Below are 72,089 nucleotides of genomic sequence, written 5' to 3'. Positions count from 1 at the left end.
AGCATCTTAACATGTTCAATCAGATCGTAAGTAAACTTGCAAACCTGGAGGTTAAGATCGAGGACGAAGACAAGGTGTTACTATTGCTGTCGTCGCTCCCAGAATCATATGATCACCTAGTAACGACTCTCTTGTACGGGAAGGAGACCCTTGAGATGGATAAAGTCGCAGCTGCCCTCATGTCCAATGATACAAGGAAGAAGGCCAGTAGTACGAAATCTCAAGGAGAAGGTTTTTTTTTTAGGTGACAAGGAGCAGGAAAGAGAGAGATCAAATCAGAAGGGATCTAGGAAGAGTCGATCGAAAACAAAAGGGGCAAAGACAAAGGTCTCTTGTTACTATTGCAAGAAGGAAGGTCATCTGAAGAGAGAGTGCTTGAAGAGGAAGGCGGACTTAAAGAAGAAAGGTGTAGATAAGGCATCTGAGGAAGCTAGCGTGGCTGACAGTTCAGATGGAGATGATGGAGATATACTCTCTATATCATCAGGTAAGAATCAACTTTCTGATTCTTGGATTTTAGATTCTAGATGTTCATATCACATGTGTCCACATAAGGATTGGTTTGATACATATAAACCATATACTAGTGGGTCTGTCCTAATGGGGAATGATGCCGTATGCAAGATCATTGGGATAGGCACTATCAAAATCAAGATGTTTGACGGGATAGTAAGAACCTTAGCAGATGTGAGACATGTGCCAGAATTAAGGAAAAACTTAATATCTTTGGGGGCACTTGACTCAGATGGCTGCAAGTACATAGCAGAAGGTGGAGTTCTCAAAGTTATTAAGGGTGTAATGGTTGTCATGAAGGGACAGCTAACAGGAAACCTATACAGACTCATAGGGAGCATAGTTATAGGTGGAGCATCTGTGACTACAGATGCAGTATTTGATACAGATGATACCTATCTGTGGCATATGCGGTTAGGGCATATGGGAGAAAGAGGATTGATGGAGCTTCATAAAAGAAAAATGTTAAAGGGAGTAAAAACTTGTAAACTGAACTTCTGCAAGTACTGTGTGTTCGGAAAACAATGCAAGGTTAGTTTCAAAACTGCAAAACATAAGAGTAAAGGAGTGCTTGATTATGTACACAGCGATGTATAGGGTCCTTCAACAACAAAATCTAAAGGTGGGGCAGAATACTTCGTGACCTTTGTTGATGATTACTCAAGTAAAATTTGGATCTACTTCATTAAGCATAAAAGTGAGGTGTTCACTAAATTTAAGGAATGGAAGGCTGAGGTAGAAAGGAAGACAGGAAAGAAAATTAAATACTTGAGAACAGATAATGGAGGAGAGTACACATATAAGTCGTTTATAGAATTGTGCAAAGCTGAAGGGATTACTCGTCACTTCACGGTTCCAAAGACACCACAACAAAATGGTGTAGCTGAAAGGATGAACAGAACACTTCTAGAAAGAGCTCGGAGTATGAGGCTGAATGCAGGGTTGAGCAAGAGATTTTGGGCAGAAGCAGTGAACATTGCATGTTTCCTCATCAATAGGTCTCCATCAAAGGCGATTGATTGTAAAATTCCTGAAGAGGTATGGATAGGAAAACCAGTAGATTATTCTATTCTAAAAATATTTGGTTGTCCAGCCTATGCATATGTTGAGAATGAGCAGCGTTCCAAGTTAGACTCAAAGTCTAAGCAGTGTATCTTTATTGGTTTTAAGAAATGTGTAAAGGGATTCAAGTTGTGGGATCCAAGTTCACAGAAGGTTGTGGTTAGCAGAAACGTTGTGTTTGACGAGTCTCATGTAGTAAAGTCAAATTACAATTCACAAGCAGTTGGTGAAAATAAAGAAGGTTCTACTGTGCAAGTGGAGTTAGGTGAGTTAGAAACAACAGGAGAGAACGAGTCATCAAGTGACTTACCAGGACAACATGAAGAAGTAGAAGTTCCCTATACTGTGGCAAAGGGTAAAGGGAAGCATACTCACAAAGCACCTATGAGATACGGGTTTGAGGATATGGTTGCCTATGCCCTCACTGTAGGTACAGGTGATCCATCTTCCTGCCATGATGCTTTGAGTGATGCACAACATGATAAATGGATGACAGCTATGATAGAGGAAATGGAATCTCTACAGAAGAACAAGACTTGGGAGATTGTGGAAAAACCCAAGGGAAGAAAAATCATTGGGTATAAATGGGTCTTTCATAAGAAAGAGGTAGCATCTGAGAAGGAGCGTGAAAGGTATAAGGCCAAACTTGTAGCCAAAGGCTATGCACAGAAGGAGGGGATAGACTACAATGAAATACTCTCTCCAGTGGTGAAACACACTTCGATCAGGGTACTACTTGCTTTGGTGGCTATGTATGATTTAGAGCTTGAACAACTTGATGTGAAAACTGCATTTCTTCATGGTGACTTGGAGGAACAGATTTACATGGAGCAGCCTGAAGGTTTCAAGGTGCAGGGAAAGGAATACCGTGTTTGTCTGCTTAAGAGGTCGCTTTATGGTCTTAAGCAATCTTCTAGGCAGTGGTACAAGCGCTTTGATTCCCACATGATGAAGATTGACTACACAAGAAGTGAGTATGATAGTTGTGTTTATTATAAAGTGTCAAGTGATAATTCCATTATTTTGTTGATACTTTATGTTGATGACATGCTCATTGCTGCAAAGAACAAACATGATATAGTCTCTTTGAAGTTGTTGTTGAGTGCTGAATTTGAGATGAAGGATCTTGGTGCCGCTAAGAAGATCCTTGGCATGGAAATCCTTAAAGATAGAAATACAGGAAAACTTTGGGTAAGTCAGAAGAGGTATATTGAAAAGGTGCTAGAGCGTTTCAATATGGAAAAGGCTAAACCGGTTAGCACTCCGTTAGCTGGCCACTTCAAGTTATCTGAAAGGGAATGCCCTACAACACATGAGGAGGTGGAGCAGATGTCTCAAGTCCCTTATGCTAGTGCAGTTGGGAGTCTCATGTATGCTATGGTTTGTAGCGGATCTTCAGATATTTGAGCAAGACTAAAGATATAGGTGTTATGTTCAGTGGCAAGGGAAGTTCTACAGAATTGGCAGGTTATGTTGATTCTGACTATGCTGGTGATTTAGATAAGAGGAGGTCTACTGCAGGGTATCTGTTTACATTGGCTGGTGGACCTATATCATGGAGGGCGATGCTTCAGTCTACAATTGCATTGTCCACTACAGAGGCAGAGTACATGGCAGCAGTTGAGGCTGCCAAGGAAGGAGTCTGGTTGGCTGGACTGGTTCGTGAGTTGAGGTTGGAGCAAGGAGGTACAGTGTTACATTGTGACAGTCAGAGTGCCATACATCTTGCAAAGAATCAGGTGTTTCATGCAAGGACAAAGCATATTGATGTGAGATTTCACAAGATCAGGGAGCTTGTGTCAGAAGGCAGTATTCACTTGAGAAAAATTCATACAGATCTCAATCTTGCAGATATGTTTACAAAACCAGTTACTACAGAGAAGTTCGAGTCCTGTTTGGACTTGATTAATATTACTCAATATTGAAGATGAGGGACTCACCAAATAGGTGTGGGTTTGTGCCTCTAATGAGGTACAATGATGAAGACGTCTACAAGTTATCTTTACAGGAGGCTCGACAGAATTCAAGCCAAGGTGGAGATTGTTGGTGTATGATGTCTTGTATTCCGTCGCAGTTTAATCCAGAGAGTACTGGTGCAGCACCTAGACAACCAGGACCGCGGTCTAGCTAACCGGTTAGCGGGTCGTGGGGGTTGCAAGGGGGGCAGGAGGCTGCACCTAAACCCTAATCCAGAGAGTACTGCTCGAATTTTTTTATTTGAGGGTAATTGTAGTTTAATCCGGATTAAGGTGGCAATTGTAGTTTAATCCGGATTAGGGTGGCAATTGTAGTTTAAACCGGATTAGGGTTTTTTCGCTATATATTTGTAGCGATGGTTTCTTTCTCTGTAATGCAAGCAATACTGAGAGGTGTGAGGGCGAGCGTTGTAACCCTATTCTCCATTGATAGTGAAGCAGGATCTCATCTCACCGGGGACGTAGGAAACCTTGCCGAACCTCGAAAAATCCGTGTGCATTGTTTGTTTTGTTTTTCCATTATCTTCTGTATCGTTTTAGGGTTGCGTTTCTACAGGCTGTATGCATATGATGTTATGCTTTATGAATTTCTACATGTATGTATGTATGATGTTGGCTTCTACCAAAAAAAAAAGATGTTGGCATATGATGTTGCCTCTACCTATCTTGTGAAAGAATCTTTCGCCACTAGTTCTTGATTGACAGAGTGATATCGAAGAAAAACCCAATGCCGTTAATACACAACCCTCTATCAACCCATCAAGAAAAAATTTCATGAGCGATGAACGAGTCAATATCATTTTAGAACATTTGCATTCTAAGATCGAAGATTTATCTTGGCCAATACGAATCCCATTCGAGTGATCCTAAATCCTAATCGGTCCAATTTTTTAAAACTATGCACCCAACCGTAGGGTCGAACACCCAAGAAAATTTTGTGTTTAAATTTTTTTATTCACTTGATAGTATTTTACCTAAAATTATCATTTTTCACTTTAAAAGTAGATCAAAAACATTTTCCCAGCATTATTTATATTGTAAGAAACGTTACCATTTTTAATATTATTATTAATTATCACATAAAAATTTTGATGTTCCTATCACCTTCAATTATAAAAGAAGAACAAGATTTTTAAAGTGAAAATTGATACAGCCAAATCATACGGATCAGTAGGGTGAGGACACGCGTCGCCCACCGGGACACGTGTCGCCAGCCAGGTAGGGAGTACGAAGACTCTATCACGCTCTGTCACGTCGTTTGCATGAGGGGAATATTCCCCACAAGGAGGACAGAGGTATTGGAGCAAGACTGGGAGAGAGAGGAAGGTGGACCCCAGAAGGCAAGAGGAAACCCTAGCCCCGAAGAAGCATATAAGGAGGCCAAGAGGAAGGAAAGAGGTAAGCTCTCAGACCCTCACCATTACTCCCTTACTAAAAACTGTGCGGCCGACCCTAACTTGAGCGTCGGAGGACTAACCTCGGACAAAGCTCCGGGCCTCCGTCGTCTGTGCTTGTGCAGGACCAACTCGGGGGGATTTTTGGCAGCAACAAAAATATTTCCTCTGCCTCCAACAGGCAACAATAAAAATATATAACCTAACCATAAGGAACTCAAGAAAACGAAGTTTTAAAAAATAATAATAATAATAATAAGTTGAAAAATGTTACCGAAAATTTTATTTATTCCAAACATAGAAAAATCGCATAAGACAAAGGTAAATTTTGAGACTTTTTTTTTTTCTTTCCATCTTAAGCGTTGGAACTTGGCAGTGGACGTGCTCCCCAGACGTTTTCCGAGCAGATTGGTCATTGGTTAGATTACTTCATCGAAAGGGTTGAACACCCAGTACGAGAATGTATGAGGACACCCTTGATCCGTGAATTTAAAATCAATTTTTCTCTACGAATCACATTCTCAAAAAGAACCCCCTAGACATCCGAATCGTCTGAGGTGGGTGAATAATTACGTAACAACCCAAATACAGCATGGCCAACCCGTTTATGATCTATTTATATCCAAAATAACAATTTAACACATTTAAAGACCAATTATAGCCCAATTAACCTGATTAACTTGAACCTGATCTACATAATCTGATTTTGAATGGATTAATGATGGAATATAAACATGCCCACAATTTTTAAAAAAGTTAGACCTTAAATTAATAGAAACCTATTATATATTTTCTTTCAATTTCATCGTGAGGTACTATGAGTTTTTCTCTCTCCTCACTGGCACCTTGCCAGCACACCACCCCGAGAGGGCTCTGGAGAGGATCCTCTTTCTTTGCTATTCAACCTTGAGCATATGCAGAGTCGTGATATTCTCTCTACCACCCACCATGCACTGCAGAGTTTTCACCAGTGCTAATATGAAATACTGCCAATCAATTGTTGTCAAGGGGCATGATAGGTCTCCTTCTCAAATGTCAAGTTTCAGTCAGTGAGATTCCATCACATGGCCAAAATATAAAGCTTCATTAAAAAGGTGGGGTACATATGGTTGGATTGGGCTTTGAAATTTGAAATGTTGCTAATCCATACCATGCTTCATCCTTCCAATGGTCGGTTGCCATGTCACCCTTCCACATGGCACAATCAGGTTGACCACACTGAAAATCCTTCCTATGTGGGCTGTCCATATAACCTTTTGTCCAATGATAACAATAAAAACACCACCAAACTTAACACCATTTTGAAATTTAATTTTGTATTAGCAGGGCAAAGTTGAGGAGTCAACAGAACCAGCATAAACAACCTAATCACTTCATATTTATCCATACCTAACTTCCAGGTCCTGACCAACTTCACTTTCATGTTTGTGTCCATTAGAGAAAATAAGGCAATACATCCCACCATGGGGATTTACTATGTTTTCTAGATTTATAAATTGCAAGAAGTTGATTTACAAAACCTTGAAATGGTCAGCATGCATTGCCTTGATATTAAAATTCTGTGCAACTTTAGCTTAGTCAAGAATATGAACATTATTTGCTGGTCTGTCCTCCAATGTTACCCAACTCATCATACTGCCAATCACTGTTTCAGAAGGATCCATGGCACGGCCCTCCTCTGTCTTGTTGCTTGGCTTATCAAGGAGCCCAACCCCAACCACTTTTATTAATATGTTTGAGGGTTGGATCCAAAACTGACTCCAACTTCTCCAGACGGCTGTTTAGTTGTTGAATTTGAACCTGTGACTGTGACTGTGACTGAGGGGCAAGGTATATAAGTATTCCATTATATCAAGAAAGTGTAGGAAGAATGTGATTAGAGTAATACAAAATTACAAACCAATAACATCTGATACACTATATGTGAAGATCAACAAGAATTTATTTTTTCAGATAGGATGACCAATGAAGAGTCATCAGAGATGAAAATAGGTTCTGAACCCCAATCTGTGAATTAGTCAAAGAAGTACCACAAACACCAACTAGACAAGCTAGCATGTAGAAAACATTCAAGCTCACCCAAAATGCAGAATTTCTTAAAGAAGATACTTGTGCGAATCATAGGAAAAGTAACGTAAAACACAAAATTTTGGAAGATAAGAGTTTGAAATATAGCATTCAGACCTCAGTTCCTAATGCAACCATGCGAGGATATCTAAAATTATTAAAATTGAATACTGCTGCTCTGGCTGCACGTGTTACTATAATTTTCCCATACTACAAAGTACTAACACATATATCAGCGCAAAACTTCTTAATCTATAAAATAAAATGCAAGAGCCATATCCGTAATTAGTAGCATTTGGAATATGGATAAATAAAATGAAAATTTGATAGCACATAGTATGAAGAATAATCTTTTTTCCTTATGCATTCATTCAATAAGAGAAACATATATTGGCAATTCCTTGATTGAAGGAAAGCCTCGAGGAGAAGAACAATCTTTTTCCTTGTGTTTTTATTCAATAAGAAAATGTATATATGAACAAGAACATATCTTGGCAATTCCTTGATTGAAGGAAATCCTTGAGGAGATGATGAGAAGATATCCCCCTTCACATAAATATACAAGATACGATCAATGTAGAGTTGGCATGAGATGGCCCAGGTGGGTAATACCATGTAACACCATATTTAGCTCATGAATGAAGTGGCCAATCCAAATTTACCACTATATATCTCATAATACCCCCACCCCCATTTAGAGCATGGAGATCCGTTATTCCCAATTTGGATGATACATAGTGAAAATAACATCGAACAAGTGGTTTAGTAAAAATGTCTGCCAATTGTTCATTAGTAGCAACTTAACATGTCCAAAGAATGATAGAATCTGTTCACGATAAGGTGATGATCAAGTTCAATATGCTTGGTACACTCATGAATACAAGATAAGAGGCTATGTGAAGAGCAACTTGGTTATCGGCTTATCGCAGAAAGGTTTAATTGGTTGTGGATGAGAAACACTAAGGTCTAATAGAAGGGCTTTCAACCAAACGAGTTCACATTGGAGGCCACAGATCGATATTCAGTTTCTACAGAAGATCAGGAAACAATTTGATGGGGACATCAAGATGTACAACCGAAAAAAGAAGAAGACCCAACCTTCTTTGTGGTTGGAGGATTAGAAGAAAGGAGGAAGGAGGAAGGAGGAAGGAGGAAAGAAGAAGGAGAAACTGCTGCCCCTGTTCTGGCGTGAGGAAGGAGAGAGAAGAGACTGCCGCTAGTCTCTTCCCTCTCACTCCTATCACCCTGATTGGCCAACCAGCGTGGGCCCCACTGATTTAGTAGTTACTTATTTTATTTTTCTTAGTATCTTTATTTAATTTTTAGGTCTTTGAGATGAATTAGGAAACTAAATAATATCCTCCTATTTGCCCCAAGTTGTTGGGTTAAATTAGGAGATTTCTCTTTTTTTTTTTTTATGCTAGGTTAATTACTAGTTGCTACTTCCTATTTTGAGTATTTCTTTTCCTATATATGTAAGGCCAAGGGCCACGTTTAGAATTAATGAATTAGAATTGAAAAATAGCCAATGAGCAAACCCCCCACCCCTCTCACGATTCTCTCTCTCTCAATCTCGTCTTTCTCACTCTCTCTTTCTCACCTTTCTCTCCTTCTTCTCTCTCGGTTCTCTTTTCTCTCGCCTCCCTCCCTCTCACTTTTCTGTCTTTTCTCACTGAAATTACTGCTGGTTACTCACTTGAACTGCTGCTGTTTATTGTTACTGTTGCTGCTTACTGTCTACTGCTGCCGGCCAACATTTGCTGCTGCTATTACACTTTGGTGCTGAACTGCTGCTTCTGTTTTATCTCCCTTTGATGCTGAACTGCTGCTGCTGCTGTTTTATCTCCCTATGATGTTGGACTGCTGCTGCTTTTCTCTTCAATACTGGGCTGCTGTTATTCTTTATGTTAAGGACTGGGCTGCTGCTGATCTTCTTTCAATAATCAGACTGCTGTTGGACACCATCTTCAAATCTAGGTTCTCTTTTTTTATTCTCAGACCTGGGCAGCAGTAGGACTGATTTTAGAGCATACACCATAGAACTTTTATCTACCTTTGGTGCTTAATAGGCCAGTGCTATAACCTAATTTTGCTTGCTGCCATGTTCCCTACCCCATGTTCCCCCTTGAAGCTTGAGTGAGTTTATGTGTTTTTCTTCCTAAATTATTATTGTTGTTTGCTACTTTGTTCATTGGTCTCATTCCATTTTGCATGTTAAATCTCGTTTGTTGAGCTTTCCTTGCCCTGTCCTACCCAAGTCCCTTGAGTTTACCCTACCTAGTTAGTTAATCTTGTGGGAAACCTAGTCACCTAGGAACCCCCTACATCACAGTTGGCTGCTTCTTTGATCTCCAAGATATTGGAGAAGTACCAAACATAGTGAAATATCCAGTGATAGACCACCGGGTCATTGGGAAAGTAACCCACTCACAATCTTAGTAGACTGTGATTTGAAGATAGCTTAAACTAACTAGATAAAAGTGTTCCTTTTCCCAGAGAGGACTTGAGATAGCGCAGAGAATTCACATTGCGGCTTGACGGTGAGGTTCTTTAGGATGTTGTAGGAATTGGCTTAAATTATGAATGACATAAGAAATAAATGGTCAAGAAAACATTAAACACAGAATTCTGCCAATTATGCGCCGATATGGAGAGGGATCAGAGAGTAGCGGACCATCTTCATTATTCATTATTGAGGTGGAGGTTCTGCTCCATTGACATCGAGTGCCTAAGCCCGGCCCATTTATAAATAGGTAGTACACAAGCCCGGTCCATTGACATCGGTGCAAGGGGTAAGACAGATGGGCCTGGCCCGTTTACAAGTCCAACTCGGACCGACATGTTTAGCCAACCGTTTATATAGGTATTTTGACTTTTTTGGGATAAAATAGTATATATATATATATTGATATTTTTATCAATTATTGACTATAATTGAGGGTAATATCATTTCAAAATTGTTGATTAAAGCTCGTTTAAGGCTTTATTGGTACCTTACCTTGTTTAAGGCCCAATTATAGCCCGATTAAAGCCCAAAACCCAACTGAGCCCAATACAACACCGACCAAGACCAACTCATTCCTTAAATAGGTAGATCATGGTCCGAGGGAATAGGCCTGCCAGGCCCGGCTAGGCCCAACTGAGACCGGCCTGGCCCGACCGATTGACACCCCTAGCATTATTAACATCCAATTGATAAAGAGACCAACCATGTATGGAGGTTCCAACAAGAGGACATCGAAATCTAATTAAATTGGCAATTGGAGCATATGTATCGCTATAATCCATCCCTTCTATTTGAGTGTTACCTTTGGCAATGAGTGGAGCTTTGTATGCAAAATTGTGCCATGAGCCTTGTATTTGACTTTTGTTGGTCATCTGACAGTTTGAGTGGCAATTCGTATGTGTTGTCATTGTTGTCAATGATAGTACTTAAAGATGTCGAGTAAGTCCCAAAGTAGCTGGGTGAAGTGTTGGAAGTTTTCTTGAGGTGAAGTGGCATGTATACTGGTAATTTGGAATTTTTGGCAGTGATATTGAGGCATCCGGGCTAATGTGGCAACATTTGGCAGTTTAAGTTTTACTCAAATCATTGGATGCATGTGGCAACATCGGTGAAAGATACACACTTGGAATGGAGGTTTCATAGGTTCACACTGATGTGTCTACTTTAGAGCCACTTTGGGTAGGTCAAATAGCAGATTAGGAAGGAGATGTGCACATGAAAATGTAGATCTTCAAGTCTTGATCCAATGAAACAAGAATCGCGTCAATCCAATATCGGAGCGGAAATTTATAGCATAATCTTCAGGCAGTGCATAAGCTGAAAAGGCAGTGTCCTACACATCATTCGGCTTCAAGCACACTTTTGAGATCCATGTACAACACCCAGATTGATTGTCTTTATGAAATGTAGCCCTTCAAGTATTATGTATATAGGAAAAAGAATAAGATCAATCAGAGTTTGGAAGAAGATATGACCATTTTTCGTATGATCGTGCCGAAATAGAGCCAAGCCAACCGGACTCAAACTGGCTGCCTGCATACTTCATCCGGTTGAGGAACCGATCGACCACTCAACCAACTGAATCCAGCTGGTACTCTATGAATTTTGGTCTGAGCCGAACCGGTCAACAAATTCATTAAATCGGTCGACCAGATGCACCATTTGAGTTACTCATGACAAGTTCGATTCTCCTAGGCAGATTTAGAGCTATTTATGGCGAAGTTGTAAATATTTGAGTTTACTTTCAAAGAAAACATGAATCAACCTAATTTAAGTTGGGGAGAGGGATACGTATGCCACTGGTATACAGTAAGCTAGTGGACAGTACCAACAGGGACACATGATGGGGTATCATACAGGAAGGATATGAAGGTCATCTCAAAAAGAGAAACAGAGAGATGGACACAATGGGTGATAGCTTACGATAATACCAACGGCATACACAACCTTTTCCCTTAAAGTTATATAGAAGAAGTTATGCCCTCGAAATAAAGAAAGGTTGGTCTACCATACTGGTTTTCGGTTCAATTAGGGCAGTTGGACCAAGCTTAGGTTTGGGCAATTTGTTGGAGTTTTTAAGTGAAGTTTAGGGCTTTTGTCAGTAACTTTTCCAAGAAAAAAGGAGCAAACCCTAGGAGAGAAGGAGAGGAGCAAAAAGAGGAGGGAAGAGAAAAACCGTGTGTGTGCTCTCATGCCCTAATCTTGAGAAAACCCCTTGCTTGAAGATTTTAATATTCAATGCTTGAGTATTATCACCACCAAGCTTGAGAAGCCATTAAAGGCTACATAGAAGATTAGAAAAGGTTGTTGGAGTTTATTAAAGATAAAGAAACTCATTGTGTGTGAAAGAAGAAGAAGAAGAAGAAGAAGAAGAAAACAAAGATGAGGGACCACCATCTTCTACTCTTAAAAAATTCAAGATAATCCATCAATAGGAGAAAGTTGAAGATTCAAGTGTATTTGAGAACCTCTAAGAAGGTCTCCATCCCTTGCAAGTCAAGGGAGGTAAACTCTATGCACATGTCCTAATTTTATATGACATAGATTGTGAATGTTGGTTAACCTAACGCATCAAGTGTAAGGGGAAGGGACTTGTACTCATTATTATCATTTACAGTGTAAAGGTGTGAAACCCTAGCCTAAGTTCCATCTTAGGTTGAAGCAGGTGTCATAGCACTTGGATTACCAATGTAATCACAAGCTAGTATAGTGTTGAGCAAAATACAAAACCCAAAAAGGGTATTGCTCCACGGAGTAGGCAGTGAAACGAACCACGTATATCTTGTGCAGTCTATATGTGATTGCATATTGGAGTGCATGGATCGTGAATGCATATAGGATGGGGTGTTTGTCTAGTAGACTTGGACAATGAGTGGTGTGTGGTTTGTACAACTTTGTGTGTAAAAACAGGGCCATAACAAAGTCATTTTTGTAAAATAATTTGCACACTGTTCACCCCCTCTCAATGTCAAGCTAGGATTCATAACTTTGAAGACCCATTTACAACCCATTGGTTGTTTTCCAGAAGGAAGCAGCTAATGAGTCCAAGTAATATTTATTTCTAATGTATAAAGTTCTACTACCATAGCTTTCCCCCAATGACAGTGCTTTGTTGCCTTAGCATAAGTAGATGGCTCATCGTTGCATGAGATGACCAAAAGAAAAGTAAAATGGTTAGTAGAAAACGGCTATAGGAATGAAAATTAGGAATGAAATAAGGTTACTTGAAGAGAGCTGAATTGAGTCAGATGGTAAAGCTGCAAGAGAATTATTAGTCATGGCTTAGCAAATATAATCATTCAGATGAGCAGGTTTTGACCAAGGCCCATCAGAATGGCATGGTAAAGGGAAGGAAGAAGGAATGAGAGGAAGTGGAGAAGGTGAAGTTGCGATGGGAGGTGACCCAGAGGAAGAAAGTTGTAAGGGTTCAGGTGAAGGTGTGGGATGAAGGGTTAGAGGGAAGGGTAGGAGAAAAAGAATAGATGTCAGAAGGAAGATCACGAATTAAGAGGGGTATCACTGCATGAGGTGAGGATGGGGTAGGAAAATTGGAATGGGGCATGGATTTGTAGGGAAAGGAATCTTCATAGGACATAGCCCTACTAGTAAAAATTTGATGAGTTTCAAGATCAAAGACCCTGCATCCACATTGGCCGTAAAGGTACCCAACGAAAATGCAATGATGAGCATAAGGAGCAATTTTTCATGATTGGGGTCATGATTTGGGGCAAAACATAAACAACCAAAGGTACGCAAATGCTTGTAGGAAGTTGGAGTAGAAGAAAGCATTTCATGAGGAGTTTTATCATTTAGAACATGTGTAGGTATCCTATTTATAAGGTAGGCAGTAGAGAGTATGCATTCAGTGAATAGACCTAAAATAAAACGTGTTCTAACTTGTTCTTTCTAACAAAGCAAATTTCTTTCTACATTTGAGACAGCTGGTTCCATCAAATTCAATACCACAATACAATTGAAATCGCACCAAAACTTGGTCATAGTGGCAACAACGATACATCACTCCAAGCATCACTCATCGAATCTTGAACAGTATAACCAGGAAAAAAAAATACATAGACTAGACCAAGAACAGTCCCAATCTGAGATCATTGGGTGGGGGGGGGGGGGGGACGGTTTTCAGCCTGGCCCGTCAACCCACCGCTCTAGGTCCCTAATCCACAGGGTGTTATAAGGTTCATCCAGCCAGCCCAATCAGTAAATGAGCTGGGTTCAGGTCTAGGGTCCCGAAACCAACAGGCTATTGCACCCCATCTCAACCCAGCCATACCCACCAAATTCGTCTTAAATATAAAAAGAATTTCATAGGTGGGGTTTCTCCTATGGCTGCCAACAATTCTTCATGGAAAAATAATTTCCTTTATTAAAAAAAAAAATAAATAAATAAATAAAGGACGCATAGAATGTAATGTTTTTTAACTGGGACAGCCCGAACCTGCACAATTATAAATGGATTGGGTTTTGGTTGATCCTCCTCCAGCCCCTAATAATCGGGCAGGTTGGGATGGGCCCAAATTCCCTAACATTCTAGCTCAACTGATCCAAACCAGCTCAATTGCGATGCCTAGGTATTCTTGGTCCGTCCAAGACTCACATGATTCCTCAGACACCAGCACAAGGTACAAAAGTATGAAACGTAAACGAGTCACTTGAACAGCTCAACTAAAATGGTGTTGTTTACCTTCAAGGTGAGAGAGACAATGAGTTCTTGTTTTACAATGAGATAGCATTAAGTTTGCTATGACTTGATAAACAATAAAGAATCCTTGAAGTAAATCTAAATACTACACAATACTTAATGTTTTATCAGTATTACTTTGGAGTTTTAAGTTTTGGAAACCACATAAATGCCACAATTAGAACAACCAGATAATAGATATGAAGCATGAACTTGTTTCTATGAGTTTTCTCGAGTAGTTGGGTTGGAAGCTTTAACATCATCCCTAAAGAAATATTTAAGAGTAGCTAAGGTTAATAAATCAGTTAAGATTCCAATACATAAATCAATTATAAATATCAAATGGAGAAATTACATGGAACTTTAATGGAAATCGTTAGAATGAGAGCAACGCAATAACTGGAAGCATTTATATGGGACAATAGAGTTTTTTTTATTCACACAAGTTAACCTCTAGGACTTCTAATTGTAGGGTCTTTACAAACTCTCACTGAAACACAACCCACTTAAACCCACGGATCCGAACTAGTTCCCTTCATGTTACTGTGGATGAAAAAGCATCATTTCACCATGAAAAACAAGTCATGAAATCGACTTAAACAAAACATATTATGATAGGATTGAATCTCAAAAAATTAAAAGTTTTACAAACATCGAAATATGGCAAGGAGAAGTACCAGATTATTCTCCAAAGCATTCATCTTTTTTTGTTGTTCAAGTAAGGAGGTCTGCATCTTTTCAAGCACTTGCATCAACTGCATAAACAGAGTAAGAAACAGAGCAATAAATAAATCAGAAAACAGAGGAACACAAATCAGAATGAAATACTAGGGTGGGGTTAAGTAAGCACTGACGGACAAACTGGTAACACCAAAAACCTGAACTATGACTGGCTGAGAATCAGAAGGGAAGACAGAAATTTCTTCCTTTTCTGCTGGGACCAGTGGCTCCTCCAGAAAACACTTCTGCACTGAAGGCATTTCACTTGTCATAGATGAACCAGCTGCAACCGACTATATAAGAAAATATGGTGACATGAGCATGGAATAAAATGATAAAATTAAAGAAAAGTAATCGAAAAGAAATACAATTGAAATAAAATAAATTCTAGAACTTAAACACAAAGTCAGCCTCCATTACCTGATCTGAATCTGACCAATGATAGGATGACTTAACCAAGATCACTCTGTTCTCTTCTGAATCCAGTGGCTCTTCTTGAAAAGATTGCTCCACAGAAGGCATGCCACTGGTCATAGGACCAGCTATGACCACCTACACAATAACAACAGAAAACCTGACCACAATACCACCCCCTAAAAAAGGGGGAGGGGAATTAAGGAGGAAAACTCATATAAAGAATTAATGGGCAGCTGATAACCTTCATTTCCTGGTCTGCAGTCAACAGAAGATCAGATGAGTTGGTCAAAATCTCTCCAGTCTTTGGTGAAACCAGTGGTTCTTCTTCTTTATCCACAGCCTCTATGTCTAGGTGGGCTTCCATTTTAGACTGATCCAAATTCCCCCAATATTCCTCAGAAACAGCTGGCCAAGGATCATCATATCCATGCATCTTATCGGGGTTACATGTTGGCTCAGAAACCGCTGGCCAAGTATCATCATATCCATTCATCTTATCAGCTAGCCAAGGATCATCATATACATTCATCTTATCGGGGTTATATGTTGGCTCAGGAACAGCTGTCCAAGTATCATCATATATATTCATCTCATCGGGGTTATATGTTGGCTCAGAATCAACATTTCTATTTCTCTTATCGGGTTTTGGAAGAGTTTTGACCACATCACACCAACTGAACCCTTTCTTTTGGATGGTAGAATAAACACCAGCAGATGATGCTTCAAATGAGGTTGATTCACCAGTGCACACTTTCTTTGGGATAGCAGACTGAGCACCAGCAGATGATGCATCAAACAATGAGATTAATTCACTTGTTTGTGCACGATCCAGCTCAAACCAAAAGTGATTATCTGTGTAGTAGTTTTCAGCAATTATTGGCCGAAACTGATTTTCCATCAGGGCCTGGCACCACTTCCGGATATTGATGCGAACCTTAACATGGCAAGCAACAGAACATTATAAGCTAGATTTTCCTCTACTAAAAATGAAAACCCATTAAATCCCCAATGTAGTCATAGAATTTCAAAACAATAGTATCATGAATGAGACAATTAACCACATGCCATACCTGGGCAGGATATTCAGTTTCCTCTTTGCCGTTTGCAGACCATCCATGTGGATTAATGTTCTTCCTCCCATTGCTTGCAGCTTCAAAGATACCATGTAATCGTCGGTCACTATAGTTGAATAAGAACAGGACCATGCCAGGCACAATATTCTTCACATACGGGAAGTGTTGAACTGGTAGCCCTGATAAAAAGTAGACAATCAAGAAGATTTAGGGCCAAGATTTTGAGGCAATAAGCAACTAAGCAAATATTTACAGTAACACTTCACAGTGATTGGTCCTTGTAAATATAAGATTGCCATTCTAACTGGTCCACATAAATATATGATCATAATTCTAAAGGATCAGCCTTGAGTTAAAATTCTGTGCTTCTAAAGAAAAGGCTACCGTTGACTTAAACTCAGTTTACGAATATAATGAGCACAAAAACTATAGCAAAAGGATGAAATGCTAGTAAAAGATCAAGAAGGAGAACTAACCGAAGAGCTTCTGTGAAAGGCATTCATTTATGGTGTAGTTCTTACATCCAAATATCACCCCACCAAGGTCTGCTTTCCTCAAATTCCGGGCAGATACACTGCAGTTTGCCTTAGGTGGTCCAGATATAGCCACTTCACTCACTGAAAATGTCTTGGTTTTCCTTCCACGCCCCATTCTGCAACTCCACAGTAACAAAAAAGGGTCATGGCACAGTCAAGACTTGGGATAACTGATCAAGCACCCTAGCGTCAAAATCAGAACCTAACAAACATCTAGAATTACAATCCATATTACAAACAACAGAAGCCAATGCTCACTAATTCCTATTTGATTCAGGAAGTTCCATTTCGAATGGTAAAATGGTAGTGAAGTTGTTTACAACGTATGATTTATGCATTATTTCTGTCAAATGAACTGTGGGAAAACATTTCTTGTCACCCGTCTTCAGTCCCACTCATAAGAACCCAAAAGCAGAGAAACCCATAACAAAAAGATAAATCCATGACCAACATCAGAAGTACCAAGAAGCTTAGAAACCCAAAAACTCCTACAGAATATAAATTATATGACCAAAAAAAATTCAGAAACCCATTTCCAATGAACAAAAATGAAACAAGAAAACCAGATACAAAGAACACACTGAAAAAACCCTTTAAATTCCACAAACTCTGCAATCATGGAAACTAAACTGAAATGGATCACCAACACGTGCAGTACGTGAATCCACAATCACTGTTTTTACAAAAACAACCACCCAACGATGGAAAAAAAAATGCTAACATTCAGAAACAACCCATGAAAGAGTTTTGGGTTTCTTCTCACTCATCTTCAGTCCCACTCATAAGTACCCAAAATCAGAGAAACCCATAATAAAAAGATAACTGCATGACCAACATCAGAAGTACAAAGAAGCATAGAAACCCAAAACTCTAAAAAAAAAAAAAAAAAAAAAAAGGTACAAAAATCGTAAACCCATGTCCAATGAACAAACATGAAACGAGAAAACCAGATACAAAGAACACACACTAAAAAAAATCCTTTAAATTCCACAAACACTACAACCACACTAAACTGAAATGGATCATCAACACATGCAATAAGTGAATCCACACTCACTAGTTTTACAAAAACAACTTCTAAAAGATGGAAACAAAAAAAAATGCTAACAGTCAAAATCAACCCATGAAAGAGAACCCAAAGAAACAGAGAAAACAGACACACACAGAGACCTAAGGCAAGATCGATCTACCTTTAGAAAACCAAACACAAGAGAGATATGTGTTTCTTCGGTCTCTAAAGTATGAATTCTGCAAATGCAGTTCAGTTTCAGAGGAGAAATGCAAATGAAGCTCAAGAGCCTTGGGTTTTAACAGGGAATAGAAGAAACTCAGAAGAGTACGGACTACGCACACGCTCCTACAGCATGAAGCCTAGTAAGCGCGCGAGAGACAAATTTGCCCGATATGTAAAAAAGAGAACGATCCTGATATGACACGTGTCACGTAGGGAATAATTTCAACATTAGAAGATATTTATGGGGGCATTTTAGTACATTAAAATAATTTATGGATGAGATTACCCTTCTGTAGTTCTTCTGTGACTGACTTCTAATAAGACTTCTTTTTTTTTTTTTTTGGTAAATTCTAATAAGACTTCTGACTTGGATAAAGAATCAACCTTCAAACTTCAAAGCCCCACAGGCCCACAGGCCCATAGGCCCATATACCATATCTGGTAATCTGGTAATATGGTATAGTCTTTGGGACGAAGGAAGGTCCGTAAATGGAAGGCGGACCGTCGGATGGGTGGAACTTTGGTTAGAATTTCGAGGATCCGTTTTGAGAAAAGTGGGTCCCAGAGTCCTTATTTTCCACACCGTGCGTCTTATGGGTTGAAATCGTCTGCAATTCCGATCTCGTACAATTCCGTGCAATACCACCTTCAGACGGTGACACATGTATTGATACCAATACAATGGTCCAGATCTGGTACAACTAATAAAACATTAAATCAATGAAGAAGCATTTAAATCAGATCTAGACCATTACATTGGTATCAATACACGTGTCACCTCCTAAAGGTGGTATTGCATGGAATTGTACGAGATCGGAATTGTAGACGATTTTTTTCCGCGTCTTATTGTTGAGTTGCAAGAGGACTACTCACGTCGAGTCGCAGTTGGTGGGTCCCATGAAAAAACCAAAAATTTAAGGGTAATTTACAACGCCACCCCTTGGAGAATGCCAATATTAGAGGGACACCCCCTCTCATTCACCAAATTAGACTCGGACCCCTTACCGTCAGTCAACGTTATATGATGCTTTGAAATGACGTTTTTGCCCTTATGAGTAAAAACTAATAAATTAGACATTTTTCATTATCCCAAAAATACCCCTCCTTACCCTTTTATCTCTCCTTCTCTCTTTCTCTCCTTCTCTCCTCTTCTCCCTACCTGCGACCAAGGGTTCAGACGAGTTCCAGCAGAGATGGAGAGGGCAGTCGCCGGAAAATACTTCTCCTTTTGTCCCCGGCGAGTAGTGCTTCCCATCCAGTTTCTGTCGCAGGCGAGAAGATATGTTTGTTTGTTTTTGTTTTTTTTTTTTTTTTTTTCTCTTCTCTATTTTCCCCATTTTGATCTCTAGTTCTCTATTGGGATTTTGTGTGCTCAACGAGACGCCGAAGATAGACCCACGAACCTGCATATGCCGTCGTGGAGGGGGTTCGCTGTCGTAGTCGCCGTCGTCGAAAGAGTGTTCGCAGCCGCAGTAGTCGATGGAGGGGGTTCACCGCCGTAGTCGCTGGAGGGGGTTCGCTGCCGTAGTCGCTGGAGGGGGTTCGCCGCCGTAGTCGCTGGAGGGGGTTCGCTGCCGTAGTCGCCGTCGTCGAAAGAGTGTTCGCAGCCGCCGATCTGCAAGCCTACCCGTTCTTCTTTTCAACTCATTGAGGCTGACTTGGGAATAGAACCATTAAGGGCAATTTTGGTACTCCATTATTTTGAAGGGCAAAATGGAATTTAGAAAAAATATTAACTGCTGATGTCAGCATTCTTGGTATATTATGTAACGTTGACTGACGGTAGGGGGTCTAAGTCCAATTTGGTGAAAGAGAGGGGGTGTCCCTCTAATATTGGCATTCTCCAGGGGGTGGCGTTGTAAATTACCCTTTATTTAATAATATGCTTCGACAAGCTAAATGAACTTTTGGTGTATATTCATAAAAAAAAAAAGAAAAATCTTTTGGTGGATAATATAAGCTAGGTTGGTCTCCAATAGGCACTACCTATTGACACTATTGATACTGCTTAAAAGAATTCAGATACATAAAAAAAAATATATTTTCCCCACTTAATGATAAAGGAAGAATTAAAGAATAACATTAAAATGGATTTCACATATTAAATGAATCTCTATATGGTTTTTGGAATCCAAATTGTTTGCAACGAATTGTGAGGTGTAGTGAGTATTCAACGGTTGGGAAGGTTCAATCAGGCATTCAGTCGTTGGATGCTTACAACAGACGATTTTGATCTAGGTGTTTGAGTTAACAGATGATAAGGCTTCACTGCAACCAAAGAGAGAATTCTTGTTATCCTTCTGTACGTTATGGATTAAACTTATTAAACCATTTTGGGTTTATAATTTATTTTGGCTTCACGGTTTCAGCTGATTTTGGTTTCAATTTTGTTACCAGCTTAAGGTAATAGATTCATAAACAGTCCTTAAACAGTCTTTGGAAGGATTGTTAGCTGATCTTAAATGATTTTACTCTCGATTTTGTGACTAAACGGTTTAATTCGCTACAAGTATATTTAAGGATGTGAATTTGAAACCGAAATCGAACCGGGCCATTTACATCGAAATCGCAAAACCATTTAGAAAAAATGGTTTGATTATGGTTTCAAGCTTAAGACCGACTAGTTAAATGGGTCGGGTTGGTTTTAACTATTCAACCCGTTGGTTTCGAACTGAATTGACACTGAAAATCGAACCTTTAAACCGTCAAAACCGATCCGATTAACCCATATAATGATTAAATTTTTGGTTGTTTTAACAAAACATAATGGTTTAATTTAGGGAAGAATTAAGTACTATAGAAGCTGTCGAATAGTCTATTCAATAATTTACTCATATTATATAGTTATGTAGTTAAATCCTTGCTTGTTTAATGCCTCACTTAATTTGATACAAGATTGAAGCGTTTATCAACAAAAATAAGTTTGAGTAAGCATATGAATAAACTAGCAAACTAATTGTTAACCATTTAGAAACCGAATGAAATAAACTATGATCAAAACTGTTGAAAACCATGAAATCGACACCGTTTAAAAAACTTGGAACCAAAACTGTTTACTAACGGTTAAGGTTTCAAAAAGTGCAACCGTATATTAAATGATGCAGTTTTAGTTTCAGCTAAATAAATGTGAATCGAACTAAACCATACCGTATACACTGAAACAAAACCGATTAACACCCTTAAGTATATTCGGTTCACGATATGTTTGCTTTAACGGATTTTGCACCGTTTGAAACTGTAGGTTTGACAATTCAAAACCGAAAAACAGCATTTTAATAAATAAATGATTCATTTTAAAATCAGACGTGGACCATTTATTAAACGGATTATCAGTCTCGATTCGGTTTAGTTTTGAGACCCTTGAGGCTAATGTAGGTTGAAATCGTCTGCAATTCTGATCTCGTACAATTCCGTGCAATACCACCTTCAGGGGGTGACACGTGTATTGATACCAATACAATGGTCAAGATCTGGTACAACTAATAAAACATTAAATCAGTGAAGAGACATTTAAATCAGATCTGGACCATTGTATTGGTATCAATACACGTGTCACCCCTTGAAGGTGGTATTTCACGAAATTGTATGAGATCGGAATTGCAGACGAGTTTTTTCCGGCTAAGGTAGATTATACAATCATGATTGCAAGATTTTCCCTTTTTTTTTTGCAATGGAGATTACATTTTCTTTTACGTTGAACCAAACAGTCTATGGGATTTCTAATCCCTAGCATCCCGGATCTAACTGTGAGCTGGGCCAAGTGTAGTTCCAAGTCAGGCCCAAAGGATAACCAATAGGACAGCCCATTAACACCCTAAGCCTATTTCTGTTTGAGCTACCATAGCATTAGAGGTACCTGTTCTGGACATATGAAATGCTATAAGCCTTCATTCATCACCAAACTATAAATAAACGTTAAAATTTTATTCCATATTTTCATCTCCAGAATTGGACTTCTTATATCGTCCATCCAAAGGTGGAGGGTGGAAAAAGAAAGAAAAAGATATGGATTTATTTATGGACCGATAATTCCTTATGCCTGGTGGAGAAGAAAAATTTTCATTGCTGACCGTCATATGTTTGGATGGGTATCTGATAGGGGTGTAAGTTAGCCTGATGGCTCGAATCCATCATGAGCCCGAATAGAGCCTGGGCTAAGATTTCTGACCCTGAGAACGGGTCAATTACCCTTTTTTTCTTTAATCTTAAGTAGGGGGCTTAGCCCGCCCGCCTACCAATCAAAGAGGCTGAGAGTAAGCGTAAGCTCACCCGTAAGCTCGAAGAGCTTTCTTCGCCAGAGAGAGTGGAGAAGGGGAGAAGCGACTCGTCGTGGAAGCGGTAGCTCCCGGGACGGCCTAAAAGATCGACTTGGCGCAAGAGGGTGGTCGTAGATCAGTTGGAAGGAGGCAAGTAAATGAAGGGAGGCATTACGGGCCGACTACAAGAAGCAAAGCTTCGAGTTGAAAACCACTTGCCTTGGGTCAGTGTTGGGCTAAACCTGGGTTGAGGCCTAGGCCTAGGCTAAGCCCAATCCAACCCAGAGTTAACCCTAATTTATGTAATATAATTTAGGGCTATCACTCTATCATTTTATTCATAATAATGAAATATGGGCTATTGATTTTTATGCTCAATTTATATGGAAGTTTCTAACTTAACAAAATATAAAAATTCCAGAGTTGCTTCCAATATTCGATATACTTCTCTAATGCGACCCCGACTCGACTCCAACTACAAAAATAGGGTGAACAAGGGTTAGCCCAACCCAGCTCAATCAGGGTCATTAGGGCTAGATTGGGTTAGCATAAGCCCGACAGTGTTGGGCTTGGACATGGACCTGACAGGATCAAGTAGGCCTGGGTTGATTTTTGGGAGCCTAAGGTTGAGCTAACTCGACCTTATTTCACCCTTGGTATCTAAGAATAATGAAGGCTATTTCGGACCTCCAAATAAGGGAAAAGTAATTATAATCATACATTTTTGGGTGATCTTGGATGGGGGAGAGAGTAGTACTATTCCTATGTAATGGTTTCACTAGAATTTGGATAAGAAAATATGCATTTTTTTCTTCGGTTATGAAATTAACGTCAATTTGACTTTGAATTCGGACCTTGTGTTGCAATTAAACATCACGTCAAGCACGTGTCATAGAGAGAGAGAGAGAGAGAGAGAGTCAGCCACAAGTAGCTATTGATGTGTTGCTTAAGCAAAAAATTCAAACAAAAAAATAGGGTCACGCTAAGAGCGTTTTTTGAAGTAATTCACAAACTACAAAACATGTGGATCTCTGTCTCCTAAAGTTTCAAACATTCCAAGCCCATGAAGTTTTTTGGGCCTGAAATTCAATGATATGGGCTAGGCCTTGGGCTTCAATGGTACATTTTCACCTGCCACAGGCCTACAGGTCTATAGTCCTCGACGATGAGTGATAATGACTAGGCGTGTCAAAACCTAACCCCAACTGAAGAAATTGATGGAAACCAAAATGAGTTTATTGATTCATGATTTGGGTAAGATTTTTTTTTGTGAGACCAAAATCAAATTGGACCATAATTCGACAGGAAATTGATGCAAGTCCAAAATTCATTTAAAAACTGAAATCAAACCAATAGTAAATTGATAGGAATCGAGATTAAACTGAAATCGAACCAAAATCATTGCATCTTTATAAAGTTATAGTTTGAATTCATTGATTCTCATATCGAAACTAATGAAACCAAACCAAAATCAATTCAAACAGACCGATTAACACGCCTTAGCAAGGATTTAGGAGACGGTATTGATATTGGTATCGGTATCTGATCGACATCGACAAATCTAGATTGGATCTGATCGGTGAGTATCAATCTATTTTGCCCATGCTTTTTCTAATAGGTACTGCCTTTTTACCATTTTACCCCTGAAATGATATGGAACACTGATCTGGATTTATAGGGATGTAGGATTGATCTCAACTAATACCGATTCAATACGACCGATACAAGGCCGATACTGGAAACCATGCCCCTAGTGATGACCAACACGTTAATGGGTAATGGAGCTCTAAACTAAACGTAGATCACCTTATCACATCGTGCATTCATGCTTATACCTATTATTATTATTATTATTATTATTATGGGTGGTGGTGGTCCAATGCATGGCTCAAGTCTTCCATCTCTTTCTCAATGAAGAAGTACAACAATATCAAGCGACGGTACGCTTCCCGTACATCAACGTGGAACCACGACGTCAAGTGGTAACATAGTAATCCTTTATTGGATTTAATTAAATAAATATTAGCTGGCTCCACGGAGGAGAGACGGATCCGTCTTAAGTGGTTCTACTTCTACGGGTGATTAAGTGATTAATTTCTAATTATCCACTTGCACAGAATTAAAGATCTTCTTAATCACATCTAATAATTAAGGAGATTTATATTTTTTCGAAACTCAAGAATTTCTCGTAAGTAGGGAAGGAAAGGAAAGGAAAGATTTTTTTATTCACAACGTGACCTAAACATTAGGACTTTCTATGTTTAGTAGACTTTACTCTATATTCATATTTAACTCCTCTGCCTCAAGACTCAAAAGGTTTAATTAATCTTAATCTTAATCTCAATATTAAATCTTATTGTGTGGATTAAACAATAACCTTTGGCTTACTTTAGTTGTTACAAAAAGTGTGGATCAAGGTGTTAGGATTTAGGACCGTGACGTTATGTTAAGGTTAATTATTCTAATTATCGGCTCTAGTGTTTAGTGTCTGAAAAGGTTAAGGATTGACTTTGTAGTTTATACTATGGTTTACAGCCAAACAATCCCCATCAATCTAGCAAGGGTTGTCCAAAAATAAAACCGGAGTCATTGAGCCAATCTGAAATCAATCCGTCTCACCCGAATTGCTGAGTCGATCAATTTTAATACTGACATATTGGACCAAAATCGAAACATTGATAATATATATATATATATATATATATATATGAAAAAAGGCTCAGTATGCCGTCAATAATACCCAAATCTTCTATTGAAAAAATAAAAAATTGGTTGACCCACCTCTATGTCTATATTTTCCTCTTGAAAAAGTTCCATATGCCCCTCCCATTTGAGTAAGTCCTTTCATTTTTGAATCACTAACTCCTAAAAATCTGGGCACATACTTAATCTCCTCCTAAAAATATAAAGATAAGAGTACTAGTACATATGAAAATTTGAGATTGAATCAAAAGTAGAGGAATAAGGAACCATTAAAAGAAATCAATAACATTGCGTTTACCAATCCGACCGATAGCTATCAGTTTTATATAATCTTTTAGCCTGAACTTCGAATAAATCCATCAATTACAAGTTGAATAATTAAATCAAAATTGAAGCAAGCCGACCATTTGACGCCCTTTACATCATCTTTTACCATTTTCTTTTTATTGGAAAAAGAAAAAGAGTTTCTCCACCAATTCTCCACCAATAAGTCTATTAGACAAGGAAAGCATATTTTTAACCTCAGACAATCAAGATCAGTAAAATGGGAAGCAATCAAGAGTAGTAAAATTGGAATCAGAGCGAATTGATAATTATGGATTCTGATATGATCATGGTTCAAAATCTTGTTGAAATTTCAGAATTTTAGTTTTTTTTTTAGTCGAAATGAAATAGGTTCGAAATAACATTTGTACAAAATTTTGGTATGGTATTGTTTTGGTATCTCATCTGTCTCAGTGCATTCTATGTGTGACAAATATTATATCTTGGTCGAAATTTCAACTCTGTCTAGCCTGTCTTGGTGGTTTCGGTTTCGTTTGTATATTTTAAAGAAAAAACATTTCAAGTCTCCAACAAACCTCTAATTAGCCACATCATCACACATTTTGACTTCCATTGGACTCCTACAAGATCTACACAATCAAAACTTAGGAAAGATAAAGTTCTTTCTCCAAAACTAGGTAAAATTTTCAGAACAGTTCGATGGTTGCTGCCAAACAAAGATGCAACTCTAAAACAATGTCATGTCATAATATTTTTGTATTTTTATGTTCTAAGCATGTTTATTAACCTTAAAATAAATTACACACCAAGTTTCAGGTCAAAATATGACCGTTTGTTCACCGAAACAGTCAACAAAAAAAAAAAAAACACAATTTCGTCTGAAATTTTATTGAAACGAAACAAAACTTCAGTTTTTGAACCCACCAAAAGACCGAAATGAAACAAGATTTCAAACCTTATATATGATCAAGGTTCTATGTATTGATATTGGATTGTCCGGATCATATATCTGGCAGATCCTGAATTAAATATCGATATTGATTTAAGGTAAAATTGTAAATCCACACTGCTTTTTTTTTTTTTCCGAAATGAAAACAAGAGTTCCCAAACGACCCCTTATGTCTGTATTGGGATGAGTGGGCTGTGAAGCGAATGCGCCGGAGCTGCAAACACGGAGCTCTTCTCACGAGGCGTGATTGAATCACAACTCTCCATTTTTTTTTTTTTTTTTTTTTGAGAAGACACAGCCACTCTGTACAGACTGTTTGTGGAGTGGAGTCCTACGAACCACTTCGCATCAAAACCGAGATCGCTTCTTAGGAGGCTTCGGAATCGAAGTTGGAAATTAGATTTCGTGTTGCTTTATCCGAAGTTTCTATTTAAGCTAACGTTAATTTTTGTTTAATATCATTAACCCCTTTTAAAGGTGACATACAACGTGTGTCTTGAGGTTTAGTTAATGACCTCCTCGCCTCCCAAAGCCAATTAACTATTTCAGATCAACTCAACTCAATTCTTATTAACCTCCTAGGTGGAATTCCACCCATGATTCTTACTAATTACACTATTTTTTTGGCAAAATATAAAAAGTTCCTATATTTCTTGTGGATATCAAAAAAAAAAAAAAAAAATATATATATATATATATATATATTTAGAGGACCGTGGCATTGTTCGGAATAAATTGAAGTAGTTCCTTTGAAGCAAACCATACTGTAATTGATGGTCTAAACATTGTTGTGTTCCCTCGGTGATCTTAGATTTATTTTTAATTTTTTATTCTACTACTTGATTTATTCTATTTGAGCAAGTCTTTTCATGTGAATAGAAGACCATGTGATTGGTAAATTGCCTAAGTCAATATCCTCTTAATTTATTTAAGGGTCAAAATTATCTATATATTTAATGGTCAAATTACGTTTAAATCCCATCTATTATTTGAGGAATTGGATCAAATTGAGTGAGTTAACTGATTTAGGCCCTCGACTGATTTGCTGATTCATATAACCCATTTTCTAATAGACTATTATTCATGTTTGATCTTCATTTTGGACTAATTTTTTCTCCTTTTAATAAGTGAATAATAGAAAATCAATGAAACTTATTTTTTTTTTAGCAATCCATATGTTTAATGAATTAAAAAAATAAAATAAAATAACAATTCTTATTCATGATCCTTATTTCCAAGGATCCATTAAGTCATTTCAAAATCAATGGAAATCAATTCCATGCCTCTAGGTTCTTTGACTTATGATTCCATTCAACTTTCCATATACATCCATAAAATTAATCAAAGAAAGTTTTCTTCCATGTTGATTAGTTTTCTCTATCCCCGTACGATACGAAGTTGATAATGCCCTCCCAACTATTTTGATACTTAGCCCAAAGACATACAAACCCATAAACAAAGGTTTCTCTATTCAGTGGTGAAGAAAACTGCCTCAAAACTAGTTCTTTGTTTTATTTTTTAATTTTCCCCTCACCGTTCAAGTCATGGACTCCCAAAACATGAAATTGAAGTAACTTGAGAAAAGCGAAGAAAATTCCAAAATCTAAAGACAAAGCCTTTTGTCGGAGGGACATGGGCTTGGTTTAGGTCTATGAGGGTTAGAGCAGCACGGCAGGGATCTTCACTTTTCAGTTTTTGCAGTATTTGGTTGTGGGGAGTGGGTACCACACAACGACGACCTTTCTAACTTTCATGGGAGAGAGAGGAAGGCAATGGATTGATGGGCCCCACTTAAATAGTAGTAAGATCGGATCCCCGCCGTGCATTGCTATGACGTCCGGCTACCCACGGTTGTCCGTACCCCACAAATACGTTCGGCTACGGCCGTGGACCAACTGACCAACCGGCATTTCCTCTCTAGTCACCCAGTCACCCTACGCGACTCTTGACCCTTGACTCTTCGTTATTTCTCTCTCTCTCTCTCTCTCTCTCTCTCTCTCTAAAACACGGATTAGAGATTACTGGTCGCTTTGGCCTCCTGGGCTGAGCTCAGCTAAGGTGGGTTCGCCTTGTTCAGGTTTCATCACCTCTTGGTATTATAATAAGAGCAAAAAAATCCTGAAATCTATGTTTATTATTAATCTCATTATTTTTTTAAAACCTTACTGGCTCCCATCACAAATTAGACATTCTATGATACTCCTTTTGTAAAATTTAGTGCTAAATATGTGGGTCCTATGTAAAATACACTATTCTCCACACCGGCATTGATGTGGCATGAGAGGCTTTCCCACACTGACCCCAGGGCAGGGTATAATAGTATTTCTGTGTCTTATCCCTGTCATCTTCCCATGAAATGACCTCACAATCTTTCATTTTACGATACCATTTTATCACACCTTATTGTCGCTAGCTAATCAAGTTGAACAAACCAGAATAGTTAGTTGAGACGATTTGGTGAAAAGCTTGGTTATTCTTATCATTGACAACTGTACTCCCAAACAAGTACCCGATGAACCCTAAACCCTTCCACAAGTTCTACCTAATAAGCCTTTATGATTATATGTAATAAATATGGAAAATATGGAAATAGAAGATTCACTTATAAGCACATGGATCACAAACCAATTGCTTGCTATATACTACTACATCATGTGCTCTGGACCAAGTTGTAGTATATGAATTTTGTCCCACTGGCAATTGCCAATGCCAAATATAACCTCCCCAGGCCAAGCTAGACTGTTACAAAACCATTCACTAGGTAACAGGAATAATAGGAAAAAAATTAATTAAAAAGGAAAAATTAATGAAAAAATTGGACTTTAATGGAGAGAATAAAATAATAATAATATATAGGGAGTTTACAAAAAAGTGTGCTACCCCAAAACTCACCTAAGCGGTATCCTAATTTAGGTCAACGCGGCCTCTCCCTTGCTCTCTTTATATCAATTATACTTTCCCTTTCAAGCACAGAAACGCTTTCTTAGGTCCTAACTCCTAACCAGTTTAACCCCACATGGTTAGCTAAAACAGAAACCTACTAACCCACCTCTCCTCTCTTCTTCTTCGTTTCTGGTTCTTGAGAACGGTGGTGGGCGGCCATGGCGGGTCCTTACCACCCCTACTTCTCTGCTTCATCAAAACCTTTCTACCCATACTGGAAGAGATCAAATCTATTCAGCCTAGCCTTAGTCACCGTCCTCTGTTCCCTCGCATACCTTCTCGGCATCTGGCAACACAGTGGAGTCTCCCCTGTTTCTCGCCTTACCAATTCCGTTCCCTGTACTGACATTAAGGTCAAAACCAATTCTCCGGCGTTAGATTTCTCCACCCACCACGCGGCCGATGACTCTCCGACGACGATGTTGACGAAGCATTACCCACCTTGCGATATCGGGTACAGCGAATACACCCCATGTGAAGATACCAAACGATCCTTGGATTTCGATAGGGATATGTTGGTTTACAGGGAGAGACATTGTCCGAAGAAAGGTGAATTGCTTAAGTGTCGTGTGCCGGCGCCGTATGGTTACAAGTACCCGTTTAAATGGCCGATGAGTCGGGACTACGTGTGGTATGCTAATGTGCCTCACAAGGAATTAACGGTGGAGAAGGCGGTTCAGAACTGGATTCGATTTGAAGGGGATCGTTTCAAGTTCCCCGGTGGTGGTACCATGTTCCCTAACGGCGCTGATGCTTATATTGATGATATCGGCGAGTTGATCAATCTCAAGGATGGATCCATTCGAACCGCCATTGATACTGGTTGTGGGGTAAGTTGTTTCTATCTCTACATGTTAATTTTGTTGACTTTTTGAGACGTGGGTCGACTCTGTTCATGTTCCCAAGATCAAATCTCGGGCTGGGTATCGTCTTCCACGGTACTAGAACTTTCTTTAGAGATCAGAACTTCTCTACTGACATGGTTGAACCAGTCGTTTCTGGTTCGTTACTACTGACTACATTCTTCCTTAGCTTTACGTTTCGCTAACTGGTAAGAATCATAGATGGAAGGAAATGAGAAGTTTCCTTTTCCCTTTCTTTAATGGTTGGATAAACGTAGACATTGATGAGAGATTCTGGGTAGGCATCACGGAAAATTTGGGATTTATTTATATTTACTTTCATTACAGTGATCTAGCGCGGTCACATGTAGGTGCTCGAGTGGGTTGGACCTGTTGGATGAAAACTTTAAGGGTATTTATGTAATAGCATATCAGAGGGGATTTCAATCTTACAGTCAGACCAACCTCCTTAAACTACCTTTACCTTGTCTATGTCTCACATAGTAAGAATTAAGAAAGAAGTAAGATCTCGATTTTCCAGTAACCAATGTTTCTTCATCCTTCCAAACTGAGCATTAATTATTTGAAAAAAAAAAATTCTATAATATCATCCAGTTCACTATCACGTGGGGGAGACGAGTTACCCTCTCCCTCCCCCCACTTGAGATATCGTTTAAGGTAAGGTGTTTTGGAAATTCTAGATTATGAGTCAGAGTAATTAATGCAATGTTGTCTAGATAAATCAAGAATGATGAAATTTTATGTGGGAAGGTTATCAATAGGAAAAATTTATTGTGATCATGAATGAAATTTATCTAAATCACTTACAGGTTGCAAGTTGGGGAGCTTACCTTCTATCACGTAACATCTTGACAATGTCGTTTGCACCGAGAGACACCCATGAAGCTCAGGTGCAATTCGCGCTTGAGCGAGGTGTTCCTGCGTTGATCGGAGTGATTGCTTCCATCAGACTTCCTTACCCATCTAGGTCTTTTGACATGGCTCACTGCTCACGTTGCCTCATCCCATGGGGTCAATATGGTACTTCACTCTCTCTCTAGATTTCTCACACACTATCTAATTCACTCAGCTTAATTGATTAATTGGATTTTGATCATTGTCATCCCCAATTGGATTTGGAAACAGATGGGCTCTACCTAATTGAAGTGGATCGGGTTCTCCGACCCGGTGGTTACTGGATTCTGTCAGGCCCACCCATCAACTGGAAAAAGCACTGGAAGGGTTGGCAGAGAACACAAGAGGACCTTAAAGCTGAGCAAAATAAGATCGAGGCTGTAGCCAAGAGCCTTTGTTGGAAAAAAGTGGTCGAAAAGGGCGACATTGCCATCTGGCAAAAACCCACTAACCACAACCATTGTAAAAAGATTCGCAAGGCCTTTGGGAAACCCCACTTCTGTCAGGCTTCACAGAGCCCCGACCAGGCTTGGTATATAGAACTCATCTTTAAAAGCTAGTCGTTAAGTCCTTATAAGTATTCACATTGAGCTATTCACTTTTGATCTTATTTCAGGTACACAAAATTGGAGACTTGCCTAACTTTGCTACCGGAAGTTGCTGACAGTAGCGAAGTCGCCGGAGGTCAGTTGACTAAATGGCCACAGAGATTGAATGCTATTCCTCCTAGGATTAGCAGCGGAAGTGTGGCCGGAATCACGGGAGAAAAGTTTAGAAAAGATACAGAGCTGTGGTACAGGAGGGTTGGATATTATAAAGCTATAAACAATCAACTTGGACAGAAAGGAAGTTGCCGGAACTTGCTTGATATGAATGCTCAATTGGGAGGGTTTGCAGCTGCTCTCGTTGATGATCCAGTGTGGGTCATGAACGTAGTCCCTGTAGAGTCTAAGATTGACACACTTGGAGTCATATATGAACGTGGCTTGATCGGAACTTATCAAAGCTGGTAAGCTTCATGCCACCCTTTTGTAGAAAGAATCTTTCTTGATCATGGTTTGAGGTATCTATACAGCTAGTCACCATCCCGATACTGTACTAATACCATATCGGTGGAACAATGGGAATCAAGGGTAAAACAGTAAGAAAATCGGTCCAATCTTGATTTCTGCAAGTAAAATCCTTTCCTTTTATGAGAAACTTGCAGGTGCGAAGCCATGTCTACTTATCCAAGGACATACGATCTTATTCACGCTGATTCGGTCTTTAGTCTATATGAGAACAGGTAAATAAGACAAAAATCACGATAATACAATGATTAATTTGTGTGTCTATCTTTTTTTTTTTAATTTAATATTTTTTCCAATTTTTTTTTTTCTTGACATCCAAACATAGTTTAAGTTAAGAATTATTGAACTCTGAAGGAAAATCCTTTTTACTTTTTTTTGTTACAGATGTGAAATAGAAGATATAATATTGGAGATGGACAGAATACTTAGACCAGAAGGCTCAGTAATCATCAGAGATGATGTAGATGTTCTAGTGAAGGTGAAGACTGTGATAGATGGCATGAATTGGGATAGTCAAATAGTTGACCATGAAGATGGACCCCATGTAAGGGAGAAGCTTTTATTTGCTATGAAGTTATATTGGACAGCTCCTGAGTCTAGCTCAGATCAGGAGCAGCCCAAGATATCTTCTTAGATTTTACAATTTTTTTTTTCTCCTCTCCCATTGTTATATGTAGTGTTTCGTTGTCTCAACCTTTACAAATTCTTTCAATTCTATTTTAGTCTAAATCATGTTTAGCTGATAGGGTTGAAAAGAAATTTGTACATGGTTCAGGAAGGGAGGTGGGCCCAACTCACCACCAAAGAGGGTTCACTAGATTTGACCAAATTACAGGGAGAGTTGGTTATTTTACTGTTTACTCCCCTATTTTCTTTTTGGTGTATGTTTGATTAATTAGATTCCTTTTGGATGGTCAATAAAATAATTTGGATAATTCTTTTAATATTTAAATTAACATAATTAATTACAAGAGCAACCTTCTTCCCCTCCTCTCTCCCCCCACTTGCCTTTCTTGTACTTGTAGTTTAAGTCTCATTGAGCTTTATCGTGATTCGGCATGATTATCTGTATTCATCCAAGAAAAACAAGAATCATATACATATTACTTAAAAAAAAATAAAAAATTATCTCTTTCCACCTCATTGCTTGATCTACCTAAGTTTTTCCTCAAAGAGATTATAAATAGTTACCATAGAATTAAGACCCTCTTGAGGGTTTATGTCTTTATGTATTGTATTTTGTAGTTTAGGTTGCAGGCAGCCTCTTAAGGGTTATTAAAAGCTCATAAAGAAATTGTATTTTTTTTTTGTTTTTCTTAAAAATTGGTTGTGAATGGGGATTATTAGGGTGATTGGTAATTCTTTATAAAGATTTATGATTTATTCCATATGAGAGGGGGAGGTCATTATTTTCAAGCATATTCTATCTATTTCCGAATCAGCCATATTTTGCAAAGAATAAAAAATAACCATAAAAAAAAAAAATCATTCGATTTGATCAGCCAGAATTGAGATCCAAATCAATTGATTCAGCTATTTTGATCCGACCCCATTCCTTGAACTTGATTGCATTAAGATTTTTGGTCCTCTTTCTTTCTTTCTTTCTTTTTTTTTTTTTTTGTGAGAAAAATTTACCGCACATCACAATGCAATTTCTCTTTCATATGAGATTTATTATTATTTTTCTCTCTTCTATTCTGAATATATGGACCCTATGTGAAAGAACACATTTTTTATGGTCACTGTTGTTCCATGCCAATTCCTCCCACAATTCCATACCAATTCCGCTCCACCACCCCTCTTTTTTTTTTTTTTTTTTTTTTTTTGTTTTTAATAAATATAAATAGATCTATCTGATAATGACAACTTGACAAGAGTCCTGACCAGATAAATCAACTTGCTTAATATAGTACTAATAATAAAACATAAAAAACTGGAAGGAAGTTTTGCCGTATTTGTGGGTTCATTCACATCCCCTTCTATTTACTTGTTTATTGTTATCTCTTTTATCTTCTTGCTGTTATATATGGAAATAAAGGCTAAAAACGAATAACTTCGACGCCCTAGTGGAGCTCATGGGGATATTGGACTCGTTCTTATAATTTCTTATATCATTGACCTGTCCTTATCGTACAATGCTTAATGATCAACCTTTGAAGTTCTTTTTTACTGGTTCTAAACCTTTGAAACACTAAAACCAAAACCAAAACCAAAAGTAAATAATAGGAAGAGGAAACAAAAAGAAAGAGAGATGGATGGTTGCTTGTGAGAAACGAATCGAATCCCTTGTGAGAGAGGATCTCTGAAGGCTGTGTTTGGTAGCCGAGAGAAGAAAAGAAAAGAAAAAAGAATTTAGAAAAGAAAGTTAAAAAATGAAAAGAAAAGAAAAAATTATACTGTTTGGTTGCCCAAAGGAAAAAAAAAAAAACTTTTTTTAATTGCCTTCAGACATTAAAATTGTATGAATCCCAAGATAATTTTAAATTTAAACTCCTGAATCTTCTTACCAAACACAAAGATAACAATGAGGTTCGAGAAATTCGTACAAATTTTGTATGATTTTCTTTTCTTTTATTTTCTCCACTACCAAACACAGCCTGATTGTCTCACAAAGCCCATTTTAAGATAAACATATTCATCTATCCACTTGCTTTTGTCCCTTCTTCTCTCTTTCTCTTGTACGAGAAAATGATGAGAGGCCTTTTTCTAGAACTTTTATCTCTCTCTCTCTTGTACGAACTCGGAGGCGAGAAAATGATGAGAGGCCTTTCTCTAGAGCTTTTATCAGCTGTAACTAGGATTGAATATGGTATGTCCCTCTCCCTTTTGGTTCTCTCTCTCTCTCTCTCTCTCTCTCTCATGCCCCCAAAGGCAAGAAAATGATAAAGAGGCTTATCTACTAACTTTTTAATAGTTGATATTATGGTTGTAAGTATCAGTGTTGGATCCCGCAAGATACATTTGGCAAGTATCCAATTTTGATACCTGATCGTTATTATATCGATTGAATAGTTTGGATCAAAAGAAAAAATGTCAAAAAATTATTTTATAAAGTAAAGAAGGGGTATTTCTATTTGATACGGGCGATCCGATACCATAATGATTTTAAAGATGACCAATATACATTCCGATCCCATGCTGTAAAACCATGGTTGAGATTGTATTTGAAGATGGTATTTAATCTCTCTCTTTCTCTTCCTCATCAGGATTGTCTCAATGATACTTCTATAGGTGTCTTTAAAACATGTAACCTTCTTTTGATTACCATTTTTTTTTTCAGTTGATGATTAGTTTGTTTTGTTACCAAAAGTTATTTAAATTAAAAAAAGAAAAAAGAAAATAATTCAAGAGTACTTACTAATATGTCATTGCCAAGAATTGTGTTTGCACATTATTTTTTCAAAAACACGTAAAATAAATCCTCAACGAAAGAAGTGTGTTATATTACGTGGATAAAAAAAATAATAAAAAAAAGATTATGAATTATTTGACACCTTAAGGGATGTCAACCAAAAAAAAAAAAAAAAAAATCTCATTTTTATAATTTGTAACTTCTATGGAATTTTATCCAAAAAAAGACGGGAAAAAGGTATATCAGATAATCAGAATAGAGATGAATGTTGCCAATAAAACGGCAACACCGTAGGTTCGGGCTCCCAACTCATCGGGAAAAGTGGCCCAAAAATCCAACACTAGCTAGACACCAGGCCCATACCCAACCTAGACTTAAGCAGGGCTCAGACGACCATTGAAACCCCTATCTCACAAGGGTTTGAGCATTCACAACAGAAGAGTAGCACCACTAAATACTCTTAATAATCCCACTCAGAAGGGACCCAAAACTAATGACCAATTTGAATACATCATAGGATCCATACACTTTGTTTCAGGTGATTTCAAAGTCTCAATACTCTCATGACTCCATGACCCATCATTGGAAGTACTAGACTGGATTTATCAGAAAATCCATAACCATCAACTGTAATCTATAATTCGTCCCATAAGCTCCTTCAAATTCTTTCAATGATAAGTATATACAGCCATGTTGTGATCTCATGACTAAGGTTCGACATCTTTGACCAGGTCAATCTTCCTTGGTTTCACGTTTCGTCCAAAACAGGAGCCCTAGGTATTCATTCCCTGCAACCCTAGTAGAACTCAGTTTATTCTCAGAGTCCCTGTGATTGCAAAAGGGCCCAACCATTTGTTCTTAAACAAGAACCACTTTTTCCACAATCAAAACAACATAGTTTCAACCACAAGGTAGTCAGAGGAACAAGTTCAACCACTCTGGAGTAAATGCAACTCAAATATGATACAAACAATTACCCATTACAAAAAGATTATAATAACTAAAAAAATCTACTTACATGTCACACAAAACTATGTAAAAAATAAAAAAAAAGGTTTTCCCAACTGAGCGAAATGCTTCACGAGGCTGGATAACAAAGTTCACTGGAACCAGTCCGTAAGCACAAGGGTTGCACAGTTAGATGAAGTAAGAATAGGCAGATCTCATTCAGTTAGCAACTGCAAGCAGAATAGAGTCTTGACACAATGCCTTCGCTGCTATGGGGTTACAAAAAAACACGTAGCCGATGGAAATATGCCACAAGGGATAGTCAAAATCTCCCCAAAACCAGCCATTTCAAGGACTTGCAGTTGATTTCTTTCTAAGTGCCCTATCATGGCTCAGCATAGCACCTACGCTCTCAACCACCAAAATAATCTGCAAGAGTTTTCAGCTTTCACAAAGAGGAGAGAGCATGAAGCAATATAACTAAAAAAGGACATAAGTGTAATCAGATTAACAGAAGTATAGAATTATTTCACTCGAGGGTTCCCCACATCTCCCCCCAACCCCCAACCCCCAAAAAAAAAAAAAAAAAAAAAAAAAAAAGAAAAAAAGAAAAAGAAAAAAACTCAGCTATTCTGCACCTGGTGATCCCAGCGCTTCACCTCCATATTTTGCCAGAGGTTGGCGGTATTGACCCCAGGAGCTTTACCAGCTAAACCAACAAATATATTTTGGATGTAATACATGTATAAATAAAGTACAAATTGTATGAAATGCTTCCTTTACTTCTTGAAAAAAAAAAATTAATTTAATTCTCCCCAACTGTCAGCTATAGCTGTCTTGGTACAGCAGTGGGGGTTGGAATTATCTAACTTTACAAGATCGGATTTGCAAGGATCACTAGAAATGGAGTTGGATATGTTCACGTATGAAGTCAACAAATCCACAAATAAGACGTACCTGCAGGCATGCATAAGCAATTCCAGTAGCAAAGTAAAAGTTGGCATTGCCAGTACCCTGCATATTTCATCAATATGTAAGGATTTTAAAGAGGTATCTTCCCTCCATGTCAGCTTCCACACACACACACATATGTGTGTGTATATATATATATATATAGAGAGAGAGAGAGAGAAAGAGAGAGAGAGAGAGTACCCTCCAAATCCACAGGTTGTGCATTACAGGACTGAGAAGAGAAACTCCAATATATCCACAGAACAGGAAGAAAGAGAATTGCATGTCTGCATGTCATTATACTCAGATAACTCGACATGTCAACCAGCACCATACCACAAGAAAGAGTTGAGATCCAACTAAGGCTTTACCTGCTAATTCATTGATAAACAAGCCCAGTAGCCCCAAGTACAGAGCGGAATCTCCAACCTAAATTCATCTCGGAGATGATCAGATTCACACTTCTATACATGAATTAAGAAATGAAAAAAGGAGCAACACCCTACAAGTTAGCTCATTCATATACCTTCTTTAGGCAGATATCCCTTAAGGTTTGCCATAATAGGACAAGAGTTAAGAATTGGGACTTCCCTATGGATTAGTATTAAGTATCAAAGTTATGCGGCTAACATTAACAAATCCACCAAGAAATGAACCAAAAAGGCATTTTCTGAATGCAAACTAAACTAACATGCATTGTTCCATCCTCCAAATGATGATTGGATTTCCAACAACCAAGTCCCTGATGCTTGCATGACAGTGCATGTACTCATTAGGTAAAATGGATTTAGCAATGTTTTTCACATGAGTTGATGACTCATTAAACCCATTAAAGCTAAATGTCTCTCAGATCTCTCAATTTTGGGATCCCAAATGATATCTTTTTCCTGAAATAAACAACCAGAGGAAAATCTGTGTAAAGGAAGGAGAGAACCGACATAACAGTTGGAAGACGGCAAGTCCCTCCTATTAGGAGGGCATTTGGCATGCAACCGAAGATTGAGAATCATGGATAGGGATAGCATTTGGAAATGTTTTAACTTCGATTGCAATCTGAAATACTGGGACTGAGATAGCCATTTGGATGCTTTTCGTAATTCAGATTGATCAATCCAATCGATTTGTATGTTCAAAACAAAATGGATAATATGAGTTAAAAAAAAAGTAGTAGTTACCTTCATCAAAGGTCAGAGCTTCGGCACTTTGAATAGATATGTAATAGGACCTTTGAGTGGCAAGAAGAGTGCTGATTTAAGGACAGAAATGATGATGAAAAAGTGCTTTGGTTGCAGAGACAACTAGCTATTGCTATTCTTACAGAAGCAGGAACAGTTGTTCCGACAGAGAGGGAACAAAAGATGCCCGTCATCACCATGTCCATGGAGAAGACCAAATGAAAAATGGAAATGCTCAAGATTGATGGAAGTTTGAATGCAATGATCCAAGGTTTTAAGTATTGTATTGGGGCATTGTATCAGAGGGGTGATTTTAAGAGACATACAGTCAGAGAGATGCAAGATACATTAAAGATGGGCATGGAGTCAAGAAATGCAAGGAATTATAAGGATGCATGCAAAATACATTTTTGAAGCATAATACATCATAATAAGCAGTAATTACTAATTAGGTCCGACCATAGGATGTTAGGTGGTCAGATCCAATATGCTTTCATAGGACGTCCGATCACACGTGATTATGATGTTTTTGTTTGCAATGTTTTATTTTTTATTATATAAAATAAATTTATATAAGGCTGAGTAGTCGTATAAAATCAACGTCTTTTCTGGCTTTTGTATTTGCTTTCCTATAAAGTTTCCATACATTTCAATGTATGGGATCAGTGAAAAAAAAAAAAAAAAAAAACTAAACTAAAAAAGGGGAGAAACAAAGAGAAGGCTGAACTTGTCGATCCTCAAACCCTTATCCCTCCCAGGACCCTAGTCCACCAATCAACTCCGCGATGAGGACATCATTCCAGGATTTAGGACTTATCAGAGGAGACGCAAACATATGCAGTCACATGTCACTTCGTTATGGTTAGATGACCAGCATTATCTGCAGTTATTTTATTATTTTGTTGTACTTCTATTTGGGGCCAGAATATCTTATTTTGTTATTGTGTTTTTCTGTTATAATGTTGTAGTAAAATGGGTAATTTTTGTAGGAAATGACTGTTTAGAAGTCTAATTTGTAGTTATGTGGGTAGTCATTTTAGGAAAAAACTGATTTTTTTTGGGGGGGGGGGGGGTAATGTTATAAGGCACATTGTACTCATGATGGGAAGACAATGAATGAATGAAGATGTTGAACGAGGAAGATTTCTCCCATTCTCTGCAGGATGAGTGATTCCCTGCAAAACTTGGTGTGAAGCCAATCCCCTCTCTCTTTCCTAACTCTTCCCTCTTATGCTACCACCCTCTTACTCTCCCCTATTCTTTTTCTACCAGTCCCTATTTCCCCACTTTCATCTTAAATTATAGCCTCAAACACAATAGGAATTCATCAATTAACAGCAAGGAGGCAGCAGGACAGCAAAGGAAGAATTGTTCTAGGTTTCCCAAACCTGTCCTGCATCACTCTGTTTTGCCTCCTGAAACTCCAGTCCACCAATTTATGTGACTCCCACAACTCCACTGAGCCATGGAGATTTCTATGACTCCCAACGACTGATGGCAACTCCCGCGACTCCACAGGCAAGTTTTCTTCTCCTCTTTTTTTCCTTCTTCCCTTCTTTGTTTCCCACTTTCCCTGTTTTGGTCTGTAAATCTAACATTTTTTTTCCTTCTCTTTCTCTTCTTCCTATTTTCTTGTCTTTTTCTTTTTCTTTTTTTGGTTTCCTTCTTTTTCTTGCTATGGACACTGGCTGCTGCTCTGATGGCGGTGGTGGTGGGGGTGGCCACTGCTATTGCTGCTCTGGTTCTTCCCTTCTTCCTCCTACGCATCTCTCTGTTTTCTGCAGTTTAAGCATAAGTATCCAATGGTATCGAACTGTATTGGATCGTTTAGACAGATACGGTATGATACCTTTTCTTAAAACAAAATTAGTAGTGTATCGGTTAGGTATCATACCAATGCTTACTGATACCAATACATATCAGCCGACACAGTACGATACCTACCAATACTTGAAACCCTGCAATGATCACGAAGCTGGGCCAATTTAACAGCATTGCTGACAAAGTGTTCCCGTTCTAATGGTTGGAGCAGAAAGTCTGGAACTACAGATTCCACCACTGGATGGACTATGGAGAGATACAGACATCTCAGCCTACTGATTTAGCTGTGAAATAGTTCATTCTTGGAAAAGGAAATTGCCCTTTCATTGTCTATGAAAAGTATCTCATTGCTTTTAATGGATAGACAGAATTCATAGCTAAGTGAAATTGCAGTGATGGCCAGAGTTACAGTGCCAACACCATCTTTATTGTGACCTTCATGTGGCATAATCAATCTCTTTCTGAAAAGCAAAGTTGCAATAATAGAATAGTGGTTTCCAGTCCAATGAACGTGAGTTTTCCATCATGTTTGTTTTGCCAGGGAAAATGTAAAGATGCGGTTCGGAGACGGCTCCAAGATTACTTGCTGTCTGCTCACAACAATGGGGTGGGGTGGGGCGGGGCAAGAAGGAGCAAAGACCAGTTTCTAAGGCTAGAATTTAAAAAATTCCATCAAGAAAAGAAAGATAGTAGCAAAGTTCAGAAGCTCCAAGCTCCATGGAAGTCTCAATAACAATGACTGTTCCAGTTCCTTATGTTAATTCTATTTAAGGACCATACTATAATATTGTCATTCAAAAAAGAGTTTCAATAAATGCAGATGGTATTTAGTGTGTTTTTGAGCGTAGTCATGGATTTTGAATTGAACCGATCACCTCAATCCCAAGAATATCGGTTTTTATAATCTCAATCATAGGATGAAAAATCTAGATTGAATTCCGAATGGACCCAATTGAGCCCAAATTGAAATCTACAACATGATCGAAAACTTGGATGCTGTACGGAATTCCCCCTTGGTATGTCACCAATCCCAAAATATCCCGACAATCTAACACTTGAAGAAATTGATCCAAAGAACAGAGACTGCCAACAGCCTCAAAGCATCTCAACACATCCTCAGATATCAAACACCATGTCAGAAGACTTTGCGAAAGACCAAGATGTTACCTGCACAAGATAGCGACAGAAGCATACAAAGATCTGCAACTTTGGAGAGAAGGCAGATCAAACCAGTGAACGGAAATCTAAAGAGATGGCAAACTGGTTAAGTCCACTCTAGTTCCCAAAAAATCAGCTAGAGCAACCAAAAAAAAAGAAGAAGAAGAGATGATGGGGCTGAAAAATAGCATGATCCATTGCATGGACTAGACAACAAATTTCAGTGGTATTTACACTTCACAATTTACAAGTACTCAAGGCTTCTACCCTTCAGGTTAATTTTTTCAGTTAAAATTCCTTTAGTTACACAAAGGTAGAGGACAGCATTAATTTTTCTTTATTTTTTATATATAAGAATTAGAAAAAAATTTCAAATTTGATACGACTCCATTATGTTAGAAAGGATCATCTAATCATATGTCCTTGGCTCTTCAAATGCAAGTGACCACAACCCCTCCCCTCTCCCCTAAAAAAAAAAATTGATACATCCCTACAAAATTGGAACAAATCTCAAAAGATACATTTCAAAGTTATTTTTTTAATAAAGGATACACGAATGAAACTCAAGGGAGGTTAGTTTAAGCACTCAAGTAATCGAATGTACAAAATCGTCAAAAAGGATGGCAAGTTGTCCAGGTATATGGTTGATGGCAATATCATAAATAGAATACTGACAGAACTCTGTAACCAATGTATATCAAATTATCTCATAAAAGTATGACAGAGTCAGAATCTTCTAATGAATACAAGTCAAAATATTTTTATAACAATCGATTGCAGGAGAAATGGATAAAATATTAGACAGGCCTGGTTGAGGGATAAATATATATTCCAGCATAAAACATAGATAAAGGAAACTTACCGATGGATAAGATTTAAGCATTGAACATATCAAAATGTATGCAAAAGCCAGAAAGCACGGCCGGTGGTTGAGGCGTACAGCCAATGGCAATATCATAAATAAAATATTCACATGGAAAACCATTAAAAAGAAACCTCTGAAGAAGTTGAAAACTTCTGCAAAGAAGTACCTGCATTCAGTTACATGGATGAGCATACCAGTACAACAGATGAAATTTCTCATCGTATCTAAAGCTATCCAGAGAAAAAATATGCTACCAGCTCACCATAAGACACCAATATTTGGGGAAAGATCTTCCACAGTTAGAATAAAGCCATGTGTTCTGCAACACCCAGCCACAAATTAGCTATTGAAAGACAAATGGTTTATTAAATTGTTTCAATATTGACAATTTGTAATCAACAACCTCAAAAATGAACAAAATTGTACATGAATCAAGATCCCTTGTGGAAAACAGAGTAAAGACAACGGTTATTACCATCTACATCTTATTCACAAGTTAAATTCTAACATCCCACAAGACATTGGCCTCAACGGATGACCATGATCTCCATCGCACAGCCAACACTGTTAGGCCTGAATCTCAGCAGGCATTAGAGGAAACCTCTAAACTCACTAATTTCCATTAAAACCACATTGCAGCCTAACTACCCAGTTCAAACCCTCACTCATAATCTCTTTTATTAAACCCTTGTTCATTTGTAGACTTCAATGGTCTCATAGTTACCTTGACAATTATGACCAGGGATCCTACCCTTCCTACCCTCTTTTTTGCTATCCACCAACAAGTTTAGCCATGTAAGAGAACTTGCAAAAGGTTGATGTGAATCTTGAAGAGACTCTTCGACAATGCAAGGAATTTAAGAACCAATTGCTTCGACAACCTAATCTCACTTATTGAACAAGGATCGAGTTTTCCTAAGGCCACGGTGAATAGGAATCCATTCACTGTGGCCCATCAAGACCACGTACAATAGGGGGAGAGGGGTGGGGACGTACAATAGGGGGAGAGGGGTAGGGAGTGATGGGGGCCACATCTAGACGGAAAAGTCTGTCCATTGAACAATGTGTGGATGATCTAGAAGATGAGTTGATCAACGAATTGTTTGGCGATGAAGACCCTCAAGAGGAGCAGATAATCAGAATCAAAGACATTGATCGACGGTCAAAAGTCTCCTATGGAAGATTAGTATAGGAGTAAATCACGGCTGACCCTATAGAGATCGAATGAAAGGAATTTATTCTTTCTCAATAGATCTTCAATGTCAAAATTTTGAGTCACTGAATATATCCATGATATTCGAGAGAAGCATTGGATCGTCAAATCAAGGTGGCTGATTGTCAATGCCAATCAAGTACTGATGATTCTCTCATTTTACAAAACTTGACGGGGTTTTCAACAAAGAGGGAATAATGCAGTTTTGGTGCAAGACTAGAGCTTGTTTTGATAGTATTTGGTTACAAGATTTTGTTTTAAATGTTTTTCTTTGTAATGGATTCAATTATAAGGTCCAATTTTTAGGTCCATAAGGATACACAAAATTAAAAGAGCATACCCCGTAAATGAGGCTCTTGCCACCCAAAATTAGTACTTTAATTCGGTAGTTAGTGCTAGTAGTGGGGCCCATTCGCTATTAGTTAGGAAGTTATCTTGTTAGATAAAATCTATCCTTTTGTAGGACCTTGTTTGGAGGAGATAAGGTTAGCTCTAAGTAAGCTTCAGACATTTTTCAAAGCATCTACGTAGGGAAGAGTTTCTTGTTGAGTAATATCATTTTCTTTCGTTATTAAGTATTTGGTTAGTTAGGGACTCCAACAATGGCCAATGATTGGAGAGAAAGTTAGAGTTGTCTTCGACTTCTTTTTATTTATACAGCTTTATAATTACACCAATGCTTAGACAGCCCTCACAACTTGATTAATGGACTGGTTTAGTTTGTTTTGAATGTGAGGTTGTTGCCTCTCTTTTCTCTGTCTTCTCTCTCTCTCTTTCCCACATTATCAATATTTATGCATCATTTTTTTATGGCCATTTTTAATATCTGCACACTTGATTATTTGTTTGCCACCTTTTGGTAACTAAGGCTATATAGTGTATTTACCTCCTTTTGTAACTGAGGTCTTTTGAAAGTACACACATATTTTGTTTACAAGTAGAGCTTCTCCTTTTGGATTGAGGACTTGTACTAGAGTGATTTAAGACATTTTGACTCAGTCTCACTGAGCTTCCTTGGGTGAAATTTATGCATTTAGGAGGCATTGTTGATTTTTATTTCATATAATTTCCATATCACACTTTCATAATATACAGCCCAAGTCAAAGAGGTTACAAGTACTTTTACATATTTGGTCTCATACCATTTAGATGTATTGGTCCACAGGGTTGGGTGTTTGTAGTCTTGTTTAGACCATGACATTTTTCTTAAAGCGTATACTTTATTCAATACTTTTGTTTGTGGCCACATTTTGTTTATCTAATCTAGGGAGTCATTTTAATAAAATATTAAAATTTAAAACCAATAACGTTTGTTGCCCAAATTGGAGATTGTAAAGTTTCCTTTTCAGTGGGCTAGCACAATTATTGATCTTGTTTTATAAAACCGATTAGTAAGTGCTAACTATTGTGGGAGTAGGTCAGACAGACTCAGTTATGTCCAATAATGGAAAGTGATCACATGTTGAGATATTGGACTTTATTTGACACATCTTAATTGGTATGAATATTTTGTATATGCATGGACCTAATTCTGACATCTTTTAATGGGAGAGGAGATTTTGTTTCCTTTTGCACATTGATACCTACCCTTACTCTATATATTGTCGGCATTGGCACATTAAGTGTACAACTAAGAAATCCTAGTGTTGAGAATAGAGAAGAGGGTAGACAAGACCAACAGTCGTCACACAGAGAGAAGAGAGTTGGGAGCAAACATGCTTCTACCAAGGATCCAGACATGCCTACACCCATCGCTAGATTGACTTGTATGCTCATATGATTCTCAATATTACATTAGAAGTATTAGTCTATCACGGGCCATTGATAAAATTAATGCATCCAATACAACAAACATAGAGATTCATATGAATATGCAATTCAATATGTAGATGCGAGTTTTACGCATACATGAATCCATGGTAGAATTTACCCAATAAAAAAAAATCCATAGTAAAAGAAGACTAATTGAACGAACGATTCCCTGTCTTTGACGACCATTGATCTTGCCTACTATCTTCTTTTTTCCAAATACTAAAATTTCTTCATCGTACATTTAATAGGCAATGTCAATATATATAGACTGATAGTAGAGATCAACCCTGCAATAGAAAACAAAATCTCCTTTCCTATCAAAGGATATCAGATGTAGGACCACATATAAGCATATTATTCATACTAATTAAGGTGTGTCAAATAAAATCAAACATCTTAATATGTAATCACTTTTTACTATTAGACTTAACTGGCTTACTCCAACAGTAATAATACTTCACTGAAAACAAATCAAGGGCCATGTTAGCCCACAAAAAATGAACCTTACATTCTCCCACTTGGGCAATATACATCATTGGTTTTAAATTAAAAACATTTTATTAAAACAATTCTTTGGATTAAACAAAACAAAAGGTGGCCACAAACGAGAAATGTTGAATGGAGTACACATCTTCAACAAACGTCTTGGTCCAAAGGAGACTACAAAAACATCCAACTGTGTGGATCATCACTTTTGGAAATATATGAGATCAAATACGTCAAATAGCTTATAAAATCACCAAATTATGTTGTATAATATGAAAGTGTGGAATGAAAGTTACATGCAATAGTGAAGTAATTTTCAAATTGGTCTAGTCTTCTAACAAAATAAGCCCCTATAGCTGCTTCATACATGGAAGCCCACCGGCATTGTCCTTACATGGTGCTTCTCCCATGAAAGCACTAGATATGCCCAAAATAGCTATTTCATTCAAAAAGCTCATGAGCATCAGTTAAGGAAGCTCACTAGGATTGGAATGTCCTGAAAGCACCAGCACAATTTCTCAATCCAAAAGGAGGCTTTACTGGTAAATTAATGTACTTGTATTCTCAAAATACCTCAATTACAAAGCAAACAAATACACCACAAAGCCTCAGTTACTAAACGGACACAAATAACCAAGTGTGCACACATAATAAACAAACGGCCATAATAAGAAAACAATGCATAGATATTCTTGAGAATAAAATAAAATTCACAAAGTCAATTGCAACTGATTTCATTAAAAGGAAAACTCCCACTAATAAAATGCATTGAAGGATTTAAACATGCTCCAAAAAACTGTTAAAGTCAATCCCTCAGTTAGTGGATATATTATCTAAAGCAATATGTTCTACAACAATTTGTGACACACACTTTCTCTCTAACACGGAAAAATTAATATACTTCCACTGATGTTGAGATAAATGCACCAGTCCACAGTACATTCTCTTTAATCTAAAAAAAGTACAATTTTATCAAATTTCAGGTACCATTGCCTGGAGGCCATCACACAATAACACATATCCAACCATAAGAGAGACAAAATAGAAAATAAATTTTTCATTACCAATATTAAAACAACTTCAATTATCAAGCTTAGAATCTAAAATTTGATTCCATCTAAATGACAATACATAAATGACATCATCTAACTCTAAAAACAAAGACATAAGATAAAAGTGATCCAACAACACTTATGGATTCAACCATATTCTCTCCATTTCCCATATAGAACCCTCTCTCCAATTTGCATCAACTTGTTATCAAAGCCAAACCTAGCCATAGATACCATGGATTCTACCCTTCCTAACCTTTTGTTTGCTACTAGCCAACAACTATATGCCATGCAAGAGAACTTACGAAAGGTTGAAGTGAATCTCAAAGAGACTTGGTGGTACTGCAAGGAATTTAAGAACCAATTGCTCATCAAATCTAATAGCATAGAGTCTTTCTTTGACAAACAATCTCACTCACTCATTGAACAATGCATGGATGATCCAAAAGATGAGTTGATCAAGGTATCGTTCGAGACCATGATTGGAATTCAAGATAAATTGATCCATGATCTGATCAACAATCAAAAGTCCCCTACAAATGATTCTGCTGCAAAGGAGTAAATCACGATCGATCCAATAGAGATCGAATGAGTGGAATATGTTCTTTTTCAAGAGATCTTCAACATAAAAGTTTTGACAATCATTGAATACGTCCTTGTTATTCAAGAGAAGCATTGGATCGCTGAATCAAGGCGGTTGATTGTCGATGCCAATCAAGAAGTGATGATTCTCCCATTCAACAAAACTTGAGGGCAAGTTTTTTCAATGAAAAGGGAATAATACAGTTTTGGTCCAACCATAGTTGTCACGGTGCCAAGGCGAACCAAGGCGGGGGAGGGTTGTCTAAGCGCTTAGGCGAGAAGGCGAACAAGGCGAACAAGTGTTATTTTTTATTTTTCGTATTTTCTAACATTATTTAGTAAGTTATATATACCTTGTATCTGAAAAAATCAAGATTAAGCCACATCAAGTTATTAAAAATCAACATTTAGCCACATCAAATCATAAAAAAATTAACATTAAGTCATATTAAGTTATAAAAAAATCAACATTTAGATAAATGCTCTTTTTCTATAATAAGTTTGACTAGTCAAATGATTTTATTTTTACATGAGACTTTTTGTATTAGTTATAACATGAAACCAGCTTTCTAACAAGTCAAAGATTACTTAAATCTAAGTTGCAATGACAAAGTTATGCTTCAGTCAAACTTATTTTAAGTGCGTGAATACTGTTAAAATTGTCTGAATGAAAATAATTTTATGAATATCAAAACAAAATATTATTTTACCGGACTTTTGGTTTTTAGCAATGTTTTAACATGATAGAATTTATAAAATTTTCATAATTGAGAAAAACCCTAGCATTTAAGAGTTGAAAATCGTCCCTATAACAAAAATCCAATTTTTGTTCTTGGACTGGGGGGTTGACTTTTTATCCTTTTTGAATTTGATTTTTAAACTATTTTTATTGGATTCAAATAGGGGGTATTTGCTTATTTATGAATAATATCTTAAGTAAATGAAATAACAAATATTTACTTGAATGATATTTGGCATAAATAAGTGTCGAAACACAAGGCGACATGCAGTGCAACAAGGCGACTGTCGCCTAGGCCCCAGGCAAACCGCCTGGACGCCTAGTCGTTGCCTTGGCGACGCCTTGACAACTATGGGTCCAACATTAGAACTTGATTTGATAGTACTTGGTTATGGGATTTTATTTTAAATGTTTTTATTTGTAACAGGCTCGATTATAAAGTCTAAATTTTAGGTCCCTAGGGGTACACAAAATTAGTAGTTTGATAAGGTAGTTAGTATTAGTAGTGGGATCCATTTGCTATTAGTTAGGAAGTTATTTTGTTAGATAAAGTATTTCCTATTTGTGTGACCTTGTTTGGAGGAGATAAGGGTAGTTTTCAGTAAGCTTAGGACATTTTCCAAAGGATCTACATATGGACGAGTTTCATGTAGAGCAGGGGTCTTGATTACTTTTGTTATTAAGTATATCGTTAGTTTAGTGGCCATAGATTGGAGAAAGAGTTAAGAGTCCATCTTTGATTTTCTTTTATTTTTACAGCTTTATTATAGTTAAATGTAATGCTTAGACAGCCATACGACTTGATTAATGGACTGATTTAGTTTGTTTTGAAAGTGAAGTTGTTGCTTCTCTATACCTGCGGCATATGTACCAGCAGGGTTATTTCTCTTTCTTAAGCCCATCACAAGCAGATCCTTCTCTCAAATCTGAATCACATTTACTCCCATAAAACCTAACCTAGATACCTCTAAACCTTTGCATTCAATTGTTAGTACACTGCTGAATTTTAATACAAGAGCCTAAAAACCTACCACCTGTTCAACTAATTCATCAGTCCTGAGCATAGTTTTTAAGGCGCTGGTAAGGCGAGGCCTTAGCAGCGCCTTGGCGTTGATGCGGTCTATAGATGATAAAGTAATGCTCCGCCTTATGGGGGTTTTTTTTTTTTTCTTTTTTTAAACATATGTTAAAATTACTTGATGAAGATTCCAAATATAGATTTTTTATTGGTAGGTGTATTGTTTTGTTAACACTTGAGATGTATGGGATCAGCTTTACTCCACCAAAAATAACCAAAACAAATAAAACAAAAAAACGATTCACAAACAGGGTTTGGATTTTGTCAAGGGTTTTAAGAAAGGGCTTTGATAAGGAATCAAGGAACAAGGAAGAACCACTGATCTAGGCGACCATTTTGCTCTGGCAGCGGTGAGTTTGCTCCAGCAACGGTGAGCTTCATTCTTCTTTGATAAGAGTAGAAATATAGTGGATGACCTTAGGGCTTAGGCACTCATTTTGGCATCATAGAGGTAAGTATAATAAATACTTGCATTTTTTATGTCTTCTTTTCTTTATATTTATAATTTTGTTTCATAATTATGTATTTATATTATATGTTAAATTGATGATTGATGATTGATGATTGATGAAGATGAACTTAGTTATTCACTTTATTGATTTGTTTTCTTGATGAATATCTTACATTGGTATGAATATGAACCTTTAATATTTATTTAACATATGAGTAATATGATTCAACTAGGATTTGAACCAAATAGATTGATTTTATAAAAAAATTACACATAAACGCTTAGTTGATAAGGCGACGCTTTATGCCCGCCTTATCGCTAAGGCGCTCCGAAAGACCCTCAAACGCCTCCGTCTCCTTACCGCCTTAAAAACTATGGTCCTGAGCATTTCTTAATCAACCATACACCACCCAAAAAAAAATCTCACAATAATTATCTAGAAAAGAAAAGTAGAGGCAGGTGGAGGTCTAGCAATGTTGATTTTGAAAGCAATTCCATGCATCCTTTCTAAAAGGAAATATGGTCATTTGCCCTGTCAACTGCAAGTTGAAGAAAATGGATGATCAAGAGAAATGGTAGAGTAAAGAGCATATCTAGTTATCGAAAATTTAAAAGTGTTGCTTGGCATTTTGATTGCGGATAAATAAAGGAAAACATATTTCAATCTCTCCAAGTGAAAAACAACTATGGGAAAAAAAAAAAAAACCATATACTCCCGTCATCAGGGAAAAAAACTTGATGAATAGCAAATGGTGGCGGCAGTGGGGGTGGGGTTTTGACACTAGTTCCCTTAATGCTTCATTATTTCTATGAACCCAGTGCAAAGAACATATATGGTTCTATGTATAACTAACCTTTTGAGCATTTCCCAAAGTCCCCCATACTGTTTGAGGGAGATGCTGCAGAGAACTAAAACATAAACTGACCAGATGAATGCCCAGAATATGAAATGCATGACAGGTTTCCACGAGAAAGGTCTAATTGGGAGCATCTTGTGAGTTGTCACTTCATTGCCTTGATAGCAGCTAAGATTTGAGGGGTCACTTCCATCTGTACCAAAGTTTCCTTTCAGGAACAACTTTCTTGGAGGAGCATCAGGACCATATCCTACTAAAAGAATCACCTGGAGATTTATCAAGGAAAAATTAACAAATTATAAGGATTCCATTGTGGGTTGCCTCTCGAAATCTCGTATAGAAAGGCCTAGGGGAACTGAAGAAACAACACTTACTGGTATTATTAGGATAGCAGGATAAAGAGACAAATGCATTGAAATGACCCACCCAAATGCCGCCAAGGGAGCCAAACCTGTGATCCATCACATGCCCTAGTAGTCAATAGATTATACAAAGTAAATGGAAAATGGCTTCGGGAAAATAGTTGTTGCAAATAAGTCATTTAATGGGCTTATTTTATTGGAAATAAACATTGGGTTGAGTTATATGTGTGTTGGGCCTTTGATCCCATGGGTTTTCTTTGTAATGGGCCACTTTCATGGGCCGAAAATACAGGTAGAAAGTAGGAAAACGAGATTTAATTCATTAGTTTAGTTACAGTCCTGTTTTGAGTCTATATTCTCTGTTATTTCAGTTTTCTAGTCAGTTTATGTTTCCCAATTAGTTAAGGATTGGGTTAGGCCTTTCCTTTTTAGCGTTTGAGTCAATTTTGAGTCTTCTATATAAGTTTGTAAGAGTCTACAACATTGAACACGAATTTGATTGAATGAAAGTTTATTTTTTATGTCTGCAAAATTATTCCCTAAGAAAGGATGATCATTAGTTGAGATAACTGAGGGTGAGAGACCCAGGCTGAGATAGCCATTCCCCTACCCCCATTCTTCCCTTTATTCTCTTATTTTTGTTTTGTTCATACTACCTGTCCCTGAATCTAATTTTTATTGAATTTACTAAAGATCCTACCTGAGATTGGATCGAGATTGGATCACTTTTGATCCAATCTTATATTAATAGTTACCAGTAAAGGATCAACAGCATAATATGTATGTTACAGTAGTGTGTATGTTTTCATAAAAGAAATATCACAAAATAATGTGTCTTGGAATAGTTATTCCACACTCCAAATTAAAAAATAAATAAATAAAAATTGCACATCCTTTTAAAATTTGATAGTAGCATCAATTCCATCAAAGATACTCGTAACTCCAATTTTTATGATCAACAGTCTGACACAAAAACAGCTATACTCAAGGAAATAGCATAAAAATAATCAAGGTTTTTCCAAAATTTCGCATAATATTTCAGACCCACTGAGATATATAAAAAGTGAAATGTTTTTACAGTGAAATTTTGACAATATTGTCATATCCTAGTCCCTTCAAGAATGGAAGTGACATGGTTTGGTAATGGAAATGAAGGCTAACAAATGTACAGTCTTAAGAGTGATTTGATACGAGTAACAGGCCCTAAAAGGACAATGGATGTCTCAAAGGGATGCAGATAGAGCCATAAAAGTGGTAATAAGAAAAGTCTCAGATTTACAGAAATATATGAACTAAAGGGAATGGCATGATGAATCAGGACTTCCTGTAGCCACCTTCAAATTAGTTGGATAGAGCTACAATGACAACTCATGGTTCTGTCCTACCAAACCTATGAAATCACACCTCCCCCCCCCCAAAAAAAAAAAAACCTAGGATTACATGCAATCCCATAAAGGAAAAGATGTGAACGACAAGACATATGTAAGAAACAAATGGCGCATAAATTTAATTGGAAGAAATTTTGAATGAGAAATGCATTTTTAATGTTTAACATACTGCTAAACCTTGAATGCCAAGTCCATCGGATTTACTCAACAAGAGGTGGAGGAAGAAAAATTGAGCATCAACAAAGGCAATTAAGTTTCACAAAGAATAGCACAACAGGGGAAAAAATCACATATTCTATTTTAAAGAGCAAACAATAGTTAAAAGCCTGATATAGAAAAATAAAGAGCATATCAGAAAACAGATAAATTGACCTCTTAGCAGCAAATGCAAGCAAGCCATGCAAAATAACTATGGTAACATAGACATACTTGGAAAAGTTGAGTAGCTTCTTACGTGAACATGCTCCATAAAGGGTCAAGACAATCATCAGGTTTTCAATGGGAGATGTGGAATAACCCACACAAGTGACTACTGTTAAAGGATTCCATAAGTATATAAGAGCAGCAATATCTCCAGCAGAGAGAATCTCTGAAAATAACACAGGTGGTGCAAATCATCAGCTAATAAATGGACAAATTAGAACGAAAACCAAAATTCAACGTAAAAACTTGAACATTATATAAAAACTTATTCAGTGCATTAGTCATTAAAAATTAAATAAATCATTCCATAAGAAAAAAGAACCTGTCAAAAGAAGAACTTGACCCAATATATATATATATATATATATGTTGGCATGCAGTGGCTGTATTACACAAGGATCTAGGTAGAAAAGTGTGAGAGCTCATACATATATTTTGTTTCCTTTTGACAGATCTTCCAGGCAGGCTACCTAGATTTCTTTGCTAAATGACATTTAGAACTAAGGCCAACCGTTGATTCCAACCAGCTATCATGAAGGGAATCCTGGACCGGAAACATATCCAATTCCCCAGATTCTTCCCTTGAACTACTGGTCATCAAAGTCCTACTTAAAAAATAAAATAAATAAATAAATAAATAAAATTGCACTTTAAATAATTTGAAACTAACCAGATGTGGCAACTCTTAGTGCTTTCAAACTCTGTCTATATACCAACTGAAGATTCTGACCAGTAGCACGGATAAGCATTGCAGTAACAAAATCTGCTACCACAAACAACAAACTGTCCACAATGTGTTGACATAAAGAGTTCAGCTAAAGAAAGGTTAATATATGTGAATTAAATAAAAAAACATTAGAACACTTTGATGAGGAAATGAATGTACTAATTTGCATTCAAATAAGAGATTTCAAATTGAACCTCTCACTGCTTTTTTTCCTGACCAATGGAAAATAAATAACAGTGATAGAATTAAATAGTCAAATTCCCTGGGGTCAAGACCCCAACAGAAAATGTCAAAATAAATAAGACTTTATTATTTGACTTCCCAAAGGCCAGGATAAAAGATAACCTAACAGGAAATGTCAAAATTAATAAACATTTCTGTCCCAACTCCTTAATCAACAAGACAGTGTTGCAATTGGCAGTATCCCTTTAACACCTCTCGTAAGAGGTGAAATAGGAAGAGTGAAATGACATCAGGTCCCATGATAAAAATGTCTCACAGAATAAGCATTAGGCTCTTTGGTTGGAAGTAGAGGGAAAGGAAATGAAATTGAACAAAAAGAAAAAGGAAAATTTTCTAATCTTTACCAATAATGATTGTGCAACTAACTCAAAAAACTCGCTAAATATAGTAATTAAATTATACTTCAATTTTGAACCAAATTCCTTGGATTTGAATGGGAAAGTGTGATAGAGAGAAGGAGCTATTTAAATGTTTAATCATCTATTTGGTAACATTTTTAGTTACACAATCATGATTATGAAAAGGAAAATTGCCACTTCATGGTCCAATGTAGATAAGCTCATCTTAGTGGCCCATCTAATTCTATCACATGACAAAATAATGTGGCAATTCCAACCGTTGATAGACAGTGGACGGTCTGGATAGACAACTTGTCAAATTTCAGACTCAAAATCAGACCAATTATTCCCCGTTTATCGGCGTGCATCCCCATGCATGTCCATGCATCCATATGGTACTTTGACCAATCTGTGCACTCTCACACAATCCTGTATCTTCAAATCTCTATTTTTCCACTAAGAAAACTCTGTTTGGGTTGAAACTTGACATGATGCAAAGGACCAGGGGGTTGTCCATAAAATTTGGGTCTCATCTGACATGGCATGTGGCAGCTTTTTGGGTTGACCAGATAAGCTTAGCTAGTCAATCCAACTAGATATATGTTGCCCTTAAAAAATTTATATTTATCCTTTTATAATTTCACTTCCCCTAATTTCCCTTTATTCGTGACCAGAGGGAGCATTAGAGAAAAGTCACTCTCATGCATTGCTTTCTTTAAATCCTTGTTTCCAGCATTTGAACAAACAATAGTTAAAAGTGAGGAAGATGAAATTCTGGTGTGTTTGGATGTTTCCAAGAGTTTCCAACTTTTCTCTCCCAGCACAAAAGGAATGCAACATCAATGAAACTTCTCTCTTTCCTTTTTAGTCCATATCTCTTGGATGGGGTGAGGGTGGCAAAGATCCTGCGGAGGACTTCCACCAACATCTCATAAAAACAGAAAAACTACAGGGGTGAAGCCTCTCAGGACCAAAGTGAACATGTTTCTGAAGAGCACATGCTAATCATTCTCAAACGGTGAGGCCAATTCAAACGAAAAATGTACAGACCGTAAAGCTGCTGGCATGTTGGATCCACTTAAAAGGTTAAAAGCAAGTAAAAACAACCAAAACAATATGCATTTTTCCCTCAGTAGCAATTATTAAATAGAATTTACAGATCAACAACAGCAAGAAGTAAACTAGTTTGTCACCTGCAAATAAGATGACTAGGTTGCCCTTCAATTCTGCATCACCAAGGAAAAATAATAGAAGTTATATTGATCATACTCTATTGTCCATACTCCAGAAAATCCAGCACATACACTACTTAAAGCTGTGAGTAGATTAAGCTAATTGGGCACCTCTTAACAGTTAAAGGCCCAAGAATGGACAGCAGCAGCGGAGAACCATGGTACATTGATCCTGCAGAAGACAGCCCAATCACTCTGTTTGATCCGAGAAACAGAAAACAAAGAAAGAGAGATGCAGTCGTTCACTAAGCGAAGGAAACAAACCTGCGTAAGGAGACATCGATGACTGCCTTAACCAGTAACCTTCGGCCACTGCAGAACAGAGAAACAATACATTCTGAATTATAATTCGACCATGGACAAAGGACTAGAGCTCAGAAACAACCTAAAATAGTGTAGAAATGTTACAGTAAATGGAAAAGGAATATGAGAGAGAGAGAGAGATTACAGCGACGGAGACTAGTGAGAGGTGTGGCGACTTCGGGGCGAGAACTCAAGTTGAGATTTTTGGGGAAATATATCAGAAGGAGCCGAAAGATGAGTGATGCAGTCACCCACACCCAGAAGCACTTCTTCTGCGCCATTTGAAGCGCCTTCAAGAAGGATTGAATTAGCCAGTTGAAGACGACTACAGATCTCAAATCCAAGCTCTGAAGATGAATTTTGAAGAGAAGAAAGACGATCTGAGATTGACGGATTGAGCGCTTATCGTTTGCGAGCGATCGGGTTGCAGCGATCACTGCAATCTGCTTAGGAGATGGGTTGGGAAAAGGGAAAACGGAGAGGGAAAGAGGGTTTTGATTGGGGGTAATTTTGTCATTGCAAATGTTATTGATTGAGGGATTACCAGCTGCGGGCGATCGGGTTGCAGGCTTGCAGTCATTACTGGAGATACGAGTCAGCAAACATCCATCATTCATTCCGCAATTTCAAGGATGTAAGGGAAAATAATCCTCTGTTTTTTTCTGTTTTTCCTTGTTTTGTTACGTGCAGAACACGATACGTGGACAACTTTAAGACCAATGCACCGGATGTAATAATTTTCATCCAATCTTGACCGTTGGTCTCCTTATTGTCCACGTGTCGCGTTCTGTAGGTAGCAAAACAAGGAAAAACATGGATAGAAAAAATGGAAAGATTTTGATTCGGATATAAGGGATATATTTGAGAACAAAAATGATAGATGTTAGATGTTAATTCGTACAATCAGGTGATCGTACAAGTTGTTAATCCATTTGCTTATTATTATAATGGACTTGGGAGACGATCCTTCAAAGGCTCAAACCATAACTCACTATCGCTTACGGGAAGCTCCTCTTGGTGCCGTGGTGGCTTAATAGTTGCAATGCATTGGCCTAAGTCCTAATGAGAGGGGATCCGACCCGTCACCAATTCTTAATTGTTCTATTCTCTCTATGTGCTCGACACTTGTATATTTTTTAAATCATATAGTTGTGGTAATTAGGCATTTAAGGGGTTAAAATAGATTTGAACTTCAAAAAATTTCTATAATCATCCGATTTTGAAAATATACATATATCGCAGGTCTTAGAATTAGACAAAAATTAGAGGACCAAGTTGAAGATGAGCCAAATCTGGGAAGAGGTGGTTTGTTCAAGTCTCCTTTCTATCGGATCACTTTCCTTGAATGCCCTCTCTCATTGGAACTAGGAGGCCACCCCCAGCCGTCCTCTTGGGCTTCCATCCTTAGTGGCCTTTGGGCCCTCGACAAGAACGATCAAGGAAAAGAAAACGACAACTAAAGGCCTCCTTTATTCAAAATTCGGGCTTGAAATAGGCTGGGTTCAGGCCCAAAAACTCAGCTTTTAGTTGGAAAGCCCAGACCAAGGCTATTTTTGACCCAGTCTGGGCCTGGATCCTGGGCCTAAGATGATCCCACCTCAGACCAAGGCCTTGAGGGGGGATGGGCTTTTGATCTTTTTATTTATAATACAAAAAAATCCAGCCTGAGAGAGGAAGAACAAGATTTACTACAAATCAACAATGCATATATTACTTAATTTTAGGGTTTAGGTGGTTTATCATCTCCGGTTTTACTTGCAGATTTCTCTCAAACTTCCATTGGGTGGATATGTTTACCTTTTGTGATGAAACCTTTATCGCGACATAGGCAATTTTCCTTTTGCTTGTATTGAATTTATTCTCCACAAAAGAATAATAATAAAAAAAAAAATCTTTGAATTGTACATTTTTTTTTTTTTTTTGGTAAAATTGAATTGTACCTTGTTCATGTGGAAAGTTGATCGTTGTCACCTCTTGAAAGTTGATATGCTAGCAATTTATATTTGTCAATAATAGCCAAGGGGGAAGTGCAGTGGTGAGCAACGAATTTGGTATGAGTCGTAAACTCAGACATCCTAAGTTCGACTCCTACGCCTTAGGCCACTCACACGGGGGTGTTTAGTGCTCTTTTCTATTTTTTAGTGAAAGTTGAATGGTTCTCATTCAACCCCGGTATGACCCGGTCCATGTAGTTTATGGGGTCAATATGGACCCGCGGGACTAGTTAGGCCGAAGGCCTGGATACCCATCGTTAGCAAAAAAAAAAAAATGTATTTGTCAATAATATAATGGTACAACATCAAATAGTATTTTGAGTTTGGGAAAAACTCTCTAAGCAAGCGTCATAGGCTATCCTAACACTCTCTGTCTCTATTTCCTCCTGAAACTCTCCTTTTTGTGTTCTATTGACAAACCATGTCCTATGCTCTGCATTAAGTGCTCCCCCATCCTGTTGGCTTAGGGAAACCACTCCATTTGAGTTGTTTTTTTTTCTAGGGGTGTGGGCTGGTTGTCGTTCTTTTGTCAATATGGAGATAGTTTTTTTTATCACTAGGGAAGAGAATTGTACCATGGGATGTCATCGAAACATAAAAAATGATAGATGAAGATATTCTCTCTTCACTGTTGATGAAGGAAAAAACCAGTCTTATCAATATTAACTGCTTGTAGAATGATATTTGATAAAACTTCTACTTATATTCTATACTTAATTGAATACCCTACATGCTGACAAAAAAAAAAAAAAATGATGTTTTCTATTTTTCATATACTCCCCAAAATTTGGGGGTTAAATAAGGCCTCCCAAGCTATAAATTAGGCATTGCTTTTCATCAAGAACACTCGTTCAATATTGTAATGCATGCCTTAAAATGTGATAAATGAGGTGTCTACAATTACCCATTTGATCTTATGATTACATGTCTGAAGCAATGTTTACCAGATAATATAAACAAGAACATGGATAATGGATGTCAAATAAAATAATTGTTGTTAACTGATATAAAAATAGTTATAGGGATACATATATAGATCACTCGAGGAAATCAATTATCATAAGTTGGATGCTAAAGACTCAATTTAAGGGCAAGAGCATTCTCAATCCAAATATAGGAACAGAAAATCCAACTAGTGAAGGTTAGTTCTATGCTAAACAATTTTATTTATATATGAGCTATATATTGTGGTCCATATTATTACTAACCTATATATATTTGAAATATATTTATTTTCATTTCTTTTCAATGCTTCAGATATTCTTACCAAATTTTTTGTTTTCAGATATTATAGTATCTTACTCTTTAAAACAAGTGAATTACTATTATTTTCCACTCCCAAACATTAGGCTAATTTTCTGGTCTAGCAATTCTTCTAGCTTAGATTTCCTGAGGAAGCCAATTATTTCTATTTTGAGTTTTTTTTTTCTTTGGTGAACTAAGTTTTAAGATTGGAGACTTGTTTATGATGGTTATAGCCTTTTAACATCCACACAATGGTGGGTGGGGGATCCACTACTATAGCTAAGTTTTGTGTATATAATTTATTTTATTTTATTTTTTGGTATGAATTAATTTTAATTATGGTATTAAGATTTACTTCCATATGTGTTTCCAAAAGCCCATGTATTTTTTTTGCTCTCTCTCTCTCTCTCTCTCTCTCTCTCTCTCTCTCTCATCTTGTAAGCGGATCCTAAATTTACACTCTTTGGGCTGTAAAGTTCGTGGATTATATTCTATAGTAATCACATGCCATTAGATAACTATTTTTCATGTAAAGATAATGATATTGTAATGTAAAAATATAAGTCCCTATAAATAATACTAACAAGTAATAAAATAAAGGAATAGTCACTCTGGTAGAGTGGCATAACCACGCCTCCTCATATCGTCTTTTTATTAATTCTTTTGAGGAAAGAGAAGAAAATAATAGAAAATCTTCACGGGGTGTATGCTATCCTGCTTGCTTAAACAGCATTTTCCAAGAAAATAAATGGAGAAAATTAATTCTATTTGAGAGTGTGGCCTACACCAACACAATGATAGAAATTAACAAGTATGACAAGGACAAGGGTAGATACATACTGATAAAACACGTTCCATTTAATATCTCCAACATTCCAATCCACTAATTCCTAACATTTAATGCACAAGTAGGTTTTATCATTCACTATATACCTATAAAATTTTAACAAAATCTAAAATTATACATTTAGAAAAGAATAGATGAAAACATTAGTTAAAAATTCAAAGATAATTGAGAAAATTATGGAACACCAAAATGTATAGAAATACCTGAATAAAAACTGACTTTGTCGCCTAGCTTGGCCAAATGTCAAATTTCGATCTCACATGCAATCATTTATGTACCTTTCTATCTAACGTCATACCCTCCAAGTGTTTATCCAAACACCCTCTTATAGTCTTAGCTTATATTTTCTCACATGACAAAATCTGATATACTGAAACTTGACATGTGACTAGAATACATTAGGATCTATATGTCTATAAAATTTCCAATCCTATTTAAGTTACCAAGTAGCAAAACAGGGAAGTGGTTGCAATATTCTTTTAACCACTATGGTTATAAATGGAAGCTTCCAAATTATATTTTTACCATGAGATTATACTTATATTTTGGGGAAAAGATCCCCACAATAACAAGGTGGGGATTTCTTCTCACACCCTCTTACATAATAAATTGTTGGAAGTTCATACTGACATTTTCTATCCTCAAACAAAATTCGTCTAGCTCCACCTTCTCACTTGGGCAATTTCCCACCTTGATTTGAGAATCATTTGCCGTTATATTTAACTTCTTCCTTTTTGTGAACCCTTATATTTAATTTTTACCTTATTTTTCTCTCATCTCTTTTATTTTGGCTAGTCTATGACCTAGGGCCATAGGCCGAATATGGGACTTTAGCCCTCCCCCCCATCCCCCATCCCCCATCCCCCATCCCCCATCCCACAACATAATTTAGCAATTAGTTCACATCCAAAGGATCAGGTCCCCTTATACATGTCCAAAACTTGATAGATTGTATGTGTTAAGAGTTTTTGGTATTATTTTATTTTATTTTATGAAGTCTATGTCAAGGGTTGACATAAATTAGTAGTATTTAATTAGATGATGCATGCATTATATATGAAGTTTTTCTTTTCATAAAATATTATATATATATATGTAGCCTTCTTTTTTTTGGTAAAAAAATATATGGAGCTTTTCAAAGTTTTATTTAAGGAACTTTTCCAATCATTAAATTTTTTTTTTTTTGGTTCTAGCATTTATTTTGATCTAATTAATCTGTTACGTGGGTTCCAATATCCATTTAATAGTGTTTTGAATTGGGAATTTAAGAGTTAGGATAAAGCTTTACCAAAAATAAAAAATAAAAAAAGAGTTAGAATATAAGAAAAAGGAAAATAAAAGAAAATAATTTAAGGAATTTTAATTTAGGTCCAATTTTATATTCTAATACCTTTAATTGTAAGGACCACTGAAACTGGTCCGGTCCCCCACCCTATCCATATCCAAAAGGAAGAGTTTCATGGCTCCACCCTTTATTGAACTTATTTTATATTTGGATTCTAGGTTTTTATATTAACGTAAACCTTCAGTTAATTCAATTTTTGTCTTGAACCAGAAAATCCATTTTAAGAGGGGGACCGGATCATCAGACAAAGATCATCAGATGGGCCACCCAAATAGTCAGATTGCTCCACCCAATGGTTGAACCTGGAAATTCTCTCTCTCTCTCTCTCTCTCTCTCTCTCTCTCTCAATAATATTTTCTGGCTATTTAGTTTAGTCTCTCTCTCTCTCTCTCTTCTTTCTCTCAAGAAAGTTTTCTGGCTATTTATAGTTTACTCTCTCTTTCTCTCTCAAGTTTTTGGCTACTTAGTTTATTATCACAAGGTCTGCTATTTGACTTGTAAATGTCTTATTATTATTAACTTCGTGGGTTCCTCTAAGTGTACCAGGGGAGGATTAAGATTTAAGAACCGTATGGAGAACCAATCATAAATTTATAAGCGACGGTCCAATAATAGACACAGAGAAATGCTTTCTGTCGCTCTCAACAATATATATATTAATGGGTTTTCCCTTTTGTAATCTCACCCCTATTAACATAAACTTATTAATTCATCAAAAAAAAATTAAGGAAATTTTGTACGGCAATCTAAGATTAATACAGAAAAACTCTAGCAGATCCCATCAAGCTAATCTTCATGACTAATGGACCACATCTAGGTTGGGGTCTTAAGAGTTTCAGGGTTTAAAAAAATAAAATAAAATAAAATAAAAAATCTATCATATTCTTCTCGAAGCTGTAGTTATTAAGCATTAGGGCACAAGAACCTATCAGTCGGTCTCAGAAAACACTAGACACATGCGAGAGAGGGCAACGTGGTCTTTTCATTCCTGACTCAATCTGGATGTTTCTTATGCTAGAGTGACATTTTGTAGGTTTTTAACAACGAGATGTATTAGATTAATCTCATAAAAGATAGGCCACAACCCCCTTGCTTGTTTCTTATTTAAAATTAAGGACCATGGAGGAACATAAGCATCTTCTACTTGCTAGCAAAAAGAATTCTATATTTGCTTCCTCTATTGGACAAGCACAGTTTTCTATTAAATTGGAACATTGTGTTCTCATCTGAGAGTTGCATTTAAGCATCATGTACTGGTTTCAAATCCAACAAATTGATGATTAACAATTATATCTTTCTATACTTAATTAACGAAATGACAATTAAATTAAATTTTTTTAACAAAATTAATCACTGTAGGGAAGGATCATTTGAAGGAGCTGGAATATGGCAAGGGGCCAAGAACCTGCCAAACCTATCAAATAAATAATTGTTGCCAATCACAAAATATATAGTTATCTGTAGAAGGCACTATTTACAACAAATTATTGTTTTTTTTTTTTTTTTTTTTTTTTTTTTTTTTTTTAACTACGGATATCCAAGCATTTGGCCTGAATTCCACAACCGCATGGACCAGGTCATACCGGAGTTAAATGAAAACTATTCAACTTTCATTGAAAGCAGTGAAGAGCATCAAATATCCCGTGTGAGTGGCCTAAGGTATGCCTAGTGGAAGTCAAACTTAAGACGTCCAAATTTACGACTGGTACCAAATTCGTTGCTCACTAACTGTGCTACCCCCTTGGGTTAACTAATTATTGCTCCCTACTGTTCAATGTAAGATTCTCAAGGTTCTCATCCTTATAATCTGTAAAACATAGACATACAAAGTGCCACGGCCATGCATTGTCCTTTCCGAGTTGTCCATCCATGCTCTTCAAGTTATAGTTTCACCACAGTATATGACACACCCCTTGTGGTCAACCTTAAATGTCTTCATGTACTAATTGACTCTCCATTGATAGTTCGAATTTATATGTTGGAATCTAGATATTGTAGGCTGAGGGTTTGTAAGAAGAAATAAGTGGTAGGATTTTTGAGGACCCATAAGCAACTGAGTATCTCAGGTAAGCATTTGTAATCACTTTAGGTGGGTCTATACCCATGAAGAACGAGTTTGAATCCTCTTTTCATGTAGTGACATATCAATATGTGATTCTATCGTTCAAGGGGTATCATACCATGAGTTAATAGTACATTAATTGCTCTTACTCATGGTCTGGATGCCACTTGAGCAGCAAGATCCCACATGGGGGACTAACTTATATTCCCACATGGGGAGCTGATCTAGACTCATTAAGAATTGGGTTTATCTCTACTAAATCAGTTGCTATTCCTTTTGGTGGGCCAACTACTGTTCCCTAGCTTAGTTTTGAATTGAGTCCAAGATCAAAAGTAGGAAAATATACTCTTGCTTATCGAGGCTGCGAAGAATTCATTATCATTTCTCTTTTCATAAAAGTAGGTTGGGTGATGGATTGTCTTGTTAGTGGACGTAATGCATGTAAGATGTTTTTTGTTTGATTGATTTATATGGTACGTCAAGTTGATGGCTCGTATTTTATTATAGCATGTTATAAGCTTGTGGTTAATTTGTAGTGGTGCGTGTTAGGTTAACAACCAACACTTATTATAATTAGCCATAACCCATTAATCTTTTTGAATGGATCCTCGCACTTATCCTTACTTGGAATCTCCATATAACCGATCTCATTAAGTTGAGATAAGGTTTTAAATATTATTGTTGTTTGTTTACTTGAGTGTGTGGAAGGGAAAGGTTCAGCACATGGGCACACACAATTGCAGGTCACTCTTATTACTTTAGAAGCTAATCATTATAATAATAATAAAAAAAAAAAACTATCTGATCTCATTCTAATTAAGGTCTAATCTTAGATTCTAAGATTTAATCAAATGGTTACATATCAACATAAAGGCAAAAGATGCATGTACATGACACCAAAAGAACCTTCTTTTAGTTTACGCTTCACAATTCAGAAAACTATTCAATTATTTCATTTCTTAGTTGTGAACAAGGAATTGATCTGCCTTTTTAAGAATTTTACGCATAGTGTAACCAAACTGCTGTCAACCTGAATGGATCAAAAGTTGAGACTTTAGTTGGGCTGCATACCGACCTTCATTAATAAATGATTTTTCTTTTCTTTTTTTTCAATATCATCATAGATAGTTACAAAAATAAAAAATAGTCTTAAAAAGGTTTCTAAAGGGTCTCTTGGTATGTCCTCATCCGGAAGTAAAACAATACAACCTTTAACAATTGCCACGTGGCAATTGTCAACTGGAGTAGAATTAAAATGTAGTGTTACGACTTGGGTCTTCTGCTCATTTGTGAAATTTTGATTTATTCAGAGTTTTTCAAGTGATAAAATAATATATTGAAAAAAAAATTAGAAAATAACAAGAAACTGGCAATCTACAATGGGGTGCATAGATATACATAAGAGGGTATATCTACTTGCGAGAGGATATATCGAATCTTAGTCTATAATTTGATGTGGTAAAATCCACATTAAATATCCAACATTCAAAATTTTCGGATCATTCTTCCACATGGCCAAAAAAAAAAAAAAAAGAATATACTAATAACCTTTCAGATAAAGGCATGTTAGATTTTTTTTTAGTTGATCTACTTTCTAGTAGAGGCATGCTAAAATCTTTTAGTTAATAAGAATTCTAGTACGTCCACCCCCTCCTCCAACTCAACTCAGCATTATTCCAATCAAATGGGATCAAGTACGTGGATCATTTTTCTCTAATCAGCTTTAGTCAAAACCATATTTGCTACTAGTACCTATGCATGTCTTCATTCACCATTTCTCCAAGAGTCATTTTAAGTATACCCTTAGCTCTTTAAGCTCATTTAATCTAAATCAAATTACTTTCATTAAAAAAAAAAAAATCTAAATCAAATTGTCCCGCTTTACTAAAGTATTCAAAGGCCTCCGTAACACATTTCTATGTCATTTCAAATAACCTTTTCACTACTTGCCATATATTGGAACTACTTCTAAATTAATTCTAATTTATATAATTCAAGGTCCCTAGATGTTTACCGGTCATAACGGTCAATCTGTTGTTATCAAACGACCACAATATTAAACATATTCAATTACACTCTCTTTAAAAATTTATTTTCTACTAAGCACGTCATTAGCTAGTGTTTCACTTTTGATTAAAAAATAAAAAAATAATAAAAAATAATGCCTTTATACATTGTACAAGTAACTGTTGATATTAGAAACTTTTTTCATTATTATTCTAATCCCCCCTCCCCTTCCGTCACCTTCTCCTTTCTCTAAATAATTTGTTAAGGTCTTCAAGTCATTGTCATTAACTCCCTTGTATGCTTCCACTCTCAAAATTTATCATGAAAAGAAATAACAACGAAGAAGAGAGAGAATATAATTATATGCACAAGTTTAGCCACATTTCATGATCTAATTAGATCAGAGTCTAAATTTGAATAGCCTATAGTTTAGTTTAACATGATACATATAAAAAAAAAACCAATACAATCAAATGATGTTTAACCATATCTGATCTAAATCTATTCTTCTAGATTTTTTTTTTTAAATATTTATTTCTTTGTTTCTTAATCATGCATATCACACATGTTGGATTCATCTATTCATGCCGAACTTTGTTGCATGTGATTTCTTAGAGGTTATAAACACTTAACATTGGGTTTCAATCCTCCAATTACCTATGAACACATGCATATATAGCAACTTATATGATCCTCAGACATAAGATTTGGCCATTGATAAAACATTAAGGCAATCATTGAGAACTCAAACTAATATTTGTCTAACTACATCATCTCCCTAGTAGGAAATAAATTTTGAGAGTAATTTATATTTCACTCCCCTGTACTTTGTTCTTATTATATCTCTTTTCCCTATGTTTTCCCTGTGTTTTTAGAAATTACATCATCCTTGCCTGTCAGTTGACGTGTTAGTGTGGTGTTAATTTTGAATGATAGAAGTCGATTTTAACCTTTAAAGATATAAACCTTAAAAAATCCAAATCTGTTTAAGTAGTGGGTGAAGGGATTCTCCTTTCACCCATTTTCCATTTCAATTCCTTCATTACTGAACCAGAAATTAGGTCATATTCAACTCTAGGTTTTCCTTCTTTCCCCTGGCTGTTGTTATGTTTCTCCAGCAATCGGCATAGGGGTTTTGATAGCCGGAGTGAGTACTCTATTCGCTGGGGGGTTAGGGGTCGGAGATAGTCAAGTTTTGGCCGCCACACGGGGATGATCTCTTGTAAAACCCGCTTCATTATGCTGCCATGAACGGAGATTCAAAACCTGTAAGAGAAACATGTGATTCAAATAATTGTGGATCTATTTTAGCCAAAAAACAAACTCAAAAGTTACAATGACCAGCAGAAAATGACCACAGTAGTTAGTGTAGATGAATTGATCAAACAAATTTCAGAGAAAAACACGAATCAAATGCCTTTCCCTCAACCATGTAAGCCATTGTGAGAGTATACAAAATAAAAGCAATTATGGCAACATTTTTATCTATTCCATAGAATGATTATATAGAAACAATCCAATTTTAAGAAGTGAACATTCCTCAAAATTTCTTAGAGAGAGAAAGAGAAGGAGAATTGATTTGAGAGAAACAAAGCTTAATGCCACAATTCTCAGCCGTCAAATCCACAACCACCACTGCTATCGCTGTCACCATCTCCTCCTCCCTTACAACCCCCGCCACCACCATCAACACCACTACCTGGGATTGTTACGACTGTCGACGGTTTTTGCTTTTGGGCCTCCGGTGGACTAGATCAATCGTTACCTGTGGCGGTGGTTGGTTTAGCAGTTTCAGTTTTTTTTTTTTTTTTTTTTCCCTCTTTTAAGTCATTGGATATCAGGGTTTTGTTTGAAAGGGTGAAAGAGTCAAACCACACTATAGAAGGGTAATATGGGTATTAATGAAATATTGGACAAATTTAACGGAGTGGATGTACTTGTAAGATCTCACATACTATTGGGGAGGGGGATTTAATTTCTAAAAGTACAGGGGAGGGGGATGTAAATTACTCAAATTTTTAATTAATGAAAAAAAGAAAAAAAAATTATTAAATACTCAAACTTCACCTCAACTTCCCAATCATTTGATTACTCTATTATAATCCTTTTCTAATGAAGGATTAGTGTAGTAAACCTAAGGCCTCTATTAAAAAATATAAAAAGATTATCTACATAGAATTATTAATTAAATTAACTAATCTAGCCACTCTCCTACATAACCTTGGTATGTACAAATAATTTAACATGTGTTTTCTGATACACACACACATACATATATATATATATATATATATTCAGATATCATCTCTCTATAGCATAAATGAAAATCATATCGAATAGATAATCCAAAGTTCCAAACCCTACATTTTCTCAGTATATTTTACTTACAAATTAAAGTTTTGAAATGTAATATGTTTTAGGGAGAGAGCTGGGAATGCCACCGGATTTTAGTAAGAGGATGACACATACTAATACACTGACAACGTGCCCTGACTTTTTCCCATGTTTTATCAATTAACCTTATCATTAACAACTATCCAATAGAGAAATTATTTGGTTTGTCATCTTTAATATGAGATCCTTCATTTACTTGAGTAATGATGGGCTGTTCCTTTGAATCAAAGAAAGGTGGAAATATTTTAAGACCCTAAACCTTCGTATGGGTATTATTTAGTGCCAAGATTTGACACTTCCAATGCTGAGCCATATCATGTGAATATGATACACGTGAGGGCACCCACACAGCTCTTGAAATACTAAACTTCTATTTTGGGAAAGAGAATGCAACTTTGATATAAAAAAAAAAAAAATAGTTACATATACAAGTCTGGCTAGGCTGGAAGTGAATTTGTCTGAATATTTTTAAATCTTATTTTAGGAGTACCAACACTTCCCTCAAGCTATTAAAGCCATTGCCTAATTTTTATAACTATAATTTTTTTCAGTTAAAATTTTATTATTTATTTTGAAGTGCTTGTTTCTTATTAATATAATCAGGACAAAAAGGACGGCAAAAAGAGCACCCTCCCACGACTATATCGCATGTAAGAGACCCAATCATGGAGTGACAAGTCAAAGCCTCCTCGACCATGATAAAGGGGAGAAAATGAAATAAAATAAAACTAATGGATCCTTAGTGGTCCCAAATTTAAAGAAAATGATCGAGTTTCTCTTCACTTTGTCATCTCTCAATGTTGGACTCAGTATAATAGAAAAGGTATTTACGACCTATGATTCTATTTACCTACGGTGAAGGAAATCTTTCTCCTCAAAAGAAATATTTTTCTATATTCTATGTCATCTTTAATTTGATGCTGAAGTCTCAAGTTGTTGATAACCGAGATTTAAGATCATGTCTCATGGAGTTTTTTTTTTTTTTTTTTTTTTTTTTTTTTTTTTTTTTTTGAAGGGGGTGGGGGAGGCAAGTGGTTTGGAGAAAATCTCACAAATTCATTAAGAGTGAAAAGAGAGCAACATTGTAGGTGAAGGGCAGGTTTCACCAATAAGAGACCTGACCCTCTTAAAGTTTGCTAAGCCCCAACATCCACTTGCACAGTAGAACATGCATAGGACAGTTACATACAATGTATACTTCCAGGGCTTAAGGTTTTTCAAATACTATAGTATCCATTTCAAACCCTATAGAAGCTATAGAGTTACACCCATCCTAAGACCTAACCATTAGGGTTGTGGACCATCCACCGCTTGAGTGAGCGGTGCCGGTGCTACTCAATAGTCAGAACTCTGTGGGGACTGGTCTTAGTTTTTGGGTTAAGCACAATTATTCCTAACCCCACTTGTCAAAACCCTTCATTGCCCAACTTAAATAAATAAAAGAGAGAGAGAGAGAGAGAGAGGAATTGGGAACCCTAGTAAATTCACTAGTGAAGAGTTTAGAGATGATCCAATTTTATATCATATTAATCTGTGTAAACATATTTTATGTTTGGGTCAAGTTTTCCTTCACCCACATTGAAGGAAGAATTCTTTCTTGACCGGTGATATGAGCTCATGCATGATGAAATCTCGTGGTATTAGTATATTTCTATCCTTTTTTTATGAAGTTGAAATTATCACTCTCTAATGCAATTTGAAGAAATTTCATGAGTGAAGAAAAGCTCGATCCTTTATATTTTAATATATTTTAATATAGAGTAATATATTAAAAAATAATGTACATTTATAGTATATAAAATACGGAGTCAACTTTCTAGAGCGAACTTGACTTTGTGGAAACGTTTTATAATAATAATGATTAATAAGAACTATAAAAGTTAGAGAGGGTTTTATAGTCCCAATATGAGCTGTCCTTCTTGTGCCACCCTACTCCCCCACCCCCACCCCCACCCCCACCCCCACCCTAAAATCTCAAAGTTGAAAGTTTTTTTTCTGGTTCAATCTATCAAGGGCGTATAGGCCATTAGGTGGGTGCCCGCCGCCCAAGGGTAGCCTGAGGTGGGGTAAAGGGGATGCATGTCAAGCACCAAATGCAGATGAAAAGACTCGATCAAGCAACCAAAGCCTCAAGCATACTTGGACAAGACATGCCAAACTGCCACAGTTTTATTAGTAGAGGTCCCTCCCTATATCCTGAGAATCAGAGAAGGAAATTTCCATCCAGCTAGTACTTAATTAAATGAAGCTCTGGAATTCCAAACCTAGCTCCCCTCTTCTATCCAAACATTTTATGGTTGTTTACTAACTAACTTGTTTATGGGAACCAAAAGAATCACAAATATCAAATCAAAGTTTTAATATCCTCATGTTTAGATTCTTGTCTCTATTTCCCTAGATTCTATCCTTCTAGGCTCATCCCATTGCTTCCTCATATTATAATCATCTTATATTTATCGTCAAGGTGGGGGTGGGGTCATAAGATTTCAAAAACAAGAGGAGCCTAGCTAAGCTGCAGTGGTTTTTGCATGAGATCAAGCATTGATCATACATTTAATTAACTTGCAACTAACTTGTAATCAATCGGTTGATACAGTCTCTTGACATTTTGGGATAAAACTGCATCGTTCTTATCCTCGAATCTTATATATACGGGAAGCTCGTGCATCGAATGCATCCTACGCCCAACTTGTAACCGACCCTTCTCTCATTTATTTTTGAATGAGAAAGAGAATGCAGTAGTTGCAAGAATATTCACAAGAAGACCCCCACCAGAAATGGCAATAGAAGAAGTCATCAGATTGAGATGAGATAATAAGGATCTATGAGCAGATCTAATCAGATAAGGAAAACAAGAAATATTTGGCATTGCTCATGTCATAGATACTAGTGTATTTAACACATACTTGGAAAATCTAGGAAGTTGGTGACGCCCATTAGTTTTTTTGTATTTTATGATGCCTTGGAAGATTGGCTCCTCATATATTTAGGCAAGTCGAATCTTTTGAAACTCTGTCCTCACAAATCTAAGGAAAATCTCTTATGATCTGCAAAACACCATTTAGAAAGGCCACATTTGATCCTTGTGCTTCTACAGATTTTAGAAAAAAAATTTCCTGTCACCTAGATTCGTAGCCAAAGAAATGGAATAATTTACTTTCCTCTTGGGTTCACAAATACTCTCCTAGGTTTTAGGTTTTTGTATTTTCCATAATACCTTTCGAGATTCTATTTCTTTGACTGTGGTCCCGCGGGCCCATACTGACCCCACAACTGTATAGATCAGGTCATACCGGGGTTGAATGAGAACTATTCAACTTTCACTGAAAACAGTGAAGAGCACTAAACACCCCCGTGTGAGTGGCTCAAGGAGTATCTAGTGGAAGTCAAACTTAGAATGTTCAAGTTTACGGTTTGTATCAAGTTCGTTGCTCACCAATTGCGCTACCACCTTGGGTTATGAAACGCATTTCAATGTTAGTTAAAAGTTACAACGTTTATATGAATATCTATCTAAATCAGACTACCATTTTGAGAGAGAGATCTAGAAAGAGAGTGAGTGATTTTTATTTTAAAGAGCATTTAAATAGTACATGGGACGTGGGGTCTGTCCCGTGAAGAACCAACAGGGAGGCCAACAGATGAAGGAATGAGGAAGCATCGTGTAAGCTTCAAATTCCTTTAGGTCATGCAAGGCTTAAAATATACCCTACCCCTCAATTTAATAAAGGCCCCTTTGACAAGGGAGAAGTTATAATGGGTGGTCTTAGACAAAACCATTCTATTTTTTTTTTATCTCCAACCACCTCTACAACCTTTTGTGCAACTAGAACTGTACAAAAACCAAAGACAACTTCTATTTATTATAATTTTTTATTTTCTCTATCCAAGCTGTGTTACCAAGTTCATCTATTTAAGTAGTTCTTCCTCATGGTTAGCTAAGATACATGCCAGAACTGCTGTCCCTCCTCCCTCTCTCTCTCTCTCTCTCTCTCTCTCTCTCTCTCTCTCTCTCTCTCTCTCTCTCTCTCTCTTAAAAGCCAATAATTTTCTTGCATTTCTTGTCTAACCAATTTAGTCTCCTCTTCTCTCTATATATACTCATTTCAGTACAACGACCACCACCACCCCATCACTACCAGCCCCTTTGCAGATACACTTAAGAGTTAAATATGTGGTCCATTTTAGTGTGGACTGGAGCTTTGGTTGTCATATTCATTACACATTGGGTCTACAGCTGGAGGAATCCAAAGTGTAATGGAAAGCTCCCACCAGGTTCAATGGGTTTGCCTCTAATTGGAGAAACCCTTCAGTTCTTCTCCCCCAACACCTCTTCTGATATTCCTCCTTTCATCAAAGAGAGAATGCAAAGGTAAGTTTTTGACTTTTTTTGATTGCCAGTCATTACCTAGCTAGAATGAATCTAAAACATGTTCTGGTATAATATCATTTCACAGATATGGACCAGTATTCAGAACCAGC

The 72,089-nt window shown here is 37.0% G+C and overlaps 4 protein-coding genes across 10 annotated transcripts in view; 2 read left to right on the top strand and 2 right to left on the bottom strand.

The window, feature by feature from the left end:
- Window positions 1–6,238: 6,238 nt before the first annotated feature.
- LOC122082332 lies at window positions 6,239–18,325 on the bottom strand. Of its 6 annotated transcripts, none has more exons than XM_042649820.1 (8): window positions 18,151–18,325; window positions 16,901–17,076; window positions 16,422–16,603; window positions 15,593–16,285; window positions 15,355–15,486; window positions 15,069–15,227; window positions 14,892–14,969; window positions 6,239–6,763 (listed from the first exon to the last, which is right to left on the bottom strand). In XM_042649820.1, the coding sequence occupies exons 2-8, from the start codon at window positions 17,073–17,075 to the stop codon at window positions 6,644–6,646; spliced, it is 1,539 nt and encodes a 512-aa protein (XP_042505754.1). In that variant the 5' UTR covers window position 17,076; window positions 18,151–18,325; the 3' UTR covers window positions 6,239–6,643. The 6 variants fall into 6 exon arrangements, with proteins under 6 accessions (XP_042505754.1, XP_042505755.1, XP_042505758.1 ...); XM_042649821.1 differs by having other exon boundaries at window positions 6,239–6,757; XM_042649824.1 differs by having other exon boundaries at window positions 6,239–6,753.
- Window positions 18,326–29,361: 11,036 nt separating this feature from the next.
- On the top strand, window positions 29,362–33,101 carry LOC122081282 (probable methyltransferase PMT15). Its single transcript, XM_042648325.1, has 6 exons — window positions 29,362–30,160; window positions 31,003–31,213; window positions 31,319–31,619; window positions 31,704–32,096; window positions 32,295–32,372; window positions 32,542–33,101. The coding sequence occupies exons 1-6, from the start codon at window positions 29,489–29,491 to the stop codon at window positions 32,789–32,791; spliced, it is 1,905 nt and encodes a 634-aa protein (XP_042504259.1). The 5' UTR covers window positions 29,362–29,488; the 3' UTR covers window positions 32,792–33,101.
- Window positions 33,102–36,360: 3,259 nt separating this feature from the next.
- On the bottom strand, window positions 36,361–56,283 carry LOC122081685 (phosphatidylinositol glycan anchor biosynthesis class U protein-like). Of its 2 annotated transcripts, XM_042648877.1 has the most exons (14): window positions 55,859–56,279; window positions 55,675–55,722; window positions 55,522–55,582; window positions 55,372–55,404; window positions 53,541–53,653; window positions 52,902–53,036; window positions 51,072–51,148; window positions 50,695–50,963; window positions 42,690–42,746; window positions 42,425–42,593; window positions 37,780–37,837; window positions 37,610–37,695; window positions 37,415–37,471; window positions 36,361–36,886 (listed from the first exon to the last, which is right to left on the bottom strand). In XM_042648877.1, exons 1-14 carry the CDS (start codon window positions 55,992–55,994, stop codon window positions 36,806–36,808), a joined length of 1,380 nt encoding a protein of 459 aa, XP_042504811.1. In that variant the 5' UTR covers window positions 55,995–56,279; the 3' UTR covers window positions 36,361–36,805. The 2 variants fall into 2 exon arrangements, with proteins under 2 accessions (XP_042504811.1, XP_042504813.1); XM_042648879.1 differs by lacking the exons at window positions 37,415–37,471; window positions 37,610–37,695; window positions 37,780–37,837 and having other exon boundaries at window positions 55,859–56,283.
- A 15,490-nt stretch (window positions 56,284–71,773) lies between these two features.
- The window catches only part of LOC122080613 (cytochrome P450 87A3-like), a 3,203-nt gene continuing 2,887 nt past the window's right edge, over window positions 71,774–72,089 (top strand). The window contains exons 1-2 of the mRNA XM_042647406.1: window positions 71,774–71,979; window positions 72,065–72,089. The exon at window positions 72,065–72,089 is cut by the window's right edge and continues 300 nt beyond it. Coding sequence (XP_042503340.1) covers window positions 71,780–71,979; window positions 72,065–72,089 — 225 coding nt within the window. The 5' untranslated portion in view covers window positions 71,774–71,779. The remainder of the gene's footprint in view (window positions 71,980–72,064) is intronic.

The sequence above is a fragment of the Macadamia integrifolia genome, chromosome 6, assembly GCF_013358625.1.
Source record: "Macadamia integrifolia cultivar HAES 741 chromosome 6, SCU_Mint_v3, whole genome shotgun sequence".
Lineage (NCBI taxonomy): Eukaryota > Viridiplantae > Streptophyta > Magnoliopsida > Proteales > Proteaceae > Macadamia > Macadamia integrifolia.
Note: the sequence above shows the minus strand (reverse complement) of the source record. Positions and strands in the feature narration are given on the sequence as shown.

Coding starts and splice junctions, on each gene's coding strand:
- LOC122081282 (XM_042648325.1), top strand. CDS start 29,489: ATGGCGGGTCCTTACCACCCCTACTTCTCTGCTTCATCAAAACCTTTC. Junction 31,214..31,318: donor CATCCCATGGGGTCAATATG/GTACTTCACTCT, acceptor ATTTGGAAACAG/ATGGGCTCTACCTAATTGAA. Junction 32,097..32,294: donor ATCGGAACTTATCAAAGCTG/GTAAGCTTCATG, acceptor AGAAACTTGCAG/GTGCGAAGCCATGTCTACTT.
- LOC122081685 (XM_042648877.1), bottom strand. CDS start 55,994: ATGGCGCAGAAGAAGTGCTTCTGGGTGTGGGTGACTGCATCACTCATC. Junction 37,696..37,779: donor GTTTATCAATGAATTAGCAG/GTAAAGCCTTAG, acceptor AATGACATGCAG/ACATGCAATTCTCTTTCTTC. Junction 36,887..37,414: donor TTGCTTATGCATGCCTGCAG/GTACGTCTTATT, acceptor AAACTCTTGCAG/ATTATTTTGGTGGTTGAGAG.
- LOC122082332 (XM_042649820.1), bottom strand. CDS start 17,075: ATGGGGCGTGGAAGGAAAACCAAGACATTTTCAGTGAGTGAAGTGGCT. Junction 15,487..15,592: donor CTGCAGACCAGGAAATGAAG/GTTATCAGCTGC, acceptor GTTATTGTGTAG/GTGGTCATAGCTGGTCCTAT. Junction 15,228..15,354: donor ATTGGTCAGATTCAGATCAG/GTAATGGAGGCT, acceptor TTTCTTATATAG/TCGGTTGCAGCTGGTTCATC.